Source organism: Natator depressus, chromosome 1 (genome assembly GCF_965152275.1).
Source record: "Natator depressus isolate rNatDep1 chromosome 1, rNatDep2.hap1, whole genome shotgun sequence".
Classification (NCBI taxonomy): Eukaryota; Metazoa; Chordata; order Testudines; family Cheloniidae; genus Natator; species Natator depressus.
The window spans coordinates 214,566,235-214,627,182 of NC_134234.1; the positions used below are offsets into that span (position 1 = coordinate 214,566,235).

At 50.5% G+C, this 60,948-nt stretch overlaps 2 protein-coding genes across 2 annotated transcripts; both read right to left on the minus strand.

Moving 5' to 3' along the window:
- Window positions 1–10,066: 10,066 nt before the first annotated feature.
- On the minus strand, window positions 10,067–36,433 carry LOC141975033 (alpha-2-macroglobulin-like protein 1). The gene is made up of 29 exons (XM_074935184.1): window positions 36,423–36,433; window positions 36,087–36,201; window positions 35,466–35,575; window positions 34,533–34,700; window positions 29,974–30,204; window positions 29,149–29,212; window positions 28,583–28,728; window positions 27,527–27,676; window positions 27,118–27,270; window positions 26,118–26,229; window positions 24,396–24,477; window positions 22,774–22,999; window positions 22,515–22,641; window positions 21,715–21,836; window positions 21,093–21,147; window positions 20,073–20,156; window positions 18,667–18,843; window positions 18,441–18,522; window positions 17,416–17,572; window positions 17,004–17,078; window positions 16,214–16,376; window positions 15,186–15,400; window positions 14,702–14,917; window positions 14,452–14,576; window positions 13,837–13,927; window positions 12,895–12,963; window positions 12,432–12,534; window positions 12,261–12,302; window positions 10,067–11,480 (listed from the first exon to the last, which is right to left on the minus strand). Exons 2-28 carry the CDS (start codon window positions 36,163–36,165, stop codon window positions 12,262–12,264), a joined length of 3,423 nt encoding a protein of 1,140 aa, XP_074791285.1. The 5' UTR covers window positions 36,166–36,201; window positions 36,423–36,433; the 3' UTR covers window positions 10,067–11,480; window position 12,261.
- Window positions 36,434–37,845: 1,412 nt separating this feature from the next.
- LOC141975001 (alpha-2-macroglobulin-like protein 1) lies at window positions 37,846–46,468 on the minus strand. Its single transcript, XM_074935128.1, has 7 exons — window positions 46,229–46,468; window positions 44,766–44,959; window positions 42,905–43,088; window positions 41,638–41,803; window positions 40,265–40,317; window positions 38,909–38,929; window positions 37,846–38,216 (listed from the first exon to the last, which is right to left on the minus strand). The coding sequence occupies exons 2-7, from the start codon at window positions 44,828–44,830 to the stop codon at window positions 37,947–37,949; spliced, it is 759 nt and encodes a 252-aa protein (XP_074791229.1). The 5' UTR covers window positions 44,831–44,959; window positions 46,229–46,468; the 3' UTR covers window positions 37,846–37,946.
- Window positions 46,469–60,948: the final 14,480 nt, after the last annotated feature.

Below are 60,948 nucleotides of genomic sequence, written 5' to 3' on the forward strand. Positions count from 1 at the left end.
GATGTACTGATTTGGGGGGGGTCTCCATGTTTGGGTGTCCAAAGTTGGGCATCCCAACATAAGATGCCACCTTTTGAAAATCTGACTGCAGAAGCTTTCTCCTCTCACAAGACTCCCATGGCTCTTTGGGTAAGTCTATGCTGCACACTAAGCCTGGATCTGTGGGACCCCAGCTTGCGGACTTGGTGTTTTCAAACTAAGTGTCCGTGCTGCATTGCACACCTGGGTTTGCAGTTAGGTCCCTCAGTCATGCTGACACATCTTACTGCACTACATAGAGCTTCTGACTCAGGTCTGCAGCTGGGATTTCAGCCCTGCTGGCCCCACCCGCAGTTGGGGAATGAGGTGAGAATAGCAGGGACCAGAGGGGAGAAACAACACTGAATTATCAGAAACTCCAAAATGTCCTGGTGGGAGGGGGTGAGTCTGAGCTCAGGGCTGAAAGCTTCAGATCTTTTTTATTTTGTGTGTTGCTTCTGTTTGCCCCCTCCTACTCTCCTAATACTACATCGGGAGGCAGCCCGTTTGTTTCACCCCACGCGCAAAATACAATGGGAGATACCATGATGTTTGTATTCGCAAAAAGAAAAGGAGTACTTGTGGCACCTTAGAGACTAACCAATTTATTTGAGCATAAGCTTTCGTGAGCTACAGCTCACTTCATCACTTCATGATGTTTGTGTCCTTTTAGAAACCGTTCTTCTGGGACTAGCAACCCTCGCATTTTCTGTCCCCCCACCCATCTCTTCCCTGGCCGCAGGCTGACCGCTCTTGTCCTCAAGACATTTTGCCAAGCCCAGCACTCCATCCACATATGTAAGCAGTGTCAGGATGAGCTCCACCCTGACATCTGGTGATCAGGTGTGGTAAGTTGTGGAAAAGAACTTCAGGGGCCGATCTCATTTGCATAGGCACACCCACCCCGCCTAGAATGAGGCCATAGCTGCCCAAATGGTCACTTTGGCTGCTGTGGGATCCCCAGTGTCTCTGTTATTGGGGCAGGAAGAATAAATTGTTATTACCCTGATTATGGGAACTGTGCTTGGAACTGTACTTGGCCTTTTGTTATGATGGAGGGACTCACCATCAACTAAGTAGCACTCGCTAGGCAAGGGTCATGGGTTCCAAAGCTCTGTGAATTGAGAGAGGCTGGGGATAAGTATTAATACTTGGTGGCATGGGCCCCTGGGTGAGAGCCTTACATGCTAATTGCACTTCCTCCTCTCTCCACTGTGGAATATCAGAGCTAATTTTGATTCCATTAGGAGTCTAGTTACAGGCTGCTGAGCTCACTTTGGGCTAATGGTGCACCAGCACTGAGGCTCTCCTACTACAAGCTGAATTCACCAAAGAGCTGAACTGACTAAGAGCTGAAATCACTGAGTGTTGTGTTAAGTAGTGGGGGAGCCTGAAGATATATTGTGGAGCAGTTTGTGGGACGGCTGGCGGAGCAGTTCATAGGACGGCGGGAGCTGCTTGTGGGACGTGGAGCAGAGCAGTTTGTGGACCGGCTGGTGGAGCAGCGGAGCCGAGCAAAGCAGTTCGTGGGGCGGCTGGCGGAGCAAAGGCCTATGGAGCTGTGGGGCGGTCAGCTTCAGATCATGTAAGGTGCCCCTTACCTCTCTCTCTCTCCCCCCCCCACCCCCCATCTCCACCCAGGTTGGGAGGTGAAGCTCTGCAGATAAACTTTCGAACTCTGGGGCTGCCCTGACCAGGGACAAAGACTTTTGGGTCATTGGACTTTTGGGACTGGGTGATTTGGGGTTGCTGGACTCAAGAACCAAAGGGAAAGGACACGCCCCAATTTGCTTGGGGTGGTTTTTTTTTGCTCATGGGTTGTGTTACGAATCCTGTTGGTGGTGTTTCCCCAACATAATGCCACATTGTTTCTCTCTGTTATTAAAAGGCTTTTTGCTACACTCAGACTATGTGCTTGCGAGAGGGGAAGTATTGCCTCTTGGAGGCGCCCAGCGGGGGTGGTATATATTTGTCCCAGGTCACTGGGTGGTGGCTCGAGCCGGTTTGCATTGTGTTATTGGAATGAATCCCCTAGATATTGAACCCGGCCCTTGTTGCTGCCAACTCTGATGGGCAGAAGGGTTACACATAGACGAGCAGAACATAAAAGATGCTGCCAGGGCCCTGACCTGGAGCCAGATGCCGTCCGGCTGCTTCCAGATCATGGGGAAGCTCTTCAGCAACGGCTTGATGGTACAACGCACCCCCCGCTGCTTTCCAGACTCCCCAGTGTTGCCTCCCACTCTGTCCCCTGAGCTGTGTGTCAGGAGCAAAGCCCAGCTACACTGCTGGGGAAGCCATGTCACTGGACAGCCTGCCCTATGGAGCCAGGGTCTCCTCTGATCCAGGGCTGTGCTTGGTCGGGGCCATATTTATCTGGGGCGGTGAATGTAGAGCTAGGCCAAAAATTTTGGCTGAAACTTTTTTGGTGAAAAATGCAAATTGAGCAGCACCGAAACAGTTTGCGAATTTGGGTCGGTCTTGCTGAATTGTTTTGGCCAAAAAAAAGGTGATAAAACATTTTGATTTTTTGGGGGGGCTTCAAAACAACTTTTTGTTTCAAAGTTTCTTTCCATTTAATTTTTAAACCAGTGCAAGCGTTACAGAGAGACTCAAAATCGGAACAAAACATTTTGTTCAAACCAAAAGGAAATATTTTTCCAAGTTTCATTTTCAGTTTAATGTGAAGTGATTCCCCCCCCCCCCCCCCCATGTTTTGGAATTGGCAGACAACCAAAAACTCGGTTATTTTCCCTGCTCTCTAACTGCGGCTGTGGAGATCCCCGCTCCTCTGGGAAAGGGACAGCCCACAAGTGTCCTGAGCCAACCCCATCTCCAACCAATCCTGCCTGCTACCCCCGCAGCAACCGCCCCTGCTGCCAGACCGTCCCATGACCCCTCAGCAAGCAGCCTGGTCTGCCTTCCCCAGTACCGAATGCTATTCAGAGGGCAGAGAGTGACAGAAAGGAAATGGGGAGGGGGCTGCATCACCAACATGTGGTGCATCTTGATATAAATCCATGGTATATTCACACTTTGAATACTGCGTGCAGATGTGGTCACCGCATCTCAAAAAAGACATATTGGAAAAGGTTCAGAAAAGGGCAACAAAAATTATTAGGGGTATGGAACGGCTGCCATATGAGGAGAGATTAATCAGACTGGGACTTTTCAGCTTGGAAAAGAGACAACTAAGGGGGCATAAGATAGAGGTCTATAAAATCATGACTGGTGTAGAGAAAGTGAATAAGTGTTGTTTACTCCTTCTCATAACACAAGAACTAGGGGTCACCCAATGAAATTAATAGGCAGCAGGTTTAAAACAAACAGAAGTATTTCTTCACACAACACACAGTCAACCTGTGGAACTCCTTGCCAGAGGAAATTGTGAAGGCCAAGACTATAACAGGTTCAAAAAAGATCTAGCTAAGTTCATGGAGGATAGGTCAATCGATGGCTATTAGCCAGGATGGGCAGGGATGGTGTCCCTAGCCTCTGTTTGCCAGAAGCTGGGATTTGGCGACTAGGCACACTGGGAGACAAGGTGGTCGGGGAAGGGAAATCAGCCCAGTGCTCTCTGGAAGAAGAGAGCAGTTTGTGCTAGGAAGGTGTGTGCTGTGAGGGGAAAGCTGCTTCATCAGAGGTGGAAGCTCGAACACCCTTCCCAGACCACCTCCTCCCAAGTAAATGGTACCATGGCTGTGGTAGGTGCAGCTGTGTTCCATTTAGGGAGGTGGCTTAGGGAGAGCTGGGCTGGGGAAGCAAAGACTGGAAACCTCCCGGTGCTCTGATCTCATTGTGTTTCCTTTCCTCTTCTCTGGCTGTTGGGGAATTATACGGTGCAGTGGAGGAAGGACTTGGGCCGAGCGCTGTCATCACCATAGCCCTCATTCGCTCCGGGCTGCCGCAATCGGTGAGTATCAGCAGCAGGAACATGCTCTGTGAAAACAGTGTGCTCTGCATGTACTCTCCCTCATGGCAGCATGATCTGTATGTGCTCCAGGTGCTCGCTGACTGCCTAATCAGAGCACACGCGGCCTGTACACTCCGCATATCTGCACACATTCTGTCTGCACTGCCCTCCGTTAGGTACCTCGATAATGTGTGTCACTCCCTTGTTTGCATTCTAGGACCCAGTCTTGCAGAAAGCTCTGAAGTACATAAAGGATCAAGTCAATGCTGATCCTGGCAGTTCCAGCCTCTACAGCCAGGCACGAACAGCAAATGTCTTTGCTCTGGCTGGGGATGAGGTAATGAGGAAAGAAATAGTAAACAGATTGGATCAATCAGCCATCCTAGCAGGTATGACAATCCGCAGGTCAGGACGGAGACACTGACACAGCTGTGAGGGGAACCCAGGACTGGAATAGCAGGGGGGCTGCAGGGCAGGACTGAGGGACATTGGGAGAGCCAGTAGCTGTTGGCCAAGCCCTCACTGTAGACAATATACACTAGGTGTCTTTCCCATCCACTTCTCCTCAGATGGGCAAATGTATTGGACCCAGCAGCCCAAACTGAAGGAGGGATCCATGTACTGGTATCGGGCTCCATCCGTTGATGTGGAGCTGACATCTAACATCCTCATGGTTCATCTTTTGAAGCCAAACTTGTCTTCTGCTGACATCGGAAAAGCATCCCAGATCGTGAGCTGGCTCACCAAGCAGCAGAACCCCTAAGGAGGCTTTGCCTCAACCCAGGTAACCTGCTGCTTCCCTCACAGGCAGAGAACCCACCTTGATCTGGGGGCTGTAAGAGTAATGGGCTGTAGGCCATAATGCTGTCCTGGGGGGAACAAACCATCTAGCCTGGGAGGCTGTGTGGAGCTACCTGCATGTGGGGGCTGGGGGGAAAACTTTCTCCAGCTCATGCTATCTGTTCTAGGGGAAGCCTCAATCTCTTACTACGTTGCCTCTCACTGTGGTGTGAGGGGTGGGGCAGGAAGAGGGATGGAAGTTCAGACTCTGTTTCCCCCATCATATGTCTGTTCCCCAGGACACTGTGGTTTCCCTTGAAGCCTTAGCCTTGTATGCCCTCAAGACCTACAGCAAAGATGGTCCTGACCTCCCTGCTTCCATCTCCTCTGAGGGCTTCAGCCATGAGATCCAGGTGGACATCACCAGCCGGCTTCTGCTGCAAACGGTGCAGCTGCCAGCCATCCCCAGCAGCTACACAGTGCAGGCTCAGGGCCACGGGTGCCTGTTCCTCCAGGTCAGTCTGGGCAAGGGAGAGGGGTCCTCTCTGGGGGAAGACCCTACTGAGCCAGCCATGGGTGCAGGAAGGAGACGAGCATACTCCCTGGTATTCAGCCTGGACTGGAGAGCAGGCAGTTGGGAACTACCCTGCCCCAGGTCCCCAGGGCTGGGTGGATGGGGTAGCTGGGAGTTTAAGGGGTTTTTTTGTGTTTCTCAGTCAGTGATGAGGGAGTCCCTCCCCACCAGGCCAGAGGAGCTGTTATCTTCCAGGAGGCCTAGTGGCCAATTGCCAGACACAGCGGGACAGCGCAGCCACCCAGCCTACTCAGTCCTCAGTATAGTCCTTTCCCCCGACTGTGTGAGACAGCAGAAGGCCTGGAGAGCGCGGTTTGCTCTGTGACATCTGCCCCTGCACTGGGGCTCTCTGTCCATGTCTGCCTCTCTCTGTGTCTCCTGACAGACCACCCTGCGATACAACATCCCTCCCCCAAGGAGTGACCTCACCTTTGCGCTGTCTGTGAGGACGGAGTGCATTGGCCTGAATGCTGCCCGCTTTCCTGTCACCATTCAAAGCTGGTAGGAGACCCACGGCTGCCACTCGCCATCCCCGTGCACGGGGGCTTCTGGCTCTGTTAGCCTCCAGCTCTGTAGCAATCTCCAGCCAGCCAGGGTCCCCCTTTCCCACTCCTCTTGGGAGGCCTAAGTGCTGCTGCGGACCCAGTCTTCCTAGGACAGGGTCCTCCCCCATCCTCCCAAGCACCATGGATGTTACTAGCCCTGGGGTGAGCGGTGCAGGCTGTGGCCCTGACCTGAGCAGTGCTGATCACCCCCAGCTCCCCGTGAAGCCAGCAGCGTTCAGCATCTTGCAGGATTAGGCCCTGAAAACTTCAAAACCAGACTCCAGCAAGAGACTGTTGAATTGGAATTCATTTGCAAATTGGATACAATTAACTTAGGTTACCTTGCATAATGACTTAACCACTCCCAGTCTCTATTCAAGCCTATTTCCCCTTGTTTTTTCCAACCCCCTCCCCACCCCCGTTCCTCAGACGTTCTGGTTAAACCCTGGATTTGTGCTGGAAATGGCCCACCTTGATTATCATACACATTGTAAGGAGAGTGATCACTTTAGATAAGCTATTACCAGCAGGAGAGTGGGGTGGGGGGAGAGAAAACCTTTTGTAGTGGTAAACACCCATTTTTTCATGGTTTGTATGTATAAGAACATCTTCTGTATTTTCCACAGTATGCATCCGATGAAGTGAGCTGTAGCTCACGAAAGCTTATGCTCAAATAAATTGGTTAATCTCTAAGGTGCTACAAGTCCTCCTTTTCTTTTTAGTAATGTGGAGGGACATGCACAACACACGGGCTGAACCAGCCCTGACACTCAGCTCAGAACTCCCCCACCCCAGCCCCAGTGGTTTGTCACTCCAGCCTCCTCTGCCTTTCCCAGGCCTGGTTAGGGTCAGAATCGCTGGCATGCCAGCGAGAGGGTGAGATCTCCCTGCTGTGAATCTCCAGCCCCAACTGGAAGCAATAAATACCAGGAACTCCGGGGGAATTTGTTCTCTTGTGACTTTGGACACAGTTGGTAGGGGAGGTGCTATGGAGAGTAAATGGGGGGCACATATCCAGGGGTGTGTGTATTTATTACACTGCAGTTATGGAGAGGGGTGCTGGTAGGAGAACTCTCTGTCTGGCTCCCAATGGCCAAGATGGAATCTGTCTGCTCCATGGATCACAGTCTCACAGGGTGATGTTCCTCTCTTCTATCCCTGGGCTCTTGCTGCAGCTACACTGGGAACCGTGTGTCCACCAACATGGAGAAGATGCTTTCTGGCTACAGCCCTGTGACAGAGTCCTTGGAAGAGGGTGAGCGTGCACACAGCCGCCTACAGCCCTCCATAAAGTCTGTGTGCCGGGAAAACTGGTTTGTAGCCACGAGGAGGCTTATCCGCAAAGCGGTAAGAAGAAATGTATGTGTGCATTCCAGTGGGCAGAGAAATCCAGTTCTAGCTCTTCTCCTCCCAGGGACCACAACACCCAGTGTCCATCCCAGGACTCTAGGAGTGGGATTCTGGTCACCCAGGACAATCACCACCCACCCCTTCCCTTGAACGTATCACACTTGCCTGCATGCAGGCAAGACTCCCTGGAGACAGATGTTCCATGCTGGAGTCTTTGGGTTTGTTTTCTATTCTCAGTTAAAGAAAATGCCCGTGGTGAAGAAAACTGAAAGAGAAGTTGAGCAAGTCACCCTCTACCTGGATGAGGTGAGTTCAACTCAAACTTCCTCTTAGCTCTATAATAAACTAGTCTATAATTTCAAGTGCCCAGCCTGAGACACCTATAGCCTGGTTCGCAAGGATGTTGAGCACCAGCAGCACCGCTGATTTCACCTGGAGCAGTGAGTGCTTGGCACCTCTGAGAACCAGGCCCAACTAACCCAGTGCAGCTCCTTGTTCCCCTCTCGTGATTGGACCACGTGGAGAGTTTGAGTCTTTTGCTACCTTCATGTTACCTGACCTGATCCTTTAGCTGAAGCAGTAGAGGCTCATGCTTTTAGATCCAGAGATTCCAGATTCAGTCCCCACAGACAATCCAACCAGGGTGTCATTGCCAACAAGAGGGGATACAATTTTAGACTTGGTTTTAGTAGGTGGTGAGGACATTGTAGAGGAAATAACCTTGGATCGAGTGATCATGAGTTGATTCAGTTTAAATGAAACGGAAGGATAATCAATACCAGGTCATCCCGAGCTGTGGTTTTTTATTTCAAAAGGGCAGCCCTTGGGAAATGAAGGGAGTTAGTTAAAGAAGTCAGCTGGACTGGCGAGCTCAAGGACTTAAATGCAGAAGAGGCTTGGAGTTTCTTCAAATCAACTATACAAAACCTATCTGACATTTTTGCATCCCAAGTAAGGGGAAGAAACTTGTAGGAAACGGCTCCAGACCCAGTTGGATGAATAACCACCTCACCAGGGTTATTAGGAGTAAGCAGAGAGCTTATAGGGAATGGAAAAAGGGGTTGACTAGCAAAGAAAGCTACAGCTTGGAAGATAGAAAATGTTGGCATAAAGTAAAAATTGCTAAAAGTCAAGCTCTTACCATGAAAAATTTAAAAAAACCCTCTTATTATTAATTTTGTTATATAAATAAAAAGAGAATAAGGAAGGATGAGGTTGGGCCACTATGCAGTGTGGATGGGAAGAATATTAAAGCTAATCTAGATGTGGCCCAAAGACTAGATGAATACTTTGCCTCGGTTTTCAGTAAGGATGATAATGTGGAACCTGGGCATGAAAGCAGGACAGTTGCTGGAAATGAGTGTCTAGAATTGAAAATGACCACATCTGAGGTAGAAAGAAAATTTAAAGAGCTTAATGTGCTCAGATCAGGGGGACTGGATAATATCCATCCCAAAATACTGAAACTTACATCTGAGATTGCTAGGCTCATAGCAATGATTTTTAATAAATCCACCTATTTGAGGGTAGTCCCATATGACTGGAGAATAACTATCATCATACCTCTAGTTAAGAAAGGGAAGAAAAGTGATCTGGGCAATTACAGCCTGATCTCAGTAGTATGCAAGGTTTTAGAGCAAATTGTGAAGGCAAGAATAATTATATTCGTAGAGGTAAAGGGGATGCAATGCAACATGGGTGTACCAAAGGTAGGGCATCCCAGACTAGCCTGATTTCTTTCTTTGGAAAAGGAACTGTTTTTTTAGATAAGGGAAGTGCGGTAGATCTAATATACTTGGACTGCAGTAAAGCATTTGACACAGTACCACATGGGAAGTTATTAGTTAAATTAGGGAAGACAGGGTCAGTACAAGCATTGTATGGTGGAAAAGGAACTGGCTAAAGAGGAGAAGGAAATGGTTGTGCTGAAAGGTGGATTATTGGACTCGCCCGAGGTTACTAGCAGAGCTCCTCAAGGATCAGTCTTGGGGCCAATCTTATGCAATATTTTCATTAATGACCTTAGCACAAAAAAGGAAATTTCCTGATGATACACAGTTGGGAGGCATCGTCAGTAGAGAGGAGGATCGGAATATTACACAGGAACATGTGGATGACTTTGAAGACTGGAGTGGAATCCAGAAATGGAATAAAATTCAATAGTACAAAGTGCAAGGTCATGCACTTAGGTTCTAATAATAAGAATTTCTGCTACAAGCTGGGGGCTCATCAGTTAAAAGGACAGAGAAAGAGGGAGACCTGGGTGTTAAGGCTGACCATAGGATGACTATGAGACACAAGTGTGATGTGGTTGAGAAAAGAGCAAATGCGATCCTAGAATAGATCAGATATCACAGTCAGGGAGGTGATGTATCAGGCGAGTCATTTCCAGTAGAGAGAGAAATATTAATGCCATTATTCAAGGCACTGGTAAGACCTCATCTGGAATACTGTGTACAATTTCTGGTTGTCCACATTCAGGAAAGATGAATTTAAACTGAAACAGATGCAGACAAGAGCTGTTAGTATGATCAGGGGAACGAAGGGCCTATTTTATGAGAAGAGACTGGAAGGGCTTGGCTTATTCAATCTAGCAAAAAGAAGGGTGATTGTTCACTATAAATACATCGGGGGAAATGACAGGGAGGGTGAAGAGCTACTTAAGCTAAAGGATAATGCTGGCATAAGAACAAATGAATGTAAATTAGCCATGAACAAATTCAGGATGGAAATTAGAACTTTTCTAACCATCAGACGGCTGAGGTTCTGGAACAACCACCCTGTGGGGGAAAACCACTGAATTTGTTTCAAGAGAGAGTAAGGGTCGGATAAACGGGGTTCAACTGTAGTTAAGGGGAATGCTTCTGCCAGTATTTAAATTGGGGTGATGAGAGAATCTGTATTGCTGATCCCCCTGAACCATCCAGTTACGCAGCTTGGGGCTGGCTGGAAATGGGGCTGGAATGACGAAAGGCTGCAGAGCCGTCCTCCAGGGTCCCTGAGTGCTCAAGCCCTGCGGCGTCTGTTAGTCAGGCCAGTAGGAGTCATACACCTCCTGTTGTCATAACAGTGGCTCTACTCTGGCTGAACAGAACTCAGTAGCAAGTTAACTTATTGGTTAGGGGCCCATGTCATTATTGCAAGGATTTTACTGAGCCCCAGAATGGATCCTGATCACTCTGTATTTAGACAGAGATCAACGTCTGTTTCAATAGAGCTATGGGATCCTCCTCGTGAGGCAGGGCTGTGTATGAGCAGAGCACTAGACTTGGATTTTGGACATCTAGACTCTGTTCTTGGCTCCGCTGGATGACCCTGGACAAATAATTTGATCTGTGCACTTTCCTTTCCCCTTATCTTTTCAAGGGGCATGGGAGGGGGAAGATACCTGTCTCCAAAGGGTGCGGTGATGCTCAGCTTATTCATGTGTGCAAAGCGCTTTAACATTCCCAGATGAAAGATGCTAGGGGGGGAAATGTTATTGCAGATGCACACCAGCTTGTTCATTACAATACTGCCTTCTGCTGGATGGAATCAGCACTACCTGAAACTTGCTGTCACAGACCCTACACTGTCAGGGGAGTGAGATTCTCCTCTGGCTTTAGCTCAAGTGGCTGCAGCCTGGGATGTTGAAGCAGCAGGCGGGGATTGCTATCCTTGCTGTTGCTGTGAAGTTCCATGTGGCCAAAGTGTCCTAAATCTCCATCGGCTGCTTGTATTGTTTTTTCTCAGGGTTGTGTGTGTCTTTCTTTTCCCCTCCTCTCCTCAGTCAGGGACACTTTAAGTCCTTTTCTTTCCTCTTCACAGGATTGGGACAGTCAGCTGCTGACAGCTTTCCAACAGGCCTTTGTCAATCGTGCCCCGCTGATGTCCGATACCATAGTGAGAGATTATGGGTGACAGGACTAACTGATTGCCAGAACCAGGGAACTCACATCTGCTGGTGATGCACCAACATCATCCCTGCAGGTGACCATCATTCTGCAGTGACCATCAAACCAACCTTGCATGCAATTGTTTTAATTCTTTTACTTGGGCAATTCCCCAGATTAAAGTGACTTGAAGCCAAAGACACCCTCCCCCTGGAAAGGAAAGTCTGACAGGAACTGTGAGCAGGGAAGGAAGCCATAATCCAGTCTCCCCAGCCAGAAGCTCCTCCATGAATCCCTCACAGGTTCCCCACACTGTAGCACAGCCATTGCCTTCCCCACTTCCCAGCAGGAGGCTGCAGGAATCTCATTGAGCTGTGGTGGGAGCCACTGCTGGATGCCTCGCTTCCATCCAGCCTCCTCCCCCTGCGCTGAAAGACAGGGCAGAGCCATTACCCAGCGGACAGGGGGCAGCAGTTCACCCCAAACACTTCATACCAAGGGGGACAGAATTGCCATCTGGGAAAGCAGCTGGGCTGCTGTGTTAGAGCCAGGAGAGACAGGCAGGACGGGTGTGATCCAGCCCGACCACTCCCCTTGGCCTCAGTGGGCTTTGGGGCAGGCCCTGCCTTGGCCAGCAGTAGGTGGGCTCCTGAGCTCCTTGGTCAGAGTTCTGTCTTAGATCCAGCCCCAGTGAAGTGCTTCCGGAGTGAGGCTCCATTTTATTCCTTCAGAGGCAGCTTGCACAGAGCCAGCTCCAGCTGCCTGGAGTCGGCACTGCTTGCAGGAACCACCAGGAGGCAGGGACAAATACCTCAGCCCCACTCCAAAGGCCGGATCCCTCCTTCTCCCCCTAGACAAGGTGGCACCATCCCAGCTGCTGCTCCCCATTTGCCCCATGACAAGCAGGGCTCCTGCCTCCCCACAACTCCTCCCTCCCACCACAAGGGTATCAACTCCAAGCACAACAGAGAGGTGCTTCCAACCCTCACTTGGCCCCTCTTCCCCAGTCCCCTGCAGTGGCTTCCTCACTGTGTCCTGACCAGTGCTCCCCACTACCTAGCAGCTACCCCACTGTCTCCTGGGGCACCTCCTGCCCTCTGGATTCCCATCATACCCCACCCCAGACATCCACTCTCACCCACCCCGCCCCCAGCTGTCAGCTCCCGAGCCACCGGTTAGCCTCACTGTGGGCTGGAGCTCACACCTACCTCAGCTGCAGACAGCATTATAGTCAGCCAGGGCTCGCTCCTCTGCAATGGGAAACAAGGAAGCCAGAATTACACCCAGGGGAGAGGATGCAGAGTCTCACACCAGCTCCCTTCAGCCACAGCTTGGAGGCCAGCTCCCTGCCTGGATAAACAGCAGCCACCACCACCCACCTGGCTGGTAGTAGTCATAGACTTTGATGTTGGCTGGTTTCAGGCCCTTCACCTCGATCTCTTGTTCCAATTGCAGGACGAAGGTCTGTGACTCATCGCTCAGCTTGTGGAGGTAGGAGGGAGACCAGCAGGGAAAGGGAGGGATAGAGAGAAAGAAGTTACACAGCTGCTTTGGTCAGGGCTTGATGTGACTTTCTCCACTTGCAGCGCTCCAGGCTGTTAGAGGGTCAGGACTTTAGAAAAGGAGCAACTACTAGGATTGGCAAACACCAGACAGAGTGACAGGGCTATACAAGCTTCCCCACTGCACAGCTCTCCCAATGCCCCTCAGTCCTGCCCTGCAGCCCCCCTGCTATTCCAGTGCTGGGCTCCCCACACAGCTCTGCCAATGCCCCTCAGTCCTGCCCTGCGGCTCAGCCACCCCCACTTCTTGTCCAAACCAAAAGCTCTTGCTCAAATTTACCTTCTCTAGATAAATGAAGATTGCATCAATTTTCACCTCCGTTTTCCTAACGAGGGGTCTCTGCTGCAGCTGAGACAGGAGATAAGAGAATTTCTGAGCTCCTCGTCCTCACCCCAGGGAAGAGTGTGTGACCGGGTCTATAGGTTCGGAGGAATGGTGTGAGAAGTGCCCCGCCCCTGCCCTTATGTCAGGTTTCATTTCCTCAGGCGTCCCCTCATGGAGAGTTTATTCATAGATTCCGAGGCCGGAAGGTACCACTGTGACCTCAACACAGACCATAGAACATCCCCAAAATAATTCCTAGAGCAGATCTTGATTTAAACATTGTCAGTGATGGAGACCCCATCATGACTGCCGGTAACTTGTTCCAGTGGTTCATTATTGTCACTGTTAAAAATGTGTGCTTTACTCATGATAATTCTTGCAGGCCTAGGGAAGAGCAGGGTCCTGCCCGGATGCTCTCCAAATGAGCTGGGACAATCTCCCCATCCCAGCAGCGAAGGGCATGGATATGCTGTAGGTGACTGACCCCGTCTTGGGTGTCCGTCTGTAAATCCTCTCGGCAGCAGCTGGAGCAGTTCTGGGTCTGCCTGCTGGACTTGAGCTCTGATTCACAATCAGGCCAGCTACTGTTTGGTCTGACTACTTGCCCAGCTCATGAATGCTAGTACTGCTCCAGACACAAGGGAGGGGAGGCTCTAGATTCCCGGATGCTAGGCAGCCTGGGAGTAGTGTGTAGAGAGAGATCAGTGGTGGCCCAAGGTGGTTCAAAGGCTCCAAGTCTTACAGGGGGTTGCAGAGCAGCTGAGTGAGGGTCCTCACAGCTGTCTAAGAGCCTCTGTCTGTAGAAGCTCCCTCCCCTCTCAGCAAGGACAGATCCCACCAGTGATTCACCACCTCACCCTTTGCCATGGCCCCCATTCTGATGCCAAGATTCCTTACCGATGTGTGGGAGCCTGAAGCCAGACTGAATCCAGACAACAGGGGGACCTCCAGAATCACCATGTTGGAAGTGACTCTGCTCCCGATGTAGCTGGGAGTGGGGAGATGGTCAGACTGTGAACCGGGGCTAAATAAGGCTGTAACATTTCCTCCCCATCAGTCCTCACCAGCACTAGCCCTCCTGTGCACAGGGACTGGTGCCCAGCATCCTGGCAGGGAGATGAGGCCTTGGCATTCGAAGATCTGGGGGCTAATGGGATCACCCTGCTCTGAGCTGCCCCGGCCTCTTGGGTATCCCTCAGAGATCCCTTTTCTGTACCTATCAGGCTCCTCCCCCAGCTGGATAAAGCTACAGGACCCTCCCACTGTCCCACCCCATTGCCAGGCACCTGGTCCTGACCTTTCTCCCCATCCCTCCCTGCTGTCCTTTCCCCACACGGATGAGCACCCCAGCCCTTTGGCTTGCCTTGTTCCCAGCTGCCAAAGCTCTCTGTATCCCCCCCGCCCCCGCAGGTGGCCTGAACCCCTGCCCAGCTCTGACACTCCCTGCTCTGCTCCAGGCAGGGGCTGCGTCCCAGGTGAGTGATGTATACATGGGGACAATCGCAGGGTCACCTGACGTGGATGCGGACGGTGAGGAAGCGCGCATTGCCCTGGGCGCAGTCCATCAGCTGCGTGGTGACGCGCAGAGAGAAGGTCACGGAGACCCGTGGAGGAGGCTCGTTGTATCTCAGCACCGTCTGCAGAGGAGCGAGAGAAGGGGAAGCGACAGATCCGAAATTCCATGCAGAGGGAAGCGGCAGAATTCCCACACCCCACCAGTAACACTTCCCCCTTGTCTCAGACACACTTCCCCGTGACTCACCTGGGCGTAGACGCAGCCGCTGCCCTGGGCCTGCACCGAGAACTCCCCGGGGATTTCCGTCAGCACCGCGTGCTGCAGTAGCAGCCGGTTCTTGTGGGTGACCTGGAACTTCCTCTCAAAGCTCCTCTGAGACTTCACCGTCACTGTCACCTGTGCCAATGTGCTGAACGTCCGGGCTGCGTACTTAGCCAGGGCCTGCAGCGCGACCACCGTGTCCTGGCGAGGGAGAGACAGCTACCTCACTGTTTGTGTCAAACCCTGCGGGCACAGGGAGGGATCTGTGCACCTGGGGAATCCCCCCCTCCAGCCCCCAAGTGCAGTGGGATCTGCACCCCTGGGTACGAGCGCTAGGCTTCTCCTCCCTCTGCCTGAGTACAGGAGCGCTCCCCAAAGGATTCTCTGTTCCTGAGTGCAGCAGGAGCCACAGCCTGCCCAATGCCCGGGAGGGAGGGGGGCTCTGTCTCTGATGGGAGCCAGTTATCACCTGTGTGGAAGCAAACCCTCCGCGGGCGTTCTGCTGCCGGGCCAGCCAGGCCACGATGCCGGCAGCAGTGGCCATGTCCCTCGCGTTTATGCGTGGTTTGGAGAGGTAAGCCAGGAGCACGTAGGCTGTCAGCTCAACATCCACTGACTGAGTCCTAGGCCAGAAATCTGTAGCAGCTGGGGAGCTGGGCTTGGGGCTCCAGTGGATTTGGCCTCCTAGGGAAGGAAAAAACAACACACGAGTTACATGGGGGAAAACACATCTCCAGAGATAGGGAAAGCCATAAAGGAATCATCCCAGTCGTCCGCAGGGGCCCAACCCAGGATTGCTCCCTACAGTCTTTGCTCTGGGGATTTGTCCAGTCCTAGATCTCAGTGTTCCACCCCTTCCCTTGAAGAAAGTTGCTCATTCTCAGACTCCTCTGTGTTAGGAAGTGTTTCCTGAATGTCCAACCTGGAATGCCCCCCGTTGCTCTATGGCAGCCCGTGAGATCCACCCCCACAATCCACTTCCTCTTCCTTCTTCATGGTCACACCCTTCACGTACGGTAGCCGGTTACCATATTCACTGTGATTGTATAGCCAGCCAGCAGGAGACCTGCTCCTGGAAGTGCTCCAATGGCCCTAAATATCCTACAAAATCAGAGCGTTTGTAATCGGGGGGCGGAGGGGTGTTCAAAAGCACTCGGCCCTGGCTTACCTCTGCTCCCATGGAAGTCGGTGAGAGTTTTGCCATTTGTGTGTGCATGTTAGGTTTTAGTGCTGAGTATGTCTGACCAGGTCTAACTCCTGGATCCTGCAGTGCAGTTACTGCCCCTGTATAAAGGCCATGAAAGCAGCCTTCTAAGCCCCTGTTCAGTCCCTCACAAAGCAGCCTGCCTGGCTTTACAGACTTCAAACCCCACAGAGCTTGACCAGAGCTGCTGCTGCCGAATGACCACACCGTGCTGGGCAGATGTATGCTGCTTTTGCTCCCAGAAAATCAGACAACAATCCCTGCCCTAAAGAGCTGCCAGTTGAACCCAGTACCTGATTTGATGGCCTGTTCATCCAGCTTGTACAGCAGCTCCTGGGTCACCTCATAGTCCCCAGCCAGGGCGAAGGCATAGGCCAACACAGCTTCCGTGTAAACGTTGGTGACATTGTGAACGGCGTGAATGAGGCAACGTAAGGCGGCCTGCACCAAGCTGCCCTGTGCGTGAGAAGTTGCCCACACAGAGGTCACATCTCAGACAGCTGGTATGCCTTTATCTGCAGGCTAGCTAGGACCATGTACGAATGTGGGGACAATTGCACCAACTGCAGTGGGCTTACACCGGGGATGAATGAGACCCCTTGAGACTGCACTGACACAGTAACACTATGAGCCAGACTCTGATCCCTGGGAAACGGGTGTAACTCCACGAATGCCAGTAGAGTTACTCCAGATACACTTGTGTAACAGAGCAGAATCTGCCCCACTGACCAGACTTTAACTCTACATTGCAACAGCTCTACAATGCGCCTGCCCTGGAGATGCACCAGGACGCCTTTGTTACTAGCCCCCACTGCTCTGTCATGCCATGCCAATTATGCTGCATGTGAGCTTCCTCCAGGCAGTGCCGTATCAACACCTGGCCTGGCAGATGCCAGCAGGGGAACACCCTCAGAGCCCTGCCCTCTTGGTGCCCAGCCACGGAAACGGTTGCAGCAGTGCGAGCTTCTCGAAAGCAGTGCCCCGCCAGTGCTTGCCCAGAGGGATTCCAGCCTGCTCAGCAGCGCCCAGCTGGGGCCCTAGAGGAGGAAAGTGAGAGATGGGGGATGAGGCTGACGGGCTCACCTTCAGTGGCTGCCCCAGCTCCAGCAGTGCTGCAGTGATGTAGGCCCCCAGAGAGATCTCATCATTCACACCGCCCTGTGGGAAGTACCAGCACACAGAGAGATGGGAGAGTGGACACACAGCACAGTTAGCAATCAAATGTCATTCTAATGGCGTGCCCAGGGGCTTAGCCAAAACCCATTTTCCTCTTTAAAGGGGTTTCTAGGGTTGGGGAGGTGACTCCTTGGGGTGTGTTCCCTGTAAGAATCCTAAGGGATCTACCCCAGACTCTGTTCACTATAGTGCTGGTGAGAGGAATCCCAGGGCTGATCTCCCAGGATTCTCTTTGGCCCCCACACTCCTTTGCTGTCACAGCATCTGCCCATGTGTGCTCAGTTCCCCAGCTCTCCTGTCTGGCTTGGCTGCTATTTACCTTCATGGAAGAGTGGAAGAACCTCCCTTTGTTGGTAAAGCAGCCGCTGGGGAGCTGGTGAAGCTCCAGCCATTTCAGGGCATCTTGAATGTTCTTGTCATCTATGAAGATGGATTTTTTGGCTTGTCCAAAACTCTTAACCACAAATGCCGTCAGCCTAGGAAGGTGAGGATGAGGGGGCATGGGGAGAGACAGACAGACACAGACGCAAATGCTTAAATTCCTCCCCAGCAGAATTTAACTCAGCACCATTATACCAATAATGACTTTGGCCCATCTGATTCATACAGTATTGAAAGTGAGAGGTAGAAGTTCCCCATTTGGGCCTATCCAGCCCTTCTCTGTAGGACCAACTCAGCATGGCCTCCCTATAGCACATGTTCTAGGGCTTTGTCCAGTCTAGTTTGAAAAGTCCGATGTAATGGGCCCTTGCTTTCCTCTCCTGGGAGTCAGTTCCCCCTCTCACTACCAGGAAGAGTTCCTAATCTTCAATCTATATTCCCCCTTTCTTAATTCCATCCCATGATCCCCAGGTAGCCAGTCATGCCTCCAACCACTAATCCCTCTCTCTCCTTCTTGTTTATGTCTTGCAGATACCTGTGGGCAGTTGTCTAAGGGGGCTGGGGGTGATTATGGCATCACAGAGCCAAGCCAGGCAGATTCAGCAATTTCCATTTTTCCTCCACCCACCTGATCAGTCTGGTTTCTTTTCTCTGAGCTCTCTCAAGTCCGTCAATGGCTTCCAGCCCCTGGGATGCCCAGAGCTATAGAGAGGGGCACTAGCTTTCCCTACGCCCGCCCTGCTCCATGGGGCGATGCCTCTGTGTGTGCCACCCAAAACCACACTGGCCATCTAGCAGCCATATCACATTGCCAACTCCTATCTAATCTGCTCTCACTAGGTCTTTCTCAGTGTCACTGCTCCCAGTGAAAGCATGTGTGTATCAGATGATCTTTCCCCAGCGGTAGTAGCTCGCATCTGTTCAGGCTGAGCATCGGAAGCAAGGGAAGGCACCAGCTCTTACCACGTGTTCCCCTCTCTATCGCGCTCCCCGAAGGCGCTGTATGCACCATGGCTGTGCTTGTACAGGAGCTGCCTCTGGTATCCTGGGGAGAGGGGAAAGAAAACTCATATACTGCACAGCTGTGCCAGGGTGAAGGCCGGTAGTTCCAGGGGAAATGCAGGAGAGGGGCTACTGGCGTGGCCGGTGCCAGATTGGACACTAGTGGAGCTGGGCTCAGGATACTTGCCACTGTGCAGGAATCCCGTCGCCCTCTCCCTGATCTCTGGGGTCAGCTGCCCCGTCTTCTCCAGATACTGCAGCACGTAGATGATGGGGGCGAACAGCACCATGTTCTGCTCCCCGCAGCCACTGGGCATCTGCACCAGCCGGTCCAGGTTCTGCAGCGCCGTCCCCATGATGTCCCCTGCCGGGGGGAGGCAAAAAAAGAGCCTTCAGTGCAATCTTTCTTGCAGCTGATCATTCAAAATGACCTGGGGTGCCCAGTCCAGATCTGACAGCTCAATCTTTAATTACCAGGATGAGCGCTATGGCTGCGGGGATGCAGGAGGGGGACTCAGTCACGGGATGTTATGGGTGTTTGGCAAATGCCTAACCTGGGGAGAACAACACAGGTTGGATAGAGTGCGAACCGACTAGAAACCTGCGCCTCAATCCTCCAGTTAAAAAAGCTGAGCTGAACTCTAATTACAATGAGCCCTGCTTGTAAAAGGACACCAGTGGGGGCTGTTTCTCTGGCTGTGCTGACAAGTGACCATGTTACACAGGGAGAGTAACCCAGAGGCATTCTTGTAGGGCCTGAGATTTTCCTGGCCTTTGAGGCAAGCAGATAGTGTTAGTAGGTCAGTGGCAGCTCGGGTGTCATTCTGTTTCATCACTGCAGTTGCCTCAATCTTATCTGGCCAGATCGGAAGACTGAAATCCAAACAGGACGGTAGCTGTTCTCACCTCACTGGAAGTGGAAAATGCTGTAAATATGAGGGGGAAAAGCCTTGTTCTTGGTTATATCTCAGGGGCTTTCTTAAGTTAAGTCTCTTCTAGTGCAGTCAGGAGCCCGGGCCATGACTGCCTTGTCCAGGCCAGGCCCTGTAGCAGTCCTACTACACTAGGCAGCATAGTCTATGAATGAATCCACAAGTCAGAGCCAGAGAGAACCTCAGGGTCTGGCTGTGTCCAGCAGCCTCAGTAAAGAATCCCCTTTTTCTTCATTTCAGCCGAGGCCAGTCTGTTCTCCACCGCAAGGCTGCACTGTAGCTGTGAAACTCAGCAGTGTGGTACACGGCTGTGAGTATTATTGAATATATCCCAGCCAGGCTCCCAAAGTTCTGTTCCAGCCGGCCCTGGGCTAAGTGTAGGCCTTGGCCTGGATTCTCTAGGGGCAGCCTCTTTGTTCCAAAGTCCTGCTCAGGAAGGTGCAGGGGATCTTCCCCCAGGACACTCCCTTCCCCTTTAAAGCTGGGGTGCCAATCTAGAACTTCTGAAACAAGATGGTTGGAAAATCTTGCAGAGATTCACTAATAAACAAGCATCAAATCTTTTGAGGCTTCCCCTGTCACTAATGGGACATGGCTGCCCAGCTCAGCACCTGTTTGTCTGTAACAGGAGTCAGTGAGCTCACACCCTGGGGCAACTTACCCAGGACAGAGATGGTAGCTCTGGCTGATCCTTTCACGACATTAGCAGGGAGGGTGAGGGACACAGGGTCTTTGACTGTATTTCCTGATGATCACACATTAAAGAAACAGTGTTAGAAATCAAGCTGTATGACTCCAACCAAGGAGACAAGGTAGTAAGCAATACATCGATCTCCCCCATCATCCTGGCCAGTGCAGTCCACTCTCCAGGGCTCTGGCTAGTCCCAGTTTTAAAAATTCCTCAGTGATGGAGCTCCCAGCATTCCTCTAAGGGAGACTCTCCCAGCTTTGTTATCACCCTGTCTATCTTAGAATCATAGAATACCAGGGTTGGAAGGGACCTCAGGATTGCATCTAGTCCAACCCCCTGCTCACAGCAGGACCAATCCCCAACTAAATCATCCCAGCCAGGGCTTTGTCAAGACCGACCTTAAAAACCTCTAAAAACTTACCTCCATTTGCTCATTTTCACCTGGCTAGCCCCACCTATTCCATCAGATCCCTCACCAACAGCCCTTAATTACTTGTGATCCCCTTTACAGCAGTAGATCCTGTACTAACTCTTCACAAGGCACTGGCAGAGTGACTACGGAGATAAAATGGCATCCGAATACGAAAGCCATTACCCCAAACTCCAAGCATATAGATTCGAGTTTGGTCACCACTTGGCTGGGCATCTTCCTGGGAAAAACCTAGAATGCTGCAGGGAGGGATGTGGGGGACTCGAGGGGTGGGGGGTTCTTCCCTCTGAGTCCGTGTGGTGCTAGAGGGCGCTGTGCTAGAGGGAACCGGGTGGGTGGCTCAGCAGAGGGTGCTCTCTCCCAGGCTGCGTGGTAGACACAGTGGGATGCCAATGAGAGGGATTATTTTTTGTCTTTTCCTGTCCTGATACATCACGCCGAATAAGAAATACATTTTTACATATTCCTTTATCTGCCATCCCTGCACACCAGTCCCATTCTCTGCCACCAATCAAAGCAGGGACAAGGCTCCTGAGACCTCTCCGGTGCAGCTCTCCTACCTCCTCTAGGGCACAGCCGGCAGCTGTGAGCCTTCTCCATGAGCACTCCCTCTGGCTGTTGGAGCAGAGACAGGGGCATTGGAGGGGACAAACAGGGTTACAAACAAGATTTCCAAACAGCTGCAAAATCCATGTGTGATTTCAGGTCTCAAGGGGTTGTGCTGGAGCTGTCAGGAGCTTTACCCCCATTAGCCTCGGGCTGGGGTCTCTCTCCTTTTATCCCCATAGGGCTGGGCTGGAGCCCCCTCCACAAGGAGCCCAGTGTTCCAGTCACAGTCCGGTCAAGGGAGCAGGAGGAACAAACCTAGAAGGAGGCACCACCCTGGTCTGTGATCACATGCCGGAGCTGGGGTCTGATGGAGAATGGCACAGACGGGAGTGTGGGTATGGCGTGCAGGGTGGCATGGGAAATGGTGCAGCAGGGAGGGTATAAGCAGGAGCGTTAGAGGAGCGCAGGCGACAGCAGTGACTGGTGCAAAGGCTTTGGGATGCTGGCTCCAGCTAGTGGCACAGAATGAGAACTTTGTTCCCCAAACTCTCCCCCCTCCCTTCAACGAAGGAGATGGGGTGACCCACGATCCTAAATCGAAAGGGACAGAGGGAAGCCTGGCCTCATACTGACCCGGACTAACAGGGGCTTGATCAGTGTATCCTTCCGTGGCATTGCTGGGGGGAAGGTACTCCTGCCTCCACACTGTGGCGTGTTGTCCATCACTACTGTGCTGACCTTAATATTTGCCGTCCCTGTCAATCAAATTGAACAGTGTCTGTTTCTCATAACCAGTGCCAGGCTGAGGCCATGTGCTCCAGCTGACATTTTGCTGACGCTGATCAGGCGGGGGCTAGAAGGTCTTACTCAGGCTGGTCCTGATAGTCTGAATGGTCTCTTTGGCCTGGATTGGCCAGCTGGTCTAGCTGACTAGTCAGCGTCACTGTCACTGACCCCTGGTGTAAGTGACTCAGTGATGTTACACCAGGAGTGATTTTGGCCCATTAAGAATATCACTATAAAGGGTAAGTGCACTTTAATGCAGGTGGAGAGGGAAGACTCAGCAGCTCCTTGGAAACTGGAGACCCTCTTTATTGACAGGCTGTGTCCAGAATGGCAGCAACAATGCGAGCTTGCCCTGCGTGTACCTGTGCGCCTCTCCCTATCCCAGGCCAATAAGAGTCTGCCTCGCCTTCGAGGGGCATAAGAGAGGGACTCCAAACCCCATTCATCCTGTCAAGAGATGGGGGAGGCAATTCGTGTCAAGGTGGTTTTGTGTCTTGTCCCACTAGGGACTGGACTGAGAGCCAAGTGGGGACCTATATAAAGGCTCCATATAACACTCCCCAATCTCCCTGTGCCACCCAGGCCCTCTTCGTCACAGTCCAGTGGTCATGGACTTACCCGCCCCTCCACCACTGTCCCTGCCTTACCCAGTGTTGTGGCTGTCACGCTCCATGAGAAGGTTCTGGATTCTTCTACACACAGGCAGTGGACGTACCTGCAGCTCCTGCACAAGTCCACCCGGAAGTCTGGGGATTTAGCCAGGGACACTTGGATCTGAGCGAGTGACAGAGGTAGGCAAGTGATTAGCGCAGCCTTGGAAAGCCCGGCTTCTGGATGCAGAGCTCCCGGGCACGGCACGGACCGCTACATCGGGCATGCTGCCACGTGGCGTGGCGGGGCACTCACCTGGATGCACTGCCTCAGGTAGTTGAAGACGGTGGCCTTTAGGGTGAAGGTCTCTCCCCGGACCACAGAGTATGGCAGCGTCACATCCACGAAGAAGGGCTGGAATGTCACAAGGCTTGTGGTTGAGGCGAGTCCAAAGCCCAGCCTGGCCATGCAGAACATCCCGGCTTTCCACTCGGTGATGGTGTCAGGCACCGTGACTGGGATGTCCCTGTTTCCAGTGGGACTGAGAAGGGGAGAGCCATCACATAAAGCAATTTAACCCACCACCCTACAATGGGGGCAAAGCAGGGTCCCAGGCTCAGTGTGTGCAGTCGCAATCCTGATGTTATGGAGCAGCCAGTGACCCTAATCTCTAGTCCATTGGCTCTAGTCCATTGATATTAGCCCTCCCTAGGAATGAAAAAGAGATGGAAAGAGACTTCGTACTGGACCATATTTGGGCCATCCCCCAGTCCAGGATGGTTCCCTACAGTCTGTTCTCCAAGGCTTTGTCCAGGGCTCGTTTTAAATGTCCTCAGTGACGGAGCTTCCATCACCTCCCTTGGGGAGACTCTGCTATAGTCCAGCAGACCCTCATTGTTAGAAAGGTTTCCTGGCACACTCCAGATTTGTGGGTTCCAACCCAAAGATACTGGGAGTGGGAGCCACACTTTGAATTCAGCTGGGAGTGTCTACCGAGTTGAGAACTTGGTGTTGAACCAAGTAGAGGATGCGCACTGAGTGGGGATGCTTGGTCTTGAACCAAAAGCAGTGTTTTTCTGTGCTAAGCGCGATAAGAGCTGAACCCTGCTCCCCAAGTTCTGAGCTGGATTTTGGTTTGGCACATTACAAATATAGGGTTCAGCTACAAAATTCAGACCCAAGTGGGGGGAATTCAGGCCCCTCTCCACAAAGATCTTTGGGGAATCTTTGGATTTGGGCTTTTGCTTCCTCTGCAATGAGTCTAATCATGTGATCCATGCTCAGCAAACCCTTCTGTTTCAAAGAGAAAGACCAAAGGAGACAACCCCTTGCTCTGGTACAAAAATAGGTGTTTAGTGTCAGTATAAATACATTTGATCTACTCTCAAGAGTCAACAGTGACTCCTTTGCTACATCTGGAATATGGATAGAAGGGACCTGCCATGAGAGTTATGAGCAAAGATAAATGAATTCAATGCGTCTTGCTTGACTAAGGTCAACAAAGGGATGATAACTGTCTGTGATCATGAAGGTGTGTAAAGACCAGATAGGTTCAGGAGGCTACAGAGAGATTATGTAGGAGGAAATGTGATAGAAACTGAGCAAAGCAAGAGATTCTGGATGTAGATCAGGAAATATTCCCTAACACTTAGGATCTACTGACTGAGAGAAAACTTCCCCAAATGGAGCAGTGGAAACTCCATTGCTTGAATCACCATCAACCAGGACTAGTCAATGCCCTGGAGAATGTGCTGTGAGAACTAACCTTTACTGGCTGGGACAATGGAGGGACTGGTAAATCTTTTCCATTTGGGGTTTTTAGAATTCTTAGGTCTGGCTTTTAATTCAAACACTAGGGAGAAATCACCCAGACTTAACAAGAAAGGGTACAGTTTCCCTTCAGCCCCCATGGCATTCATCCAGCTGCCAATACCTACCCGACAGAGATCAAATCCCAGAGCCAGGTTTCAGGGAAATACTGGCGAACTCTCCCTGGGATAGTGGATTCTGGAGGAGCCTCTGAAACAAAGAATACAGATTCACTGTCAGGATTTGGGCAGGTTAGCCCCCTCAGCCACAGACTGTCCAGCACTGGGACGGCCGGTTCAGCTGGCTGAGGGAGGGTGCCAGGGCTGATAGTCTGTGAGTGAGGGGTTAGTCTGATGCTGGAGATGGAAGATTCAGGACAAAGCCACACTTGGTCCTGGGGACTGGCCCTCCATTAGTCTCTACACAATGCCCCCAAAAGGATTATATGGCCTGTTACTTGGAGCTGCTTCTGACTCTTTAAGTGCCAAAGCTGAGAAGGAGCCCTGCCCCTCACTGACAAGTGGGTGGGTGCTGCACCCATTAGGGGCAGTGGGTGTTCCCAGCATGGGGCACATGGTGAGAGATAGCTGGCAGCTAGACTGTGCCAGGGACCTGGAAAGAAGAGCCTGGCAGAGGGATGCACTTGGGATTGGGCTGGGGTGATGGAAGCTCCTATGGGAAAGGAGGGGAAATGGGGAAAGGAAAGCAGCATTGTCCTAGGGAGGCTAGGGCCTTGGGGAAAGGGGAGAAGGGGAGGCCTCCGTAGGGTGGCCTTAGCGGTGGTTGCTTATGCTGTGCCTACCCAACAGCACCAGGGCACTGTCGGTGCGGCTAGGCTTTCCTCCCTTCATGCCGGGGGAACTGCAAGTGCCACGGTGATCCTCTGGTGGGCCCCGCTGCCTCAATGCACAGCCGGTCACATCACTGCTCTCCTGCCATTGGCAGCCTACTGTGTTTGAATTGTGGGCCTGATCCAAAGGCCACTGAAGTGTCACCGTGGCCTTAACGCAGTGTCCCAGATGCACTAGGGAGGGAACATGGAGACAAATCCACCCGACCCTAATCTCCACCTCTTGGCATCACGCTTCTCCACAGTGCTCCCCCCACAATGGATCTGTGGTTTAAGTATGTCCCAGGTCAACGGGATCTGTGCTCAATCTGTCTTGGTTCTGGATGGCTCTTTTGCTGGGAGTTGACAGCTGGGATGTCCCCCCCTCCATCCCAGACTGCTGAAGGAGCAGAAAGAAAAAAAAGCAAAAGAGAAAGGAAAAAGGGAGAGTGAAGGATCTGTTCAGCAGCTTGGGGAAGAGGAAGGAAATACTGAAAAGAAAGAGCAGAGACAGACAGCCATGAAATATTTGAAGAAGCCAGAAGATTTAGAGAGTGCAAAGTGAATAGCTACAAAGGAAATCACTGTTACCTTGGCCAGAGAGGGCAAAGTTTTGAGAATAGTTCGATAGCGACTCAGAAGATCAGGTAAACTTAATTATAATTATAAATTATAACACTTTGCATTGCTCAGCACCAAGGGGCTCAAAGCACTTTGCAACAATAATGATTTAAGCCTTATAATCCCACTGTGAGGCAGCGCAGTATCATTATCCCCCTTTTACAGATGGGGAAACTGAGGCACACAGAGGGAGTGACTTGCTCAGGGCAACACAGCAGGCCAGTGGCACAGATGCGAAGAGAACCCAGGTCTCAGAACTCCCTGTGCTGAGGACTAAGCACTGGGCAACTCCCACTTCCGGATTTTGGCCTCAGCCCTGGTTTTCTCTCAGTATCCATTGGCCAGGCAGAGGCAGGGATACCCATCCAGCAGCTGGAGGGAGGGAATAAATAAAGCTTACCCAGGATGCTGATGGGCCTTAGTGGGGGTGCTGTTGGCCTGTTGTCCACTGGATAATAGCACTGAGTCCGCTTCTTTATCATGAGGTTGGAAAAGATTTTCAGGCCTATGCTCTGTTACGAAGAAAAAGAGAGCAGCAGCTGCGAGACGGCAAGGCTAGATTAATTAATAACAGTGATCTAATCTGAGCTGATGGGATCAGCCCTGCGTCCAGGGTGGTACGGGGCTGCTCTGCCCTAGGAGGGGATACGCCTCAGACTCCTGTTCCCTCCTTGCGCTGGGAGGGCAGCACATCACTGCATCTCTTTTTGGGGTGCAGTTTACTTCCCCGTATGTCCTTTGTGGCTGTTCAGAGGTCTGAGCCTCATTGCCCGTGATTCCCCTGCATGGCCTCGTAGGATCAGGGCACAGCCCTGCCCGCTGTGACAAATCTATGAGCACCTGGGGCTGCACTGCACATCGTGGGAGAGTCACGCAGACAATCCCCTGAAGGTCCCATTTGATTCTCAACCCCAAGCACTGACTGAAGCCTCCAGCCCTCTCCCCTCATCAAAAGGGGAGTCTCAGAGACTTGGATGGGCCATTTAATGTCCAGTGACTCCAGTCACCTGCCCAGTGTGGTGGCACTGCCAAGGAGTGCTGTATTCTACTGCCACCACTCAGAGGTGCCCACCTCGCCTGCCCTGCCCCAGCCAGCGAGCGTTACTGCCTCGCTATTGGTTGGGAAGGAGTAAAGGGGATAACACTCATCCCTGGAGGAAAATGATCTAGAAATCGGGAGCGTCTTGTAATGATGAATTCTAGGAGCTTGTGGCACAGTCTCCCCAAGGGATGAGGTGGAAGCCACACACCGCTTGGGACACTAAAGCTAAGACTGGGCAAAGCACAGGGGAATAAACTGCAGAGAGTCAACCTGTTGGGGGAGGGCACTTTCCCACTGGCTTGTGTTTTCCCGGGTGCCATTTCCATGCAGATTCCAGGAAAGGATCAGAGACAATTACCCTGAAGAGGTTAAAGACATCTGGCTGATAGGGATACCAAGGCCTCCGTGACACCACTGGTAATAAAGGTGGAAGTCGCACACATAGATCTGGGTATTCCTCAACTTGGTAGGGGTACCCATGGCGGTGTATGAAAGGGAATAACTCATAGACCTAGGGAAACCAACAGAATGGAAAGAACCAGGCAGGGAGGAGCAGGTATCTATCACCCTCACACCATCCCAGAGACAAATGTCCCACACTTGCCCCTCCCTAGCACAGAAACCCCCTTCACCCCACAGCCCCAGCTTTCACCTCCAGCCCCTTCCCCTGCAGACCTGCTGGTTCACAAGTCACTCCCCCTTTGTGTCTCCTCAATCCATCCCTGGTCCTTGGTGAGCATGACTCTGAGGGACAGACAGTCACTCACTGTGTGGTTGGTGAGCTCTTTCTCTGGCCTCATGAGGAGCACGCTCTTGTCCACTGCCCGGACTGCACACACCGAGCCGGAAGCTGCCTGAAGCTGGAGCTGGACTGTCGATCCTGGGAGAGTTTCTTTAGCTGAGAAGCCCATCTTCACCTTGATCAGCACATGGGGAAAGCAAGCAACAGTGGAAGAGAAAAAGAGATGTTACCTTTATGGGCCTTCCCACCCCTCCATCTCCACCCCTCCTTTTTCTCATCCCCACTCACCGACAACAAACACCCTCTCCAGCTCTTTCCTCTGTTCACTCACTCTCTGTGCCTCTGCCCCGTCTGGCAGTGGGGCCAGTGGATCTTTCCTTTCAGCCCTACCCAGTGTTCTGGTTGGGAAGACATGGTGGCTGGGTCTTTTTAGTGGAGCTCACCCAGACCTTTGGTCTTCTAACTCTGCCCCAAGGCTAGGCACAGCTAGCAGAGCACTGCTCAGTGCATGGAGACAGCAGCTGATCCCCACTTCACACTCTGAACTGTCCCACAGAGGCCTCCTCCCCCCAGGATTCACTGACTCCCTTCGATGCAGATTCTGTGGGCCCCAAAGGCCATCTCTGACAGCAAGAGATCGCTGGGACTGGCAAAGCAGTGATAAGTCCAGGGGTAAATGGCATTACAGCACTGCACAACTGACCACATACATCCTGGTGCCTCACTTTCCTCTGTGACAGCAGGTAGTGGCCATGGCTGGATGAAGGAAACCAGACTTGATGATCCAGCGCAGTGGAAGGTGGGATACTGCATTAGGCAGACTTATGGTCTGATCTGGTATAGGAAAAGGAGTGAGACCAGACTAGATGAAGCTGGTGCCTTGCCCACTCTGGATACTCTCATGCAGACTAGTCACTGTGGAAGCTCTGTGCCCCTGGGACCTGCACTTTCACACAATGCTTGCACCCATTTTCTCCTCTCTGAAGACTCTGGGGCTCCGGTTTACCCAAGGTGCACCAATCCCTCCCAGCTCTTCCTCCTCAGCACCACCCCCAGTTTTCCCCTCAGTTGCGAGCCTCACCTGGTTTTTGAAGCACATGGCAACATCAAACTGGATGCTGTCGGCTGCCACTCCTTTGCTGGGGAAGATGGCGTACACCACTAATGAAGGGGTGGGCGTGAAGTCGGCGGTGAAGGTCAGAGGGATGGAGAAGGAGCCTTTCAGTGCTTGATGGAAAGAGAAAAAGTGTTTCCATCACAACTCCACCAAGATCTCCTCTTATCCCCTCTGCCTCCCTGAATGTCTAATGCACCCATCACTGTGGTATTGAAGCATCTCCCACTATCCTTCCACTTTCTTTTCCATGTCCTCCTCTCTGCTCTATCCTTCCCTCAATCCTTTTCAGTCTCTCCTCCCTTCTCTCCCTCCCCACTCCATCATTCCATCCTCAGTTTCCTTTGTCCCAGCGGCTATGATTTCTTCCCACAAGCCTCTCATCTATTGCCCATGTGTTATAACTCAGCCATGGAACCAGGTCACTCAGAACCAAGGGAGATTTCAAGGGAAACCTATGACCATTGGCCCCCAGGAGCCCTTTAGGAACTCCACCCTCTAAATCAGCCCTGGGACCAGGTGTCAGAACTCACTGCTCAGTTTCCCAATCCGTATGTTCTTCTGGCCCCTGACGACAATCCCGACTTTCCCAGTGACCTGAGAGAGGAGAAAAACTAGATGAACCTGCATGCTGTTATCCTCAGAATGCAATCAACCCCACCCCATGCACCCAAGTAGAGCACACAGGTTGTACCCTTGATGGAACTGAGGCTCTAAGATAAGGGTCTTTTCACCTCTAGGATACTGGCTGATTCAGGGAGACCAGGGAATGGGATGAGGAGTCTTCCCCCCCAAGGGAACCAGTTATGAGTTGACCCCAGGTCAGGGGCAACGGATGGATAGTGAGTGCGTCAACGGATCAGGGTGCGGGAGATGGGGTCTTTCACCTCCAGAGAACAGACTCTAATCAAGCCTGGATGAACAGTGACCAGAAGTCATTCCCACTGGGTGGCTTTTTGGCAGCCTGTCTGAAAGGAATGAGGGGTTCTCAGTCCAGTTCCTAGTGAGAGAAGCGTGTGCATCAGAAAAACCCACCATCCCTATTGATGCTTAGTGGCCTACTCTCGGCAGCCTCAGCAGAGGCCAAGGATGGAATAAGCCACACAGACTGAACTCCTCTCTCACCCATGGAGATGTCCCTAGGGCCCAGCTGAGGGTCATGTTGTGGAGAATTTTGAACTGCCACTCCACATACAGCACCCAGAGGTCTCTGAGTGCCTGCCCATCTGGCACTTTCCCTCAGTATGAAATTAAGCGACAGCTACAGTGTTTCCCTGTAGGCTTCAGCTCAGCATCCCACCCCAATGTGGGCTGCTGTCCCCTTCCCCATTCATGATTATCCCTCCACTGTGACTCACATAGTAGGCGAAATCCATGCGGCTGGCTCCTTCTCCCAGGTCCTTCCGGCTGAGGGCAAATGTAACCTGGACATTCTGCTTCAGCCCGCAGGGCAGCATTCCCGGCAGTGGGTGTATCTTCAGGAAGCTCTTGGTTGTGACATGGAACGGCTGCAGGTACTGGTAAGCAGTCACATAACCAACGTTGATCTTCCCAGGTTCCTGCACCAGATCCTCCAGTTTGAATCTTCCCTAGGATAAGGTCACAGACACACAGAAATTAGGGATGAAGACCTGTACAGTCACATTTTATCTCCTCCTTCTCCCCAACCCACACCAAGGCAGTCTATGCTCTAGGCCATTGTTCATGACCAGCTATAAATATCTCAAGAGATAGGGCTTCCACCACTTCCCTTGGGAAAGGCTATTCCTAATAAGCGCACTGCCAGAGCCATGTAGGGAGCTTAGGACTGGAATAGCAGAGGGGCTGCAGGGGCAAGACTCGGGCGTGCTGGTTGGGCTGTTTGGTTCCAGGTCTTCATGTTCATGAATCACAGAATCATAGAATATCAGGGTTGGAAGGGACCTCAGGAGGTCATCTAGTCCAACCCCCTGCTCAAAGCAGGGCCAATCCCCAATTAAATCATCCCAGCCAGGGCTTTGTCAAGCCTGACCTTAAAAACTTCGAAGGAAGGAGATTCTACCACCTCCCTAGGTAACGCATTCCAGTGTTTCACCACCCTCCTAGTGAAAAAGTTTTTCCTAATATCCAACCTAAACCTCCCCCACTGCAACTTGAGACCATTACTCCTTGTCCTGTCATCTTCTACCACTGAGAATAGTCTAGAACCATCCTCTTTGGAACCACCCCTCAGGTAGTTGAAAGCAGCTATCAAATCCCCCCTCATTCTTCTCTTCTGCTGACTAAACAATCCCAGTTCCCTCAGCCTCTCCTCATAAGTCATATGTTCCAGACCCCTAATCATTTTTGTTGCCCTTCGCTGGACTCTCTCCAATTTTTCCACATCCTTCTTGTAGTGTGGGGCCCAAAACTGGACACAGTACTCCAGATGAGGCCTCACCAATGTCGAATAGAGGGGAACGATCACATCCCTCAATCTGCTGGCTATGCCCCTACTTATACATCCCAAAATGCCATTCGCCTTCTTGGCAACAAGGGCACACTGTTGACTCATATCCAGCTTCTCGTCCACTGTCACCCCTAGGTCCTTTTCCACAGAACTGCTGCCTAGCCATTTGGTCCCTAGTCTGTAGCGGTGCATTGGATTCTTCCGTCCTAAGTGCAGGACCCTGCACTTATCCTTGTTGAACCTCATCAGATTTCTTTTGGCCCAATCCTCCAATTTGTCTAGGTCCCTCTGTATGCTATCCCTACCTGCCACCGTATCTATCACTCCTCCCAGTTTAGTATCATCCGCAAATTTGCTGAGAGTGCAATCCACACCATCCTCCAGATCATTTATGAAGATATTGAACAAAACCAGCCCCAGGACCGACCCTTGGGGCACTCCACTTGATACCGGCTGCCATCTAGACATGGAGCCATTGATCACTACCCATTGAGCCTGACAATCTAGCCAACTTTCTACCCACCTTATAGTGCATTCATCCAGCCCATACTTCTTTAACTTGCTGACAAGAATACTGTGGGAGACCGTGTCAAAAGCTTTGCTAAAGTCAAGAAACAATACATCCACTGCTTTCCCTTCATCCACAGAACCAGTAATCTCATCATAGAAGGCGATTAGATTAGTCAGGCATGACCTTCCCTTGGTGAATCCATGCTGACTGTTCCTGATCACTTTTCTCTCATGTAAGTGCTTCAGGATTGATTCCTTGAGGACCTGCTCCATGATTTTTCCAGGGACTGAGGTGAGCTGACTGGCCTGTAGTTCCCAGGATCCTCCTTCTTCCCTTTTTTAAAGATGGGCACTACATTAGCCTTTTTCCAGTCATCCGGGACTTCCCCCGATCGCCATGAGTTTTCAAAGATAATGGCCAATGGCTCTGTAATCACATCCGCCAACTCCTTTAGCACTCTCGGATGCAGTGCATCCGGCCCCATGGACTTGTGCACGTCCAGCTTTTCTAAATAGTCCTGAACCACTTCTTTCTCCACAGAGGGCTGGTCACCTCCTCCCCATGCTGTGTTGCCCAGCGCAGCAGTCTGGGAGCTGACCTTGTTCGTGAAGACAGAGGCAAAAAAAGCATTGAGTACATTAGCTTTTTCCACATCCTCTGTCACTAGGTTGCCTCCCTCATTCAGTAAGGGGCCCACACTTTCCTTGGCTTTCTTCTTGTTACCAACATACCTGAAGAAACCCTTCTTGTTCCTCTTAACATCTCTTGCTAGCTGCAGCTCCAGGTGTGATTTGGCCCTCCTGATTTCATTCCTACATGCCCGAGCAACATTTTTATACTCTTCCCTGGTCATTTGTCCAATCTTCCACTTCTTGTAAGCTTCTTTTTTATGTTTAAGATCCGCAAGGATTTCACTGTTAAGCCAAGCTGGTCGCCTGCCATTTTTACTATTCTTTTGACACATCGGGATGGTTTGTCCCTGTAACCTCAATAGGGATTCTTTGAAATACAGCCAGCTCTCCTGGACTCCTTTCCCCTTCATGTTATTCCCCCAGGGGATCCTGCCCATCAGTTCCCTGAGGGAGTCGAAGTCTGCTTTCCTGAAGTCCAGGGTCCATATTCTGCTGCTTACCTTTCTTCCCTGTGTCAGGATCCTGAACTCGACCAACTCATGGTCACTGCCTCCCAGATTCCCATCCACTTTTGCTTCCCCTACTAATTCTTCCTGGTTTGTGAGCAGCAGGTCAAGAAAGTCCCTGGAAAAATCATGGAGCAGGTCCTCAAAGAATCAATCCTGAAGCACTTACATGAGAGGAAAGTGATCAGGAACAGTCAGCATGGATTCACCAAGGGAAGGTCATGCCTGACTAATCTAATCGCCTTTTATGATGAGATTACTGGTTCTGTGGATGAAGGGAAAGCAGTGGATGTATTGTTTCTTGACTTTAGCAAAGCTTTTGACACGGTCTCCCACAGTATTCTTGTCAGCAAGTTAAGGAAGTATGGGCTAGATGAATGCACTATAAGGTGGGTAGAAAGCTGGCTAGATTGTCGGGCTCAACGGGTAGTGATAAATGGCTCCATGTCTAGTTGGCAGCCGGTGTCAAGTGGAGTGCCCCAGGGGTCAGTCCTGGGGCCGGTTTTGTTCAATATCTTCATAAATGATCTGGAGGATGGTGTGGATTGCACTCTCAGCAAATTTGCAGATGATACTAAACTGGGAGGAGTGGTAGATACGCTGGAGGGGAGGGATAGGATACAGAAGGACCTAGACAAATTGGAGGATTGGGCCAAAAGAAATCTGATGAGGTTCAATAAGGATAAGTGCAGGGTCCTGCACTTAGGATGGAAGAATCCAATGCACCGCTACAGACTAGGGACCGAATGGCTAGGCAGCAGTTCTGTGGAAAAGGACCTAGGGGTGACAGTGGACGAGAAGCTGGATATGAGTCAACAGTGTGCCCTTGTTGCCAAGAAGGCCAATGGCATTTTGGGATGTATAAGTAAGGGCATAGCGAGCAGATCGAGGGATGTGATCGTTCCCCTCTATTCGACACTGGTGAGGCCTCATCTGGAGTACTGTGTCCAGTTTTGGGCCCCACACTACAAGAAGGATGTGGATAAATTGGAGAGAGTCCAGTGAAGGGCAACAAAAATGATTAGGGGTCTAGAGCACATGACTTATGAAGAGAGGCTGAGGGAGCTGGGATTGTTTAGTCTGCAGAAGAGAAGAATGAGGGGGGATTTGATAGCTGCTTTCAACTACCTGAAAGGGGGTTCCAAAGAGGATGGCTCTAGACTGTTCTCAATGGTAGCAGATGACAGAACGAGGAGTAATGGTCTCAAGTTGCAATGGGGGAGGTTTAGATTGGATATTAGGAAAAACTTTTTCACTAAGAGGGTGGTGAAACACTGGAATGCGTTACCTAGGGAGGTGGTAGAATCTCCTTCCTTAGAGGTTTTTAAGGTCAGGCTTGACAAAGCCCTGGCTGGGATGATTTAACTGGGAATTGGTCCTGCTTCGAGCAGGGGGTTGGACTAGATGACCTTCTGGGGTCCCTTCCAACCCTGATATTCTATGATTCTATGAAAAGCTCTCCCCCTAGTTGGCTCCTCCAGCACTTGCACCAGGAAATTGTCCCCTTCATTTTCCAAAAACTTCCTGGATTGTCTGTGCACTGCTGTAGTACTCTCCCAGCAGATATCAGGATGATTAAAGTCGTCCATGAGAACCAGGGCGTGCGATCTAGTAGCTTCTGCGAGTTGCCGGAAGAAAGCCTCATCCACCTCATCCCCCTGGTCCGGTGGTCTATAGCAGACTCCCACCACGACATCACTCTTGTTGCTCACACTTCTAAACTTAATCCAGAGACACTCAGGTTTTTCTGCAGTTTCATACCGGATCTCTGAGCAGTCATACTGCTCCCTTACATACAGTGCTACTCCCCCACCACAAGTGTTGAATCTTCTGGACTTACCTCCAAAGAGACCGACGAGCTATTCCAGGCAGTTGTGTCCATGTTGAATGAAGCTCTCCCAGTGCCATCTGTGATGTATGTTTTGTTAAACCGTCGCCCCATGTAGCTTATCACGAGATAAACTTTTGTGCTTTTCATAATATCCCCAAGATGATCCTGTAGTTTAATCTGGTTGCACCACAGAGGGACATAAAAACTCAGATCACTTATCTCCTTTAGTGTCCTACTCATCCGGCCCATGATTAATGCACCTCCAGAGCACTGATTGCAAACTAGCCCTAGCGAGGGGCACTGGTTGGCTCAGGGGAATTGGAGCTGGCTCTTTTCACCTCTAGGGCACTGGTTCCAGTCTGGAGCCACGTCAGGCAAAAGGGATATTAAGCTTTTCCACCTCTAAAGCCAAGTATTCAGTATCAGCCAAGTTGAGAGTGGTTGAAAATTGTCCACCCTCAGCTATATGGTGGCCTGTGTGAAAAGAGTTGGTGGGGATCAGTCCAGTTCCTATTGGACAGGGGTCCAATTACATCTGCTAATGGCATTAATTAACCCCTTTGTTTGACTCTTAGCAGACATCAGAGGTGAAACTACCTAAGAAAACTGGGGAAGGAGGGTGGATGTGGTATGAAAATGCCCAACTCTTGCAGAGTGCAGAGAGCAAAAAGAGCACAGGAAAACCTTGGGGTGAGGGGACATGTCCCCCACAGGTGGCTGTACCTCTGGAACAGATGCTGAATGAACTTCTCTGCCAGCCTAGTGGGAGTACATCTAAAGCAAGACTAAGGCCCATTGACACGGGGGAGAGGGAGGGAAGCTGTATACATAGTCGGGACAAAGAGATCTTGTCAGCTCTCCACCAGGTGTTGGTTCAGCACAATTTATCAGCCACTAAATTCACTTGCAAACTAGGGGAAGGAAAGAGATGGGGAGAATCACCTTCCCTCTGTAGGGGACTCCAGGGATGTAGTAATCATCCAGCTTCTCAAATGTGGCAGTCACAGCTGTCCTGGAGATGAGGAATTGGCCAGAGGCATTGATTTGCACCCCTAAGTGAAAGGGAGAGAGGGTGGGGTGAGGGATGTAAGCTAGTGAAGCTGGCACCAGGGAATGACCGCACCTAGAGAATGGCCCCTGGTTATCCAGCCTTTGTTTGATTTCATTTCATTATTCCTGTAACCCCCAGTGGGAACCTGCTAAACAGTTCCTGCTTGGCATTTGTACCCTTCAGAGACACGGAGACTGTTAGCATGGCGTGTTTCCCCAGAGCTGTCAAACGCACCTCTGTAAAATCACTCCCTACATTCACAGCTACTCCCAACCCCATTGTGAAGCAACACTGCCTCAGAGCAGAGATCTCTGCAGGACACACGCAGCCCAGAAAGCTCTCTGGCTCTCCTGATGCCTTGACGCAGCGCTCTGAAAGGGATGGACAAAAAGAGGGATGAAGAGCTCCTGATCCCCTCCCACGCCATTGGTGTGACCAGTCTGGAAATACCTTCCATCTCGGCACCTTCCCTGTACCATGTGGTTCCACGTGTCTCATGCATCTGTGCTCACCTGTGCCATCTTCCACCAGAGAGGCGTCTGCACTGAGCTTGCTGCCATACTCGTAGGAGGTGAGGTTAAAGACTGCCATGCTCACAGAAGTGGAGAAGCAGCCCCTGCTGGTGGTCTGGAAGTGGAAAGGGCGCATGCATTAGCTGTGCCTGGGTGGAGGGACAGTGGAGACAGGAAGGAGTTACTGGGCCACACAGGCTTTGTGCAACTATTTCCCATGCTACCGAATGGGCAGTGCTGCTGCCCTCTCCTGTCCCTCCCTTTCCCTGACACTTCTGTCTCCACAGTGCTCCCTTCCTACCCACTTACCCTCTCCGATCTGGCTAACCAGCTCACCTGGCCACTGTACTCCTCACAGATATCTGTGCCAAAGTGTCTTGGGGGCCGCTTGGATCGCCAAGCTTTCTGACACAGGGTCACCCGGACGGTGCCCTGCACTGCTCTCCCATAGGTGTACCTGTGAGGGGCAGGGCAGAGGAGACAGAAAACCAGGAGAGAAACACTAAGGAAAGAGAGAAATATCGTAGTGTGCGCGGTGGCATGCGCACTGTGCTCCTCTATGGGTGCCTCCCCTCCTGAGGATCTCAAACACTCACAAATGAAACCTCCACTGTGAGGGAGGTCAGTACCAGTATCCGCATGTGACAGTCTCTTCTTCAGAGCTTTGCCCAGTTTGATTTCAAATAACCTAAGCTGGGGCTTCCACACTTCTGAGTGGGGGGATGATGTCACAGTCTAGCAAATCAGTGATAGGAATGTTTCCTCATAGCACAGCCTGAAATTTATCCCTTCGCTCCTGGCTCTCCCCATTCAGTGCCTTCTTGAACATTTTCTCCCACTCTGTGGAGTTTATACCATCCAAGTAGCAGTAGAGCATTCGCTCATCCTCCTTCCCCACCCTCCCCCACCCCCGCATTAGCCATTGCTAACAGTTATGGCTCCAATGAAATCCACCCACTCTGCCTATGAAGCAAATACAGTCAGCAGAGTTTAAGCAATGAGAAGCGGTGTGTTCTTCCCAAAAGTGATGGTGCGTGTTCCTTCGCGTCAAGAAGGGTCTCTCCAGCCTGGTATGTGTACCTCACCCTACCCCAGCTCTTTTCAGGTGGGCATGTGTATCTTCCGAGGAGACAGTCTCTCCAGCCTAGCACAGGGCTCCCCTCTCTGAGCGAGAGCCACTCTCTAGCTGGATTCATGTAGATCTTCCGCAGGGAAAGACAATGGCTTGCATCTTGCATTGCCCAGTGAATCTCCTGGTATCTGAAGAGGAACCCAATGTTTGCCCCTTCTCCTTTCCCATTTCTTTCCTTTGATGGATTCAGGGGAAGGGGGGGCGGGGCTTGGGGAAGGGGTGTGTGACCACTGATTAGCAGCTCCCTCCCCGCAAAGCAGCCTCCTCACCTGCCACACACATGGAGCGGGAAGGTTTTATCCAATGCGTAAATCTGAGTTGGCCCCTCAAAGAAAACCTCAAATTTTGGCAGCACTAGAAGGAAAAGCCAGAGAGAGCAGGTGAAGAGCAGGCTGCCAGGACATAGCTCAGGGAGGGGTCTCACAAGAGAACAGGGTGTGTGGGTGTATAGTGGGGTGTAGGCCAGGAGTGAATGAACAAGGGGAGGAGTGTATCCTATAGGTCACTGCTGGGATCCCTCAATGAAATGGTGTTGGAGGAATTTCCAGCACTGCTGTCATACTATTCCAGCCCAAGTATTAACTAGGCATCTTGGTGAAGTGACATTTCAACTTGTCCTGACTGTGATTCCCGCATCACCCCATCAGGTGCGATCCTCCCCAGGTGTGGACTCCTCCACTGGCATGTGATTAATCTTGGCTCTCAGATGGTATATGATCATTAAGCCACTACTCAGACGAAAATGTTTTGCCGTCACATTTTTTTGGACCATTAGAAACCCAATCGATCGATAGGAGTTTCCTCTCCTCAGATCTCTCCCCTCCACGTTTCATCATACCATACTCCTCAACACTAAAGGTACTGGAAGCTTTTGTGCTGGCCACGTTGATGGTGTAAGTCCCCAGGGAAGGTTCATCAGCTAACTGGAAGAAGAGATCCACAATGCCCTGCCTCGGTCGCACATCCAGCCATTGACCAATCCGGTTACGGTTGGGGTCCTGCTCTCAGAGAGAAAAAAAGGCAGCCACCATTAGCACTGGCCCTACTTGCTTATTTAGAAAGGCTGCGGCCAGAACCGTCTAACAATTCTAGCTGCTTTTGCTCCTTAAGTTCTAAAATGGTCCGAGTTGTCAAACTCAAAGTTTTAAGTCTACTAGCTTCTCTTTCTCGTCAAGGCCTATCCAACCGCAGGTCATAACCCAAAAATCTCTTCAGGTTCCACGTTTCTAGATCCCAGAACCCACAAAGTTATAAAGGTTTTAGTTTCTTTGCCCATTAAGTCCTAAAGAGGCCGAAAATAAAGTTCTGCCTTATTGTTGCCCTCAAATTTTAAAGAGCCTGGACCTTATAGTATATGAAGTTTTAAATGCTGGAGTCTTCAAAGCTTCAGAACTCTATTCCATAGTATAGCTTAAAAGGAGACTATAAAGGGTCCTGACTTCTAGAACCTCCCCCTTTATCTAGGAATGAAATTCATGAATCAACATAGGTTGCTTGAAGCTCTAGAACCTGCCCATTCATAAAAGATTGATCATGAGGTTTTGGGATGTCTGCTGTGAAAAGTGACTGGACAAAACACACACACACAACCCTGTCCAAAGGGAATATCTTTAACATAATGCTCAAATTATCTCTGTATGTATCCTGGAGCATCCATCACCATAGCATCTAGGTGTAATGAGATACCCACCTGGAGTTCTATCACAGAGTACTGAAAAATAAACAGACAGCAGTATTAGAAAATGTAATGACCCAGCAGACAGATATGTAAAAAATGCCATTGTCACCTAGCTAGTTACATATGCTGCAGCAGCACTGCCACCCCCAAAAGTTAAAAAATTAGTCCAGCCCTCCCCCCCAAAAATCACGAGATCAACTTTAAAATTCATGAGATATTAAAAAATAATAATAAATGTTGGGTTCTTTTTCTTTGGCTTCTGGTTTCTGAGCCTTTGGTGTGCACATGCTTCACATTTTCAAGCTTTTCCCTGCAACGAGGAGGGCTAGAAACTTACTTTTTTAAAACAAAATGAAAGCTGATGTTCTCCTACAATATCATTCCAGCAACTGAGGCTTTGAGAGAAGCACTCAGAGACCACGAGACTCACAATAAAATCATGAGTGTTGGCAACACAGCATCAGTAACGGGAGAGAACACCTGGCTCTGAAATCACTGGCTTCACAGGGAAGGGTTATAGTGGGTCTTTACTCTTCCAGCCACTAGTGAAGGGAAGCAGTTACAGGATTAAAAACACAGGAGCAGGTGCGAATTACTGGTTTTGGATCCGATTTCTCACTGCCTTGCGCCATCATTTACACCTGTGCAAAATGCGTATTCATGTGGAAATGACTACAAAGGATGCAAAGGACTACACAATGTGCAAGGCACAGGAGATTCAGGCTCTATCTGTATGTATGAGTGAGCATGTGATAGCAGCCTTGAGTGGGTGGCTCAAAAAGCAAATTTACTCCTCTTCGGATCTGTGTTTGTACAGAACCTAGCACAATGGGATCCTGCCCCATGACAGTAATACAAATAAATATTAGTAATGTCGTTAGCAGAAACAGAAGGAACTCTCCTTGAGTTCAGGTAATAGAAGCCAGAGCTGCAAGGCAAGAGTTCTAGTCCCAGCTTGCTGTGCATGTGATTTGTGGCTGTAGTCTGCAGATGCTTACACAGGCTGGCATGTCCTCTTTGGTAGGGGATTGCGGTGCAGATCTCTGGACTATCCCTCAACCAGCCAGAAAAGGAAGCTGGGATACACTTAATAGAGAATTGGTATTTTTGAGCCACCTGCTGGGGAGTGGCCATGTGGTGATTCAGACAGCATTAGGCCTCAGCATTAGCAATAGGACACCAGCTCCCATCCAATTTTAATAACAGTTTAGCAACTGTTACCTTGAGTGGTAGGGCCTCTTAGACCTTGTCTACATTCATGGGGAAAGAGGCAGACATGACTTGGAATTGCCAGGGACCAGGTGACTGGAGGGGGGTGAGGGATGTGGAGTCAGGAAACTTCCCTTTGTCCACTTGAATATGCCTTACCTTGCTGTTAAGGGGAACAAACTTCTCATTCAGAGTCAAAATCCGAAACTTCACTGAGGGGAGAAAAGAATATTGAAAGAAAAGTTATGAAGATGGAACACATTCAGAAAATGGACTTCAGTCCTGCCCTGCAGCCCTCCTGCTATTCCAGTGCTGGGCTCCCCACCCAGCCCTGCCAATGCCCCTCAGTCCTGCCCTGCAGCCCCCCTGCTATTCCAGTGCTGGAATCCCCACCCAGCCCTGCCAATGCCCCTCAGTCCTGCCCTGCAGCCCCCCTGCTATTCCAGTGCTGGATTTCCCACCCAGCCTGCCAATGCCCCTTAGTCCTGCCCTGCAGCCCCCCCTGCTATTCCAGTGCTGGGCTCCCCACACAGCCCTGCCAATGCCCCTCAGTCCTGCCTTGCAGCCCCCCTGCTATTCCAGCCCTGGGCTCCCCACACAGCCCTGCCAATGCCCCTCAGTCCTGCCCTGCAGCCCCCCTTCTATTCCAGTGCTGGGCTCCCCACCCAGCCCTGCCAATGCCCCTCAGTCCTGCCCTGCAGCCCCCCTGCTATTCCAGTGCTGGATTCCCCACCCAGCCCTGCCAATGCCCCTCAGTCCTGTCTTGCAGCCCCCCTGCTATTCCAGCCCTGGGCTCCCCACCCAGCCCTGCCAGACCCCGGAAATTCTACCATTTGAACCCCACACCCAGCATTTTTGTCCCACTTCCTCTGACAGGTTGCGAGGCTTATGGGTCGCAGGCTGTTTCTGTTATATTTTCTCCTCAGTGAAGCCTATAAACAGCTATGAGCTAAGCTCATGTGGAGGCCTCCAAGCTCCTCCGTTTGAGAGGTGAATAAGACTGGGTTTTCCCCAATCCTTAGGCCCTTGCATGTCCTCATCTCCCAGTTAATTCCTGCCTAGACCTTAGTGTTCCCCATCGCTTACTGTATGTATCTCCAGACTTTGTTCCCTCACCCCCAGGCACTAGTGTGTTCCCTGGTGGTCCTGAGGCCCTGCACTGTGTCCTCCATCCTTGTGTGCCTGTCTCCCCACACTGTATGTCCTCCAGTGTGGTCTGTCCTCCCTCCCACCCATGTGCTCCTATCACATGCATGAGCCCACCAAAAATCCCCCAGCCCCCACTGCCAATCACAGGGGCTGACCACACAACTGATGCTTTGTGGCCAGAGTCCCCAGCAGAGGGTGGAGCAGCTCAGGCATGGATTGAGGAAGGACCAGCAAGCTCAAGCCTCCTGCCCACCTGCTCCCCACCATTGCTTCTTCCAGCAAGCAATACGTACAGCAGCTGCCTCAGGCCTGTGGGGACAAATGCGGGGCAGCCCTGACCAAGCCTGGAGAGCTGGCAGATGAGATACGCTCACAGCTCTCACCTTTCTGCCCTGGCGTGTAAATGGGTTTGTCCGTCTGGACAAAGGTGCTGCTGTCACCCCTGCGGATCAGGACCTTCTTCTCCTCCTTTACATTGAAGTAGCGGCCATTGGAGATGGTCAGCTGGACGGTGCAAACCTCCTCCCGGCCCCCAGCTGGAGATGGGACCTGCACACGGAGAGAGGGAGCCATCGTTTGCTCGCTGGGGAGAACTGGGGGATGGGAAAGGAGCGCAGCGCATTCTCCCCTGTCCCAATGGCATCAAAGCAGACACTCTTCTCCCCTGCTCCCTGGCATCTTGAGTCCAACTAATTCCCTCCCTGCCGGGAAGGACACCTGCAACCGATGCAATCTGTTCTCTCAGTGGCCAGGCAGCTCCGTCTGCTGGAACAATGAATGGTGCCTTTGTTCTGCTCTTGGGTTTGGGCTGTGGAGCCCTGGCAGGTATGTGAACAGCAGAGATGTTAGCAAGAGGGTGGAAGGTGTTTGCCCTAGTGCAGGAGCAGCCTGTATGGTGGCCTGTGCACTGCCTGGTCTCACGAGTGTAATGAGTTGGGCGGGGCTCACTCCAATCCTTAGCAGGGCATCACAAATCAGCACTAACTGGTGCCCCTCACTGGCCATCTCTGTGTGGAGGTCAGTGACTGAATGGCTCATGGGGGCTGAAATCCCCCCTCACTCGTAGAGATGGTTTAGGACAGAGGCACATGGGTGGTGTACATGATATGTAGGAAGCACCATGCTGTGCCTACTCAGGGATAACCAGAGGACACCACTCCCCAGGGCTGCTGATTCAGCACCTTTTGAGGCCAATAAATTCCCATCAAGGGAGAAATCAGGGAGAGACAAGAACATAAGGCAAGACATTTGGAGAGGGAAATGAAGAAACACAGTGGGGAAAAGCCAAGATGGCCAGAGCTTCCCTAACAGGCAGCATGCCAGGGGAATGCTGCTGTTTCCAGGTCATGTATCTGGTACTTAGGGCAGCATGTCAGACACATTTTACCTCACCAGACAGGAGCTTTACGATGAAGCCACGCAGATAAATGCAGAAAAAGAGAAGAGACTATGCAGGCTGCCATTTACCTGGCTTTTTTCTGCCTCACTTTCCCTCCTCCTCCTTTCTCACCCTCCCGCATCAGTCTCATTTTTCTCATTCTCTATATCTTTTCCTTTCTCTCTCTCTGGTGAGCGAACCTATGATGTGACACAGCAGCCTGGGAGCCGTCAGCAATGGGAGCCTGGCTCGTCCCTGGGAGAGCTGCTCACCCAAAACTTGGAGCATTCCAAGATCCTGCTGTTCCGGATGACCCTTCGGAAGAGGACAAGGCTCCTGGACACATGCACAAGAGTCAAGGCCACTCGAATGGGCTTCTCCACCCCTCTCAGGTCCAAGCACACTCTCTGGACAGATGGGAAGGTCAGTTCCGCTGGGATGACAATCAGGTATCTCCTGCAGGGGGCACAAAGAACAGAAGAACAATGCAGTTTATATTAGGAGGCTCACCCTCATGGGAACAAATGGGACTAATGCTATAGAATCCATGTGACAACTTTTATAGGGATGGGGGAATAGGGCTGACAAAATCTATCAGATTGGCTGGGAGAGAGTGTAACAATGTCTATAGGATCAGGGAGTGGATTTGACAAATTCTGTAGGATCGTGAGGGGAACATGTGATAAATTCAATAATTTCAATGGGGAGCAAAAGCTGCCAATGGAAAGGAAACAGGATCTCGCCCTGATCGCTGCACCCACAGGTGCTGTTTTTATGAATTTCCGGGGGGTACTCAACCCCTATTCTGCCCCAGGCCCTGCTCCCACTCCACCACTTCCCCTAAGCTCCCAACCCCGCCCCGTCTCTTCCCAGCCGCCCCTGCCCTGATCCACCCCCAAGTGTGCCCCACCCTCACTCCTTCCCCTCCCCCCAGTGCTTCCTGAATGCGGATGAACAGCTGATCCACAGCAGGCAGGAGTGCTGGGAGGGAGGGGGAGGTGCTGATCACCAGCTCTCTCCAGACTCCCAGGCTATGTGTTAACCACAAACCCACAGGCTGAAGTCCTGTGTTTATCCCTCAGGAAAGGCAGCTCCACCACCCTGGGACTTGATTCTGCCCTGGGGGCAGAGGGGAGTCTCCAGGCCCCATGCAGTCCATGGCCTCTCTGCTGAGACTGCCACCCAGGGCACCAATCAGTGCCAGCGGTATTGCTGGGTTTACAATGCAGATATCTCCCCTGCTCTGAGCAAGACTGAGAGCCACCAGTGCATGTCACACAGGGGCTACTGCTGTATCTCTTTGGGGCACAGTACAGTAGCACAGGTGAGGGGCCTGCATAGCTCTCCTGGCATACAGAAAAATCACCTCCACCTGGAACAAGGGAACCATCGCCAGTGGGGCCCCTCTCCCTGGTGGACTCCTAGAAATCAGAGCTGGGGACAGCCCTGCCGGGCTTGACTGCAATGTTCAGGTCTGCATCTAGATCCAAACCAGCCAAAGTTCAGGGGACACTTAGACCTGGGGCCTTGGCTCTGCCCTTATAGAGATAAGGACCAGCTGTGTACTTCCAATCCAAACCAGTCCCAAAGCTCTGGGTCATTCCAATCTCAGGTCTGATTAGGACCCATCTCTAACATCTGGACTATTCTCCCAGGAGCCAGCTCGGGATTGTTCGGTCTATTCTGCAGGGCTTTGTCCAGTCCTAGTTCCCAATGTCCCAAGTTGCAATGAAGCTCCCATCCCTTCCTTGGAGAGATTCTTTCACAGTCTCACAGGCCCTGCTCTTGGGAAGTAAGTATCTTCTGGTCATCCAGACCCAAATCCTCCATCCCCCTTCCTTTGTTCAATGTCATCCCCTTTACTCCTTGGTCCTCCCCCCTCAAGCTGCCAACCCCTCATTCCTTGGTGTTGCAACTTACCATATACCCAGATGATCACCACATTTCTCAGATATATTTTAGTGGGACTTTCTCAGGTTGGTAGGATTTGGTCCTATAAGATGGGGCTTGTAGGATTTTGCAAACCACCCCCAAGTCTGACAGACATGGTTGCTGCCTCCCTCCTGTGACATCCTGGTCCCATTGAACCCCTCAATGTTACCTCTACTGATCAAGTATTTCAACATCTCTTACGGTTGTGCCACTGTCATCATGGTGTAGAACACGCAGCTAAGGATGATGGGAGCCCACATCTTCATGGGAGACCCGTGGGGAGCACAGGGAGGTGGAGTGTCTCAGGATGGAGGCCAGGAGAGAAGGGAGGCTGGTGATGAAGCTTGTTCTCTCACTCGGAGAACTCCAACCCTCCCGTGTTCTGCTGTTTCTCCCTGGGGACGGGCAAGCGGAACAAGAGTCCAAGGATCACCTGTCTCTCACTCGCTCCAGTGTTTATAGTCCCCCAGATCCAGGGGTGTATCATACAGGATGCTCCCCAGCCAATCCAAGCCTTCCTGGACTCTGTCCATTAGTCACTGGCCCCATCTGCTTCCCATGCCCCCCCCCACATCAATTAGTGTCAGTCAGACAAATTGGCTTTTCACCCCGTTGAGCAGCTGCAGACTTCACGTTTGCTAAGCTGACCCCACTCGCTGTTCCGCTTGCAACTTCTGTCCCATTGTTTTGCCTTGAGATGGATCATCATGAGTCCCCTCTTGCATGCACACTTGGCTGGATTTCATAGTGAATGCTTCTGACCATATCACCCTCAAATCCTGTGATCCCATCAGCTCTCACGTGCCTGCTCAGGATTTGTATGGGCGACCAGGTGTTGCAGAAAATGGGCAGCCAAGTCCCTAGGTGCTCCCTGAGTCCTGGAGCAGGGAGTTACCCGTTTTCCCAATTTTGCACCAGTCTAGGGGATGAGACTGGAAGACAGAGCAGAGCCCTCCCTTGCAGATCACCCTATTTTCTAAGGGCACAGTGCAGAGTCCATGAGCTCACCTTTCACCTTGTCTACGGAGTGCTTCTAACACTTCTGCACACATCAGACTTGATTATTGAGCAGGGCTCCATCTCTCTCCCAAGAAACAGGCCTTCAATGGATAAAGTAACTCCTAGCAGAGTTGGGTACAGAATCCTGGGCTCTAATACAACAAAGCTCAGCCATGCTGCCTTTTCCAAAGAAACAGCCAAATCCACCACTTGTGCTTTTCTAGTCTGTCTAGCATCACTACTCAACACTCCCCTCTGAGAGCTACAAACAGAACCCAAGAACCCTGATCCCCAACATTCCCCTGCTGTGTAACAAGGAATCTAACCCACTGGCAAAATGGGTCACACTCTTCTCTAGTGGCTGGTTACCATAGAGGCATCTATCTGGGGACTGAAGCCCAAGTCCTCAAAGGTATTTAGACACCTAACTTCCATTCCATAGATGCCTAAATACGCATGGGGCCTGAATGTTTCAGGACATCACTAATGGCCTTTCAGCTATAAGTCACCAGTTTGAATCCAGCCCAACAACTGACGGGTGTTCCCATGGATGTTTAATGGCCACTTGATGAGATGAGTTTGGCGGGTCTCAGTTCCAGTTCCCACACTGCACACTCAGCACCACGTGGCACTGATTGTCTGACTCAGCAGAGAGACTGACCTACCTGTTACCCGTTGGGCAGACTCTGGCTGTCAGGACTGAGGAGAGCTGGCAGGGTGGTGTGCGTGGGAAGCTTGCCTTGTAGACACACAGAGGGCTTTCTTCGCCAAGGCTGCCCATTTGCTGCCTCCGTCGGTATTTAATCTACATAATTTTTAAATGGAGATTACTACATGCAATTTATGTCCCTGTATGCAAATTAGCTTATTACATACTTTTTCACTCAATAACAGCATCCTGAATTTTTTCCCCATAAGGTGGCAACACTGTTTGGTATCCTTCAGCATGAAAATTTGGTGATAGAGCTGGACCAGGACCAAATTCCCAGCCCAACCACTCCCAAATTTTCGGATGCCAGAAATTCCAACCCCAGCAGTAGGATTTGGGGCCATCTCTACTTTGTGTGTCTGACTTGCCTTCTGAGCAGCTTTCAAAATACTCTTGTTATATAAATTCCTAAGCATCAGGCAAAACTCTTACAGTGTGCAGGGATTAGAATACCTAAGGGTCACAAAATCTTCATCCATAAACTTCTCCACTGGGAAGCTGTTGAATCTCATCTTGTATATTAGCCTAACATGTTTGAAATGTATCACAAAACTATCCCAAGCCACCAACTGAGCTCTTGAGTGAATTAGCCACTGAGAACATTTTTTTTTCTTTTAAATATAGGATAGGGGAGACTGCCACATGACAAAGGAAATTGGCACATTTTTGCCCTGCTGCCGAATTTGGTCATAAAAGCAAGATAGACAGGAGTCAAGTCCTGTCTAGCTGCATATCACTTTGCCCAGCTGAAACTCTGGCTCTGATAACTGAGGAAAAGGAGGGAAAATGCACCTGGATAAACAAAAGAGCAGAAACAGGAGCAGGAACAGAATCTTTCTCCCTGGCACTGACCCAAACTTAAGGTACTATACATGGTCCTCACCCAGCACTGGCAGTTCCTGCCGAACATCCCCAGCTGGCATTTGGGGTGGTTTTTTTGCAACAGATCCACACCAACAGTTTCCATTGGAAAAGCCTGAATCGCTCACAAAGATTCTAGCTACAGTGATACTAGATGCCCTAGAAATATTATGGAGAGAGAGAGAGATGTTCTCAAGAGCTGACCAGATAACGTGCATTCTGAGATCACTACCCATCATGCTGACCAATATTGTCTCATTGTTTCCTTGTGCTCCCCATTGGTCTGTCAGCCTGTACCCATCTGTTGGCAGCACAGAGCATATATTTGAGCAGCTCTGGTTTCATCCATTTGAGGCCAGGGAGAATATATAAATTACAATCCTGCATTGTCACAGACAGAAGCAATGTTAGCTGAGTGGTTTTGCAGAAAAAGCTGTGAAATACTTTTTTAACTGTAAGCAAAAAGCAGAAGAGAATCCCAGAGTGCTGGATTTGCCTCTGCATTGCTCAGAGACTGGCTCTGGGGCTGAGTCAAGAGGGGAGAACACACCTGGGTAAACAAAGAAGCAGGAACAGGATCAGGAAGAGAGCTCTCTCTGGACCTGAGCCAACCTTCTGCCTTTCCCTTCCTGGGCTTTATGGGGCACTTACCCCAGGACTAGCAGCCCCCAACTGTTGTTTATTTGCATGCAGGGTGGAATCCTGGGCTTAGTGGCTTGTGTCTGAAAGACTAGGAAGATTTTCAATAGTTGCTCCAACAGTGTATCCTGCCAATGGATCTTTCCACTACATTACAAACAGCAAAGCTAAAACTTACCTCTGACTACAGGATTTAGCAATCCCTCTTCATTTGCTTCATGATGGGGAAAGTAGGAACTGGAATTTGACTCAAACTTTCCACCCAAAACTGGATTTTAACGCAGAACTGAAATCCTAACCCGAAACTCCAGCCCAGGACCTTTAGCTCAAAACTAGACCTTGGTGCCCCAGATTTTTAATCCAAGACTGGACCCCAGAACTTTCAACACAAAATTCAAATCCCAACTCTGAGCCTTTGAACCAACCCTCCAATCCAAAACCTGATCCCGGACTTCACACCCTTTCAACCAGCACTCATGTTTGGGGGCAGGTGGTTGGGGAAAGGGAAACAGAGAAGCTCTGAGGTGCAGGGACTGTGTCTTCACAGCCAGCACAGTGGGCCCCCAATCCTGACTGGGTCTGTGGATGTTACTGCAATACACATAATTGGCTGAGAGAAGGGAAGCCCAACACTCAACTCAGTGGCATTTCTCAGTCTGTCTGTAACCTGATTTCCACTAAAATCACCCTTTAGCCACTCTGGATACAGGGGTGAGCAGTGACTGCAGGGTTAGGATTCTGGAAGAGGGTTAGGCTAGTGTTAGTAGGCTGCTGCATGGCTTGTTCATTCTGTCATAAAAAACAAAGTGTCCCTTACACCCCACCGCCCCATGTGCAAGTGCCCCAGCCAGCCCATGTCACCGTTCCTGACAGATCAGTCATCCCTTATTCCACCCCTCCAATCTACCCCACCCACCCAAATAACAAAATTTAAAAAGGAAGTGAAAAGAGACGGTTACTGCCCTGGACTGTAGCTGTTGTTCTTTGAGATGTGGGTACAGACATGTGTATCACTCAGGTGTGTGCATGCACCAAAGCCAGAAAATTTTGGTGGGCAGTACTTTGCTCGTGCCCTGTGGCCCTTAGCCCCTCTCCGGGCTATTGAAAGACAGCGCCGCTGTGACTGAACATCAAGAGTAGAGACTCTGATGCAGAGGGTGGGTTATGGAATGCACGTCTGCACCCACATCTTAAAGGACAACAGTTACAATACAAGGAAGTGTGACCCTAAGAGCAACCCAGTGCCAGATGGCAAGGGACTCCCTGGGTAGGTACCAGTGAGTTTCAGCTGGCCTGACAAGCCCAGCGTACCCCCACTCACTCTTGTCATAATCTGTGTCTAAAATGAGTTATGTAAGGTGCCATATGTGAACTGGTGACACACTGGTGATTATCATTGTGAAATGTCTGTATTACTACTATATGACACATTATGGATACTCAGTGTTACGCGTTAAAGTCAGTGAACAAACAAAAGGAGAGAAACTGGTTTTCTCCCAGACTAGAGGGAAGGCAGCTATCTACCTGCCTCCCATGTAAATTAAGCATGGTGGAATCAAAACAACGGAAGCCTCATTTGCATAGAAATCAGCAGTGGGATGGAAAGGCCACAGGAGGAGAAGCACATCATGACGTCACCCTGCCTCTCGCAAGAGCTACAGTGAACTTTGAGAGATAAAAGCAGAGACAGAAAGCCATCTTGGCATCTTTCACCTAAGATGACAAAGGAATTGAGCACCCAAGGGAGTGGTCAGCCATTTTGCTGGGAGGAAGTGTGGTAAGAATCTAATCTTGAAGCAAAACTGTAATTTTGTTAAGTCTTAGTCCCAATGCACAGGGGCCCACTCATCACAAGGGCACCACCTCCTGGCTGTACAGGGGATTAGCTCTGCCCAGTTCTGACCCCACCCCTTCCATTGTTTGCTCTTCTGGGATTTAGTGTTGCTAACTGTCTAATCACACAAACCCAAACACCATTGCCCCGCCCCTTCCCCAAGGCCCCACCCCTTCTCTGAGGCCCCGCCCTGCTCACTCAATCCCCCCTCCCTCCATCACTCGTTCTCCCCCACCCTCACTCACTTTCATCAGGCTGGGGCAGGGGGTAGGGGTGGGGAGGTGACAGATGCGGGCTCTGGCCATGCAGCACTTATCTCAGGTGGCTCCCGGGGACAATGGGAGTTGCAGAGTCAGCAAGGTGGAGTGGCCTCCCTCTGATGCTGACATGGAGAATCCACCCCCTAACCCCTGGTGGGCAGTGCCAAGCTGGGCCTGCACCTCACCCCAGAAGCAGAGGGGCAGAACAGGAAGTATAAGAGGCAGGGCCTCCAGCTCAGTTGAGAGGGAATCAGGGAAGAAGTTGGATGCTGCTGACCCCTGAACAAGTGAACGAGCTGTATCAAACCCTACCGCTGGAGGAATACTCTGAGATGCTGCTGGAACTTCCGGCTGCCGAGTACCCTGGGGGCCCGTGAGTGACAAACCCCTGTGAACAGGTAGGGGTAGAAAGTAGCCGAAGGAAACCAGATATTAGTCTGGTTGTGGTTCTGAAGCTATGGTCAGCGTGTTTCGGCAGGATCCATGATGACCCAATGGTAGGATTCTCTGCCATTGGGACCTGGTGGAGTAATGTGGGCCAGGTCCCCCTACCCCCTGTTGCCAACCCCACCCCTGGGGTGGCAGCCTCCCCACCTTACGCTGGATGGCCTGCATTTTCCTGCTTCTGCTCTGCTCCACCCAGAGGGCTTGAACCTGACTGTTTGTTGTCTGCCCAGCCAGGGACCTGGGCCACAGCCTGCTTTTGCTCTGCCCCGCCCTGAGGACTGAGCCTGACCATGCTAATTCTTTGTTGATCAGCTCTCAGCTGTTAGGAGGCATAGCAAGATGGAGTGGCTCCCTTCTGATGCTGACAGGAAGGAACGACTCCAAGCCACTACTGTCACTATATGTGTTTCCCCTTCCAGGCATATCCAGGTCTCTCCGGATTGACTGTCCACTTGCCTTTCCAGGCCATTCTCTAATTCAAGACTATGCCACTTTCCTCAGTGGTGGCTAGGAGAACCCAGGCCCGCCCACTACTCCGAGTTCCAGCACAGGGACCCTCTGTTCAGCAACCACAATCTGCTTACTCCTAGACCCCGTTGCTCTTTCCCTATGCTCCAGCCTACTTTTCTCCTCTACGTCCCTCCCCAGGTTACCAGTCAGGCACCCTCTGCTCCCTGTGGCTATTTCACCCTTTTTTTCAGGTTCTTGCCAGAGTCTTTATTGCAAACACACCTCCTGTCTCCCAGGCAGTGATTGCAGATTACTTCCTCTGCAGCCCTTTTCTGCTGCCAACTTCCTGGCTTTATACCAACCCTGCCTGTTCCTTCTCAGGTGAGCTCCGTTTTCAATCAACCATTCAATCCCTAGCTCTCCAGTAGGTGAGCCTATCCAGTTAATTAACCTAATTTAACCTGCTCTGCCTTGTGTGGGGGGAACACCCCACCACACACTAGAAACGTTTTTCACTTTTATTTGCTTGTAACTGTTTCTGTCTTTATCCCTTATACGTGAACTCTCTTAAAACCTTCCTTTTTGGTTAAACTTGTTTTACTTTTATTTTAAATCCACCTAGTGCTGTGTTTGACTTGAAGTAATTATTAACACTAGCTAAAGCAACAAACTGCTCTGCTTTTGTCTCTTTATAGGAGCAACAGACCTTATTACTCCTCTGAATGTTCTAGACATTTCAGGGCAGATGGCGTTGGGAACGTTTGGGCCTGGGAGCGTGCTGGGATCACTTGGCTAGTAGTAACGAAGGATGGTGGATACCAGAGTGTGACTTTGGTGTAAAAAGTAGGCTGTGGGAGTCAGAGTTGCTGAATCAGAGCTGTGCAAGAAAGAGACACCCCGTGCATGCTTGTCTGCTAGTGGGGAGTGTCCATACAAGGAGCTACAACAGCAGAACATTTTAAAGCACTCAGGGTTACAGGACAAGCAGGGACACAACCTCTCACTGGTCTGAATTGCATCCCAGAATATGACAGTAAGTAACCATCTTTTCTTCTTCGAATGGTTACAAATCTGTTTTCCATTCAGATGACTGACAAACGGTATCAGAAGGAGGTGGGACTAGAGCAACTGCAAGACTGCCTTCCCAAAATTCGCATCTGAGCTGGACACAGATGTAATAGCAGAGTTTTGGGTAAAAGTATGTGGGGAAAACCAAGCAGCAGCCTTGCAAATGTCCACTGTCGTACTCTATTAAGGGCTTGATCCTGTGAGGGACTAAGGGCTTTGCTGTTGGGTGCAAGAGACAGGCAAAGTCACCACAGGCAATGGGCCTCGGACTCCAGGAAATACCATCACGTCATCAGGATCATCACTGAGCCCAGCTGCGTGGTCTCATTCTACTATTTTATAGCTTCTCAATACCTGAGCTCTGATTGACTCAGTTCTCAAATTACGACCATTTATGGCTCCGCTTACCATGGAAACTTACCCTCCAGCTCATGGAAGAACACAGATCTGCCCAGTAACTACCAGCACTTGCTTCTGGATGGTTCTGGGCACTTCAGGTAAATGGCTTTGTCTAGTCTCCTTGCATGAGAGATACAAACAGAAATCCAATACTTTCTCATGTCTCTCTCTCTCTCTAAAAAAAAATCAAATACTGCAGTGCAAAAGCATGTGGGTTACATGAGCAGAAGTCTTGGATTGTTAGTTCTTTTGTTTTTCTGGGGGTAGGCATCGGGGGTTATGGAACGAAGGAGAAGGAGCAGAGTGTGCAACCAGAAGGGAATAACCCTGGTGTCAAAGCAGGCCCCTGTGGGCAGAAGAGCCAACATCCTTCAAAGAGCAGCCACTAGTGTTGCTTTTAACACCTGGGAACTGGAGGGAAAAACTGTGATGGCTGCAGGTCATAAAAAAGAACCTATTTGGGAACACTTTCAGGAAATTCCTGTACCTCTGGGCAAACAAGGAACATGTGCCAAATGTAAACAGTTCGACAAAGAGATGCAAGGCCTGGGTGTCAGCATGAAACATCATGAAAAATGCTCCTCAGAAGGCAATGACTTTGAAGATGATGATGTGGACATGTCTGAGCAATCTGGATCCACTGATTAGGAAACTTGTTTTTGCACCGTTCTTGTGGATAGTCTGCAATGTCTGACTATGTTAGTAAATAATAGATTTGTTTTGGGTGGATTACTTATGAATTTGAAATGTTTGTGTTCAAAATATAATGGATATGTGTAATATTACGCAGGGTGTCCCCTCAGTTCTCCAACCTGGGGTGCCTTTTACACTGCTTTACTGTGAGAGCAACCACTCCTCACCAGTTCACACACAGCCTCGAGCATGTAAATTACCCCCAGCTATACTGCAAGAGTGTTCCAGCCAGCCACCCTTGAATTACACTGTAGAGCAACTCCAGCAAACTCCCAGTCCCAGACTTTCCCCCAGAAATGTGTATCTTGTACGGTCCAGCCCCTCCTGGATAACACAAGCTCATATAAAGTCTGGCATTTTATTAATAGAAAATGATATGCACAAATCCTGTTATCCCAAATGGAGTATCCCAAACACTTCAATCCAAACACACACTGGTTAAGATAAAAAAATAAAACAAGTTTATTAACTACCTAAAGATAGATTTGAAGTGATTACAAGTAATGAGGCATAAATGTCAGAACTGGTTACAAAGAAATAGGTAAAATAGGGAAGAATAGCAGCCTTCCCTCTCCACTATGTCCAGGCCAAGGGCTCAAGAGGGAAGAGGCGAGGAGAGTCACAGTCCCTTCTAGCTGGTACAACAGACCAGCCTCCCCTGGGCCACTTCCTACCTTCCCTGTTCTCGCCTCAGTTTGGGGCATGGTCATGGCACTCTGCCTCCCTTCCCATGGAGGGTTGCTCAAGCAGTCGCAACTATTCAGATAATCAGTCGGGACTTCCCTGCTCCCTTCTCACTGTCCAGTGATTTCTTCTTGTCAGGGAGAAGGGGAAAGAAAAAGAGGTCAAACCCCTGGCAGCCCGGTCAGGCCTTGCCCACAGTCCAGGCCCTTCCTCTGTGGATTTCTGTGTCTCAGATTATACTAACTGGCTTCCTTTCTGCAGAGAGCCTCTCCTTCACTCTCCCACTGCTTGATTGCCAATGTCCCATTTTAAGCAGGCCCTCCATTGGAGCATGCTCTGCAGCTCCTGAGGGATGCAGCCTTCTTGGCCCAAGTTTGCTCCATCCTCCGACCCCTTTAGTCTTAATGAAGAGATCGGTTAACCCCAGCACCTAGTATTTATCAGTTACATTTTTACTGTTACTGCTGGACTTCTGAAATGACTTTTTATTGCTCAATATAACCAAACATCCCAGGTGAAGATTTTCAGTTTTGTTTTATAAGCCATTTATGAATGTTAACATTTAATAAAATGTCAGGCTATCTGGTATGTTGCTAGAGATAAGGGTTTAATTACATTTAGGCAATCTTTATGATTTATTAATTATTTTCCCATAAAACTGGGGCTAGAATAAATTATATCATTTGAATAGTGGTAAAAACAGCAGCAGCAGGAGGAATCTTTCAGTTACAATCTCTCTTTTTTTTTTAAAGCAGTGCACTGAGTAATAAGCAGTGAAAGAGAGTGACTTTTTTACCATTTTGTTTCAGGGTCCATCTTAGACATAAGGGATTATGAATGTCCCTCATCAGCAATGCCTACAACTTCAGAGCCACCTGCTGGTACCAACAGGAGTGCTGCAACTTAATATATGTCAAACAGTAAATTACCTGTATCAAAATAAAAAGATTTTCTTCATCATCTAGTAAAACTGTAGACGAGTTCGTAGTCAGGACCAGCAAATTCCAGCAAGACTCCATAAATGAAGAGATTGCTCAGTTCATTTATGCAACAAATTCTCTCTTTCATCTCATCCAGAACAAATATTACATTGACATGGTTCAATCATTGTGACCTGACTACACTCCATCTGGCACAGCAGACATTGCTGGGAGGTTGCTGGATACAGTGTACGAGAATGAAATTGAACAGTGTGCAAAATACATTGATGGGAAATTTGTTAATCTGAGTCTTGAGTGGTGGAGCAATATACACAATGATCCAGTAATATATGCTTGTGTGATAACAAAAGATGGGGAAACAACTGATACATCAGGAAATGCCCATACTGCAGAATACCTAAAAGTAATAGTAGCAAAAGCTATAACAAACTGTCAACAAAAATTCAAGTGTCAAGTGCGTAGCTTTGTCACAGACAATGCTGCAAATGTAGCAAAGATGAGAAGAAATGTAGAAGAAGAAAACGAAGGGAACCTGAAACTTATAACATATGGAATCAGTGCTCATTTGAGGCATCTTTTAGCCAAAGACTTCTTAAGTACAACTCGAGGAATAAAGGAAAATGTTGTTGAAATCGCAAAATACTTCCACAACAACTGCTTTGCTTCAGCTTCACTGACAAGAGCAGGAGGATCCAAACTAATTCTCCGCCAAAATGTATGATGGAATTCAGCGGTTGACTGTTCGGAGCTATTTATTAAGAACTGTCCTGATGATAATTTATGAAGAAAATGGTGACAAAATAAGATAGAACTATCACAGCCAAACTTCAGACGAAAGCAAAATGTAGAAGATATGCTGAATATACTGAAACCTATTTCCATAGCCTTGGACAATCTGTGGAAAGATTGATGCTGTTGAAATTTGGAAAGAATTTCAAGAGACATGGAAGAAAGAAATACCCAACACCACAGTTAAATTGCAGGTAGTAAAGAAGCGGATGGATTAAGCGCTTACTCCACCTCATTTTCTTCCCAATATTCTCAACTCAAAGTACCAGGGTAGATGTCTAACTGCTGAAGAAGCAGCAGTCTGACGTGTTCCAGCTCCGTGTCCAACCTGGGAGATCCCAGCACTATACAAATGGGGCAGAGCCAGTGTTACTAAACCCACTTCACTGGGGGGAAAACCAAAGCCGCACAGTGAGTCAGCAAGAGAGCGAGCAGAACCAGTACCGCCAACCTCAAGGGATCAAAAAATCATGAGCCAGATCCCCCCAGAATCGTGAGATTGGCCCAAAAACAAATGGGATTTTTAAAAAAAATCTATACTGTGCTTTCTGGTCTGTCTCTTGATTTGCTGAACTCCTCCTCCCAGCGTGTGTGTGACAATTAGTGTTACCCACTACACTAAACGCATCAGATGAGGTGCTTTTGGTTCCTGCTGCAGGTGCTCTCACCCCCACATCTGCCCAGCAATTAATTATCCCACCCATCCACCCCTCAGTTCACGCCCCCAGCCCCCAACCCATTAGTTCGGCCCTCACCCCCACAACGCAGCCCTCCCAGCCCCACCTCAGCTCCTCCTAGGGTTCTTTAGTCCGCTGTCCTTAGCCTGGGGGCTGCAGCAGGATTCCATCTCCCCCGTCCAGGCTGTGGGAGTGAATGGCTCTTCACCCTCCCTCTGCCCCTTTCTAGGCTGGTGCTGCAGAGAGGGGAGGTGCAAATGCACCATCCTGTCCGCATTGTTCACAGGAGGGAGGGGAAGGAGGGAGTGGGGCTTTCCTGAGTTGCTAGGCTCTTTATCTCCCTCCTTGAGAGGGTGTGGCCACACAGGGTCTTAGTGCCTGGGCCAGCCAGAGCGTGTGAACATACACTGGGCTAGTCTGCCGCACACTAACCTGTGTTTCAGACAGCAGCAGGTCAGAGCCCACTCCGGAACTTTTAGAGTGTGGTAGGAGGGTCCATGCGGCAACAGTAGGCAGCAGGCGAGTGTGCTGTTGATTCACACCCTGGCTTGCCACTCAGTAAGTCTCCGTGTAGGCAAACCCAGAATGGCTTCTCTTTGCTGTATTGGGGGCGGAGGGGAGCTCCGCCTGCAGCAGCTTTCACTGGTTGTTCTGCCCCATGAGGTGGGCAAATGAGGCAGGCAGCCAATCAGAGGGCTCAAATTAGCTAATGGACTGAAGCTTCTGCATCATTGCCAGACTGGCTCCAGCCCAGCCAAAATCCTGCCAGTCATGAAAAAATCGCAAGACTTGGCAATACTGCAGTAGAACCCAGGAGTCCTGTTTCCCAGCCGCTGCTCAAACCTTCAGATAGGCCTGCGCCCCTTATTGGGCTCGCAAAGCACAGCGCCCATAGAATTTCTGTTTGGAACACAATAACTTCTGAAGGCCGCCTCCGTCAATCCCAATATTTCAGGGAATGTTCTAGGTATCAGTGGGCAAAACCCTGTTGATTTTGGTGAAGATCAGAAGTCCAGAAAACCCGAATTGCCACTAAACTCACCATTTGGTCACTATGGATCCAGGAGTGAAGCAGTGACCCCAGGGTTCGGATGTGGGTTAGTTTGGCGTTAGGTCAGCTTCCTCTTCTTGCAGCCATAGGTGCCGACTTCTACTGGCGCCGATGGGTGCTCGACCCCACTCTGCCCCCGGCCCCACCCCGACTCCACCCCTGCTGCCCCCATTCCAACCCCTTCCCCAAAGTTCCTGCCCCAACTCTACCCCCTCCCTGCCCCTATTCTGACTCCTTCCCCAAATTCCCACCCCGGCCCCGCCTCTTCCCTGCCTCCTCCCCTGAGTGTGACATGTTCCCTCTCCTCCCCCCTCCCTCCTGGAGTTGGCTACAGCTGTTTGGGGGCAGCAAGCACTGGGAGGTAGGCAGAGGAGTGGGGACGCCCGGTGCACTCAGGGGAGGAGGAGGTGAGGCGGGGCGGGGCGCTTGGCTGCTGGTGGGTGCAGAGCACCCACTAATTTTTCCCCATGGGTGCTCCAGCCCCAGAGCACCCACGGAGTCGGTGCCTATGCTTGCAGCAGCAAATGGGCACTCTGAGGGCCTAATTTTAGTGGAAATCAGGCAGCTGAAAGCTGCTCCAGCCAGCCCACCCCCTCAGGCATGTCCTCACCCACCCACTCCAGCTCCCCCTTATGTAGGCCCTTCACTCCCAGTCTGGCCAGGTCCCCACACATGGCCCTCCCCCGCCAGGCAACCACCTCAGCCAGGCCCCTCTCCCCTTAACTCCAGCCATACCCCCAGCCAGGTTTTTTGCCCCCAATCAATCCAGGTACTCCCCCAGTCAAGCCCCTGGTCCCCCCACTCTGGTCAAAGCTCTACGGATTTTGGTTTGACCCATCTCTTCCCTTAGCCTCATGCTGGGGCCAGAGCACTGACTCAGAGAGGAGCACACCTTTTCTGAGTAACTCATGTTACTCCCTGCAGCACTGTGGCTTTTCCGCTCACGTTTTTACCTGAACTCTGCTTATCTTGTGAAGTGACGAGACCTCAGCCATCTGAGGATGGCACAGTGACAGACATTTACTCCAAGGGATGGCCAAAAGGTGTCCCATTCCGGTAAAGGATATGACACATAGACACCGACTCTGTGGGTGCTCTGGGGCTCAAACACCCATGGAAGAAAAATAGGGGGTGCTCCACACCCACGAGCCATAGTGGTTCCTCCCCTGATTTTCATACCTGAGTTCTGCTCACAGCACACGCCCTCGCCCCAGACGGAGCTTGAGTGGGGAATGTGATAAGTTCTGTGCTGCTCCCAGCTTCTGCCCTTGGGCAGGGAGTTTGTTTATAAACAGAGACAGAGCGATTCTGATAACAAAAGACTTGTCATTAAATTAAAAAAGGATTGTTAGATGACCTTGAAAGCATTGCCAGGCACTCAAAACAAAGCGGTTTAGCCCACAGTCCAAACTCTGGGATCCATATCCTGCAAAAGCCTGCCATACCCAGAAATGCCCTGAGCCGCTTATGATTACTTGGGGTAGGAACTTGACAGATAGCTTTCTTTCTTTTTTTTTTTTCCCCGCTTGAAAGCTGACGCTCCCCTTGCCTTAGCTGTAACCTGATTCCGCTCCACCTCAGACAACAGGGTTCTCAGGAGGATATTACAGTCATCTCAATCCGGCTTGTGACTACTGAGGCACCCCTCAAAGACTGAAATAAACCGGCTTGGGTTCGTTGAGAATTCCCCAGCCTGTGTTTTAAAAGCTGATAAGTCTATTGGATTGAATGGCACACGGGTGTAAACTTGCATAGTGGTAGCCTGACGTCCGTCTGCCCCTGGGCAAGCCACAACAGTCTCGGTAATCAAAGGATAGAGTCCCACCGAGGGGGCAATCTCTGTAACCCCAGGCATCCTACCTTTATAAGGTGGAGGTTTGGGGGTCGAAGCGGACACCGGCTCTGCCATTACAGTGGGGGTGGGGGTCTGGGGACTAACATTAGCTACTACCGAACCAGTCGGAGTCAAATTACAGCTCTGCAGAATTACAGCTCTGTTCTATTTTTTAAAGCCATAAATGCTTGTGCATACAAATGTTTATTTCATTTACCCATTTACTGACAAAACAAAACTAAATGGAGGATCGTGTTGTAATTAATTGACCCTCCTGGTGGCCACCACTCCTGGTCCTCTAGTTGATATTGAGGCCAGTCAACTGTACAGAATCGTTTTAATTGGCTTTTAGTTATTGGATTCGCACCAAATACCTTCCAGTTTGCTAGAATGCATTCTAGGGGCGTACACTGTGCCCTAACCCCCGAGCTCTGTCCCTGTCCCATACCTACAGGGTAACTCTGGGCGTCCCCAGGTTCCAACAGAGCATACAATCCGGATTTCAAAAGGTTTCTACCTTATTCAAGGGACCGGTTCCTCACCGTCGTCCGCAGCTGCTCCTCCCCTACGTCCAAAGGACCGGTTCCTCACCGTCGTCCACAGCTGCTTCTCCACTATATGAGTGCGTTGCACCGTTGTGCCCTCCGGGGTTGATCAAATCGCGTTTCCTCCAAGGCCCCCGATGAACTCACTGGTGCGCACTGGGCGTCGCTTCTCGCCACAATCCTCGACCTCCAGGAGGGGTCCGGGCAAGGCTAAATAGCAGCCTCGTCGCCCACCCAGGGACGCCATAAGCTGTTGCTGACACCCAGTGCCGAGAGGCAAAACAACAGCAGGGGTTGGTTCGCTACCCGGTGTGCTTCACCCAATAATTACAACGGGGTGGAGAAGCACAAAAGTTTATTTGAAGCTTCAAAAAGGTACAGGGAGAATAGAATTTCAAATCTTGCACACAGAGCAGGAAGTTACACAGGCTTTTATACTTTTTTTTTAGCATACTTATTTAATAGGAAGCTGCCCTGAGTATCCATATAGCCAGCCAATCCAGTTACCAGCTAGTTCCCTTGTTTTTTGTATTATTTGTTAAACTATACATAAAGCTGCTTTATTTAGCATTTTTTTTTTATATTTGCTCTGTTTGGCCTTGTTTAGTTTTAGGCAGTCTGACTCTGCAACATATTGTTGCAGATCCTCAGCATAACTGCTGTGAGTGCCTCCAGGCAGGGGGGCCAAGGACACTTGGGCCTAGTGCGAGGGGGCTTCATCGACACTCGTGGTCTTCCATCCCCTCGTGTTACGTAGTGGCCATGCCCCAGTGTCCCCAACAAAAGGGTAGGAATAAATGCTCCATTTTCAGAATGGAGAGAAGTAAATAGTGGTGTCCCCCAGGGGTCTGTACTGGGACCGGTGCTGTTCAACGTATTCATCAATGATCTGGAAAAAGGGGTAAACAGTGAGGTGGCAAAATTTGCAGATGCTACAAAACTCCTCAAGATAGTTAAGTCCAAAGCTGACTGCAAAGAGTTACAAAGGGATCTCACAAAACTGGGTGACTGGGCAACACAATGGCAGATGAAATTCAATGTTAAATGCAAAGAAATGCACATGGCAAAATATAATCCCAACTATACATACAAAATGATGGTGCTTGAATTAGCTGTTACCCCTCAAGAAAGAGATCGTGGAGTCATTTGCAGTACTCTGGAAACACTATTCTTCCAGAGTACTGAAAATTTATAAGAATCCTTCTCATGGTGCCTGTATCATCCTGAACTGCGGAACACTCATTCTCCAGCTCCAGAAGACTTAAAAATTTTCTCCAGTCATAAAGGAGACAGACCCAAGTGAATAACGTAGCTGTGCTTAACGTGCATCAAGACTCTACCAGGGAGCTAGATATAAATAACATTGCTGACAGTTCATCCAGAAAGCTACAGTGAGATGTAATGTCTGTAAACTGGGATGTTCGTGAAGACAGCTTGTAGGTGGATTGCAATGATTTTACTATACTGTAATTCATGATAATGTAATTATGTAGTTCATAACAAT

Bases quoted from the DNA above. Each gene is read 5' to 3' on its own strand.
- LOC141975001 (XM_074935128.1), bottom strand. From the start codon at position 44,830: ATGAAGATGTGGGCTCCCATCATCCTTAGCTGCGTGTTCTACACCATG. The intron at 41,804-42,904 runs GTGAGCAGCTCT...CTCCGTGTGCAG, and splicing joins TGGAATGCTCCAAGTTTTGG to GTCCCATCTCCAGCTGGGGG. The intron at 38,217-38,908 runs GTGGGTATCTCA...CTCTGAGAGCAG, and splicing joins ACTCTGTGATAGAACTCCAG to GACCCCAACCGTAACCGGAT.
- LOC141975033 (XM_074935184.1), bottom strand. From the start codon at position 36,165: ATGGCAGTCTTTAACCTCACCTCCTACGAGTATGGCAGCAAGCTCAGT. The intron at 27,271-27,526 runs GTGAGTGACTGT...TGGTTTCCCTAG, and splicing joins AAGAGCTCACCAACCACACA to GTCTATGAGTTATTCCCTTT. The intron at 22,642-22,773 runs GTGAGTGCCCCG...TCACTCGCTCAG, and splicing joins ACCTGAGGCAGTGCATCCAG to ATCCAAGTGTCCCTGGCTAA.